The 71,357-nt window shown below is 41.7% G+C and overlaps 9 non-coding genes across 9 annotated transcripts; 3 read left to right on the top strand and 6 right to left on the bottom strand.

Annotated features, from left to right (window-relative positions):
- Positions 1–10,935: 10,935 nt before the first annotated feature.
- Positions 10,936–11,007, bottom strand: trnaw-cca (transfer RNA tryptophan (anticodon CCA)). Its single transcript has one exon. It is a non-coding gene; the product is annotated as a tRNA-Trp (tRNA).
- A 4,576-nt stretch (positions 11,008–15,583) lies between these two features.
- Positions 15,584–15,656, bottom strand: trnak-uuu (transfer RNA lysine (anticodon UUU)). The gene has a single exon. It is a non-coding gene; the product is annotated as a tRNA-Lys (tRNA).
- A 9,522-nt stretch (positions 15,657–25,178) lies between these two features.
- On the bottom strand, positions 25,179–25,251 carry trnav-aac (transfer RNA valine (anticodon AAC)). Its single transcript has one exon. It is a non-coding gene; the product is annotated as a tRNA-Val (tRNA).
- Positions 25,252–25,360: 109 nt separating this feature from the next.
- Positions 25,361–25,433, bottom strand: trnaf-gaa (transfer RNA phenylalanine (anticodon GAA)). The gene has a single exon. It is a non-coding gene; the product is annotated as a tRNA-Phe (tRNA).
- Positions 25,434–35,677: 10,244 nt separating this feature from the next.
- On the top strand, positions 35,678–35,770 carry trnar-ucu (transfer RNA arginine (anticodon UCU)). The gene is made up of 2 exons: positions 35,678–35,714; positions 35,735–35,770. It is a non-coding gene; the product is annotated as a tRNA-Arg (tRNA).
- A 5,582-nt stretch (positions 35,771–41,352) lies between these two features.
- Positions 41,353–41,440, top strand: trnay-gua (transfer RNA tyrosine (anticodon GUA)). Its single transcript is given in 2 exon segments — positions 41,353–41,389; positions 41,405–41,440. It is a non-coding gene; the product is annotated as a tRNA-Tyr (tRNA).
- Positions 41,441–44,938: 3,498 nt separating this feature from the next.
- trnal-uag (transfer RNA leucine (anticodon UAG)) lies at positions 44,939–45,020 on the top strand. Its single transcript has one exon. It is a non-coding gene; the product is annotated as a tRNA-Leu (tRNA).
- A 20,397-nt stretch (positions 45,021–65,417) lies between these two features.
- trnak-uuu (transfer RNA lysine (anticodon UUU)) lies at positions 65,418–65,490 on the bottom strand. The gene has a single exon. It is a non-coding gene; the product is annotated as a tRNA-Lys (tRNA).
- Positions 65,491–66,811: 1,321 nt separating this feature from the next.
- Positions 66,812–66,883, bottom strand: trnaa-ugc (transfer RNA alanine (anticodon UGC)). Its single transcript has one exon. It is a non-coding gene; the product is annotated as a tRNA-Ala (tRNA).
- Positions 66,884–71,357: the final 4,474 nt, after the last annotated feature.

The following is a 71,357-nucleotide window of genomic DNA, read 5'->3' as shown; positions in this document are numbered from 1 at the left end:
GGGATTTGGTAAAATTTCTTATCATATCCTCTGTTAAACTTCACTAACTCAGTACCAACTCTTGTACCAAAGAGAGAGAACAAAGACAGTGAATCATCATCATCATACCTCCACTGCGCCAGACAGGAGATGCAACCTAGGGGTGGAACTGTGGTATCTCTAAAGCCAAAAGAGAGGGGGAGGGGGGTCACCCCACTGTTAATAGAGCCAATAGAGAGAGAGAGAGACACCCCACTGTTAATAGAGCCATTAGAGAGAGGGGGAGTAACCCCACTGTTGCCATCGATGACCAAGAGTCTCACCACCCACTCTATGATGCCCCCTACTGGTGATCTGTAAGCGGTGTGTTTTTCAGCCACCCACTTGAAATAACAGCAGGCTGGTGTCCCAGCCCAGCTCCTGTCTCTCTCCCCTTGGATCTGGGAGATTTCCAGGTTGAGTGGGGTGAAGCAGGTATCTTGGAAAGCTGAGGGGGTCAGGAGAGTCGCCCCAGCCCCTGTACCGCCCCGATACCACAGTGTAAGCTGGACAAGGGGAGGGGTTTCAGTGACTCACTAATCCCACATATGCTGCCTCCAATCCAATCTTGGCCAGGACCTCATCGTACAACTCCAGGCAGTCAAGCTGGATGGAAGACATAGCATTCTGAGCCCTGGGCCACACCCGGCTCTCCTCAACCTAGAGCAGCCCCTCCAGTTCGACCCACAGGTCCTCCCTGAGCCACCACAGGGCAGCCGGGGCCTTACCTACACTCTTACCTACAGTTACACTATAACTAACACACAAATACGGCCAATATTACAACAGTAACACTGCAATTAAGGCTTACAGTATCATTATTACTAACAATAACACAAACTTAGCAGTACACTAATAATACCAATAATAACAATAATACTATCAAAAGAAATAACATGACAATGAGTCTTAATATTCTGACACTAACACTATGATTATCACTAATATTAACATGAATACTAGAATTAAAACCAAAATTAAAAGTAGCTCTATCATCACTAATTCTCACATGAATACTAGTATTCAGTAGTTCTATCATCATTAATACACACATACAGATGCAGCGGTACAAAGTGCGCGGTACACACACGTACCGGAGGTAATTGGCTACGACGTCGTACATTGTGACGGTCGATGACGCGCGGTACCGCGGTATGTGATTGGTTGACCGACAGGGGCACTCGTGGTCCATTGGTCTGTCGTAGAAAGATTTACAGTAAACGTCTTTACTGTGCCCGTTGTAGTATTGAATATTCATATGGAATTTTACCACTGAAGGAAATCTTAGTAGCTGAGAATAAAAATAATAGGAGCATACTGTAACGCGTGTGAAGGCCATAAACAATATTCATTTTGGAACATAAACATACAGTATATGGCTGGTCTTGGTACTTTAAAGAAAAAATACACACCAGTATTCCATTTCTCCCTAAACATTTTAAGCATCGAAGTCTTTAACTAAAGAGATACCGGAGTCAACAAGCATACTTTTAGAATTTGATTAAAAGGGAATATAATATGGAATCGCGTATCTAAAGAAATTAATAACGATATAATTATATTCATGTACCGCAACACAAGAATAGTACATGCTGTACATTGTCTGTCGATAATGTTTCTGTAGTGCTTTTTCAGCACTCTGCATGTGACCTTGCCGTTGGCGCTGTGGGTTAGGTTGCTGATTCCCATGTCACATGGTCTGTGATTGAATCCCACTATAACTCTGACTTATTGCTTTAACAAACATTTCTTTGAAAAAATTAAACGTTTCCCTTGGTCAGAGATGAAATAAAACCTCACTCGCACCAAACAAATTTATATTTCTAAATATCACAACATGATTGAATTTAAGTCTTTTTAATAACAATGAATAGTCACCTATGCGTTACAAAATAAACATATATATTGATTTGAATTGCGTTTTGATTTAAATCGTAAACACATGTTTAAATATATGTGTTTAAAGGCGATATATAAAAGCGTTGATTCTTATGGAATGTGTTCCGCCGGTGATTCAAAAAATTTATTTTTTTTAATCGCGTATCTAAGGAAAATTGCAGTATCACTTTGTTCATGCACAAACAGTGGCATGTTACATTATTAATTTGGGTGTCTCCTCTTTCCAGAAAGCTCTAAATTGCATTTTGAGTGCGGTTTTTGACTTTTTCTAAATTGCAACCCATAAATAAAGCTGATACAGTTTAGACTTACTGTATTTTAAACTGTATTACAGCAGCACATTGGACAATGCAACGTAAATTGCAAAAATGCACTTGGAATCTGTCCAAGCCCTACTTTTTCAGGCATCTTCTTTTGCTGCAACGGACATAAAAACTCTCTTGCTTTTAACAGAGCGTTTCATAATTTCTAACTACGAAAATTATTTAAACTGCGACACTTATCATTCATATCATTCAAATAAACTTTATTTTATATAGTGTTTTAAGCGAATAGGTAATTAGATTGCTCATAAACCTAATCCCTTTTTCTACATAAAAACAGTGATTGCTCTCTGAAAATGCTTTTTCTTTATATTTAGGCTCAGATTTCAACTATTGATCGAATTATTATAAACTTTCTTGGAAAAATGTCTTTTATGTAAACCATGTTTGCTATTAATTCATTTAGGGCTAGAATACGTTCATTGTCTTCCAATCGAGTCGAGTTGACATTGGAAGCTTGCCACGCCCGGACTGTTACACCAACGCATTAGCATGTTAAAGCGATTTCATTGAGGAGCCTAGCTTTCTTAACTAGTAAGTATTGTACTTCCTACTTTGAAAATACCTGTGAAACCGGTTTAATTTGTCACAGCCAGCACTCCCGCAGAGAGGGGGGTTGTACTTGTTAATGTCTTAGCACAAAGCAGAAACTTCTTGTATTTTCCGATGACATACAAGTGGAAAGATTACAGATTTTAATCGTCTTTTTTCTGAACCAGGGAAAATCTGATCATGTTTCTCTATAACAATTATAAAAAACTTTTATACTAAAGAATATTACTTAGTAATATTAATCATCATATAATTACCAAAAAAGCAGGTTGTTTTGAGTGTCTGAACATTGTCTTGTAGTTGGCACCTGAACATTGGCACCTGTAGTTATTTGCAGCTGGGAAAGCTAATGATTATGATCTGGGAATGTAACTGAGATTTTTTTCTCCATAATAAGCAGCTTTGCAGCAGGTTATTTGTTTTCACTGCTTGAGAGGTATTGGAATGGTGCAAGCAAACATGCAGCTGTAAAGTTTAGCAGTTTTTAATGTCATGCTCTTAAGAAATAAAGCCTTTAGACAATTAGGAGGTACTGGTATTCACAAGGTAGAAGGTGGTGTTTTCAGAGGCCTAAAGGGAAACTGTTATACCTAATGATTAAATACTTGATTTTTTTACTGCATTGTCTATGTATGATCTGTGTATCTCAGCTGAAAAGCTGAGATAAAAAAAGATGTATGCATCTAAATAACTGGACCTCAAATAGCAGACCTTATGAGCAATACTGTGTGTATTTATTTAAAATATTTATAGCTCCTCTGGAAAGTTTGTGGGGGAAAAAAACTGATGTGCTGAAACAGTACAATTAAACACGCTCTGCATAAAAGGTGATGATTGTTAGGTCAGTTTCAGTTTTACACGTACAGTACACATTTGATTTAATTAAAATTATGAGGTACCTGTATCTGCAGGACTCAAGAGGCTCTCAGTCATGTCACTTTGCAGTTGATGTCTCCTAGAGGTTCCTAGATTCTTATTGTAAATAAAAGGAACAGCATACAGTGGGACTTTTTCAAAAAGGGGGAACAAATTTCAACATGTGACTGCACCGAGCACACAAATATTGGTTCTAGGCTCCTGAATCACCTTTGGTCCCTGGATCATTGCTTTTAACCATTTACACAAGGTTTTTACTGTAAAGCACTTTCACAGCTCAACATAAATGGACCTTCTGGGGCACAGGCTTTAAAGGAGCTTTTTAAAAAAAACAGACTTTGCATTTCCTGTTATAAGCTATTCTTTTAGCATATGACAAGCATTGGAGAAATCTAGAAGTTCAATTAAAACAGAAATGCTTCAAATCACTTGGGATACAACAAAAAAGTGGTGTATTATAAAGTGTGTTAAAAAATGTAGCTAGTTTGTTTTCATACCCTAGATTATAATAAAACCTCACCATTTAACACCAACAGGTGTTTTCTTGAAGACTGCTAGCTTCAAAGTTTATGGTTTGGCTTTTGTGTATAATGATAGTGAACTGCATTGGAAATGTAGGAAAGTAAGTAATAAGCAGGAAAATTAAACCAAGAAACACCTAAAGTACTGGACTATATTGCAGATAAACTACCGATCTACCTTTTAAGCCTGTACAACCTGCAGAACTCCAGCTTTAATTGATTGGACTCAACAGCCTAAGGTTAAGGTTATCCTTACAAGTGTGGAAAAGCATGGGCGTAATGTTGCAGCCTTCACTGTTGTTTTAGAAGCTGTTTTTTCCAGCTGTACATGAACATTTCTGTCTTGAGTCTTTCTTAACAATATGGTGTAAACAGTGTCTGGTTTCTACTGTGATTATTATTTCATTACTGAAGTAGCCTTTTGATATTTGCACAGTAATTTTTGTTGTTATGGATGTTTTCATATTCGTAGTTTTCTTCTGTTAAAACTTAAAATCTCTCGCATTAAATTGGCTACAAATGCAAGAATTCAACCAGATATTCTTACTTGTAAAATGTATACTGTTGCATTGCAGTTAGTTAATGTAGTTAGTCCATAGTCAGCAATCTAAACTTTATGGTTAAGCTTTAATGATCGATGTTGTACCAGTAACCTTTAGAAATACTATAGTACTTCACAAATGCTTTGTGTGTTTGGAAATCTTTTGAGTAAAAGCCTTATAAAAATAGGTTTAGTTTTTACAGGACATCACAAAGAAATAGGATGGTATAATTCTTATAATTGCTTAGTGATTGTATTTGGAAGATTATGGACTAAACAGACTTCAGGGATGCCAGTGGATCATTGTGCTATTTGGAATTATTCCAAAAATCAAGTGACCTCTTTGCTGTAGTATTTTTAGTATTATTTATTTAGTATTAATAAAGAATAGATTCATTAAAGTCGTGCGATGTGTAAGCGGGATATGCAAAATAATGTAAAAGAAAGTTTTTTATTATTGTTATAGAGAAACATGATCAGATTTTCCCTGGTTAAAAAAAAAGACGATTAAAATCTGTAATCTTTCCACTTGTATGTCATTGGAAAATACAAGAAGTTTCTGCTTTGTGCTAAGACATTAACGAGTACAACCCCCCTCTCTGCGGGAGTGCTGGCTGTGACAAATTAAACCGGTTTCACAGGTATTTTCAAAGTAGGAAGTACAGTACTTACTAGTTAAGAAAGCTAGGCTCCTCAATGAAATCGCTTTAACATGCTAATGTGTTGGTGTAACAGTCCGGGCGTGGCAAGCTTCCAATGTCAACTCGACTCGATTGGAAGACAATGAACGTATTCTAGCCCTAAATGAATTAATAGCAAAAATGGTTTACATAAAAGACATTTTTCCAAGAAAGTTTATAATAATACGATCTATAGTTGAAATCTGAGCCTAAATATAAAGAAAAGGCATTTTCAGAGAGCAATCATACTGTGTTTATGTAGAAAAAGCAATTAGGTTTATGAACAATCTAATTACCTATTCGCTTAAAATGCTATATAAAAGATGAATGATAAGTGTCGCAGTTTAAATAATTTTCATAGTTAGAAATTATGAAACGCTCTGTTAAAAACAAGAGAGTTTTTATGTCCGTAATTATTGAAAATTCCTGGTAATGTTGACTCTGGTACTGGTAGTAATGGTTTACTACTGCAAATATCAAAATAGTTCAGGTTTTGCGGAAAAATTAAATTTTTGGAGTGATAATGTTTACTATAGGAAGAAGTGCGTCCCTGGGTGGGATCAAAAAACCCACATTGGGGTTAATAGCTGAACATGCTAACCAATTGCACCACAGAAATGCTTACACCTTTTTCATTTACATACTTTTGGTGAACAAAACAATTCGCTCGCATTTCACCTTTCGCAAGCTATATGATTAAAAAAAACAAGTTGTTCTGCAAAGGAAATGAATAAAGGCATTAAACCAAATCAAGACCTTTTTGAGTGTCCCAAATTACATGTTCTGTAAAACAAGATGGGAAAAAAGGTACCGCTGGAATTCGGATCCAGGATTTCCTCTTTATGAAACAGGTGTTTTAACCAGCTTTACCACAGCACCAGCAGAACACTATTCTTATACAGGTGGGTACCCACCCTCAATGGAATAAACCTATTGGAATAACATGGAATAAACCTATTACCTATTCTTATACAGCCGCTTGGACACACCGCTCTGAGGCATCTGAGGTCGATGTGCGCTGAGCCTGGTCGCCGAGGAAAATCATGCCCAAGTGGGGTGGCCCTCATCACGAGGTGGCCGAGTGGTTAAGGCAATGGACTGCTAATCCATTGTGCTCTGCATGTGTGGGTTCGAATCCCATCCTTGTCGGTTTATGTTTTTGACTTGTGATCCGTTTCTAAGTCGGACTTGCTTTCTTTAGCTACTGTAGTAGAGCAGTAATATTTCTAGCGTTGGCTGAACATGGCTTACAGCAGTAGCTGACAGATATAGTCTCTTAATATTTAGCTTAAATTGATGCTTTGTACTGCTTTCACCTGATATTAATAGTAGTCCTGATGAACGATTTAGGGACATGGCACATCTTGAAAATGTTCTTGTTAATTTCAGTTTGGAAAAGATGCACTCACCAGAAGCAGAAACTGGTCGTATCTGCAAAATGCGCAATGCAATAGCAATGTCTTGCTATGAGTCCTAACCTGTTACAGGAGGCGTTGTAGGACTTTTTAAGTTCAGAAAAAGCTGTCAATTCATCTTACATTTCTACTCCATCAATATTAGCAATGCTATCTTTACTAAGCTCTAAATATAGCTCTAAATAAATGCTAGTTTTAAAATACATTTTAAAATAAATGCTATTCCATATGTTGTAACTTTGTGGTATTTAGAAATTTGATCTGAGGATGCAAGGGAAAGTATTATACAACTGTGAAAGAGGCTTGTATTTTAATACAATTTTCGATCAAAAGAAAACCAAAGTCCCTATGATATTACTGTCAATATCCCTTGATATCAACGTTCAGTTGAAAGATTTGAAGAAACTCTCAAACAAGCAACTGCAGTAGCAGAGAGTTTTGATTTAAACTGATGCTTGCAGCTCAATACTCCATTCATCCTTGAAAGAAGCAAAGACAGGGATGTTTTGAGTGTCTCCATGATCCTCTTCTCAATCCAAAAGAAAGGTTTTATATGATCCTGATCCCAATAGAAAAAGGGTCAATTTCAGCCTGCGCTGATGTCCCTTCAAACGTTTTATAAGAACTCTGGTCCATTTCTTCTTCTGAACGAGACTATGGGAGTGAGTATTTTGACGTCGAACTCGGATTTAAATAGAGGAACACTACACTACATTGGGCTACATGTGTGACAAAGCGTTTATTTTCCGACCTCTTGATAGCTCAATTGCTAGATCTTAAGACTGTAGACAAAAACAGTGGGCATGTCCCTAGTTTGAATCCAGCTCAAAGGATGGTGTTTTCTTGTTCCTTAATCAAAAAGTGAAAATTGCGAATTTGTCTTTTACTTTGATGTTCACCTGAAAGCTCAGTATACAAAGAAGTAAAGGCTCCTGTTCTGGATAATCCTCACGTCTGATTGTTTTGCTTAGACCTTTAAAATGTACACTGTGAACTGTTTGCTCTTCCTAACACAATTAAAAAGCCGCTGACAAACTTAACGATCGAGAGTTTAGTTCAGTGATAGCGCGCACTTAAGATGCTCCGTTATCTATCGCCAGCATCTCTGTATTCTTTTTAAACGCGATATTGTTTATTCTTCGTGTGTGAATTTCAGGCTGACTCATAAACCCTTTGTCTGTTTTAAAGATACATTATTTTAAACCAGACATAATGAAAGACGTAGTAACTAGACACACGTACAACACACATGAATAGTAGCGGCTCTGAACTCAATGTGGTGCTGGATGGGAATGCAATACAAATGCCAATGGCACAATGGATAACGTGTCTGATTACGGATCAGAAGACTGTAGATTTCTACTCCTTCCTGGTTCGTGAAAAAGCTTTTAAACCACACTACTCAACACTGACATCGTAGTATGTGAGGTCCTACACAACCTTACTATCGACTGGATGACTGGTCTTCTGTTCTATCTCCGATTCTTTCCGCACATTCCTGCTATTTCACCACCGTTATTGTAGGATAACAGCCACAGACATGAGAAGATATACTATTCCGAACAAATGTCTTAAAAAATCACGTTGAAAAGGGTGACAATAAGTTTTTGTTTCTTTAACGTAACCTTATTTTTGCCTGTAAAGTTCACATTATTTTCTGTAGCCGCAAATCCCCAATATTTCTGCTGTCTCTGGAGAAACACAAGCGTGGAGTCAAATCATATTAAATAACACAACACATCTATTAATTTAACACCCAGATGTGACAGAACACATGTAAGATTTACACACAGCTTTTAATATGTATCTATAGTGAATTTGCAGGTATCCTGGGGAGGGAAGAGAACTGATTTTAAGGAAATACATATTTAAAGGGGATGTAAGTCTTAAATGTGTTTTGTCATATCTGGGTGTTAACTGAATAATTTTTTAGCATTATTTATTGTGTTTTGACTCTATACTTGTGTTTCTCAGGAGACAGCAGAAATATTGATGTTAACATTTATATTCACATTCCCGGTGATATTGACTTAGGTACTCAACTATTTACTTGTAGTTTGACTCGTGTCAAAAGTTGAAAATCTCTCCAAACATCAAGATGGCTAAGGACGTGCAAAGAAACTCAATCACATTTAGAGAAGGTAATGTTTAGATCGGATTAATTCGAAGTGTGTCTCTGGGTGCGTTTGATCTACCAACATTGTGTCTAACTGAAGGACACCCTGACTGAGTGTGCCATAGAAACTGACACATGTCGTATTCTTCTACATTCACAGATTTTTGGCTAAAGTAAAAACAAATCGTTGTCATTTTCTTGCCAGCTGGCAGTAATTATTTTGCATTGATAAGAAAGATGAGCACTTTATCTTTCGCAATGTGTGGATTTCTTGAAAAACAAGTTGTGCCAAAAACTAAATGAACACTTCCTTTAAACATAATGCAGAATCATGTTGTCTATAACGGTGCAAGAAAACAGGAAGAAAGGCACCGCTGGGTTTTGAACCTACGATCTTCTGTTTACTAGACAGGCGCTTTAACTAACTAAGCCACAACGCCGGCGAAATACTTCCCTTTTACAGCCAGGTGGACACACCACTCTGTCACATCTTTGTTCGGTGTGCGGTGAGCCTGCTCGCTGAGCAAGTTGAGAAAGGATGTGAAATGGCTTTTATCCGGCAGTTTCATTACTAAGGAGCTCAATATTTTTTTTGATGATCTACAGGGTGTCCAGTGCAACACAGGCGATGGACTGCTGGGATTTGGAGCCAGGATTTCCCGTTATCTAGACAGGTGCTTTAACCAACTAAGCCACGGCGCCGGCAGAATTCTCCTCTTTTACTGCCGATTGGACACACCGCTCTGAGACACCTGCGTTCAGTAAGCGTTGAATCGGCTGGCTGAGCACGTTGCCTCCTTTACATTCAATAGGAGCCCCGACACTAAGAGAAACGTACGGAAATGGCTTTTATCGGGCACTTTTCATGTCCAGTGCGCTTGACATCTCCCACAGACGACAGAGTTCATTTACGACACTTTTCCTTTCTTTCTTTCTTTCTTTCTTTCTTTCTTTCTTCTTTCTGTACTATTTGATGGAAAAAAAAACGAGAAACCATGTAAGGTTAAATGTCTTTTTTCATGGAGAAAACGTGCACCAGGAAATGTTGTGTTTAGAAGAAGTGAGTTAACGTGAAAAGTGACCTAATTTACCGGAGCAAATGCTCACCTAGCAAGGTCTGCTTTACTACAAGAGAGAAGTAGAGTGAAAGACGTGATCATTTCACGCCGTTGTGGAACAAAACGCTTTTTTCTTTGAATTCTAAATCAATTAGAAATTCAGAGCGACACATAAATGCTTTGTCTGTTTAAAAGTGATGATTTTTTAAAACTGATAAAAATGTAGAAAGCACGTTTCTCTCAAATTGTAGATGTGGTGGTGTACTAGTAGCGGCGCTGAACTTACCAAAGCGCAATTCAGTTATGTGACGGGCTAGTGGTTTAATGGATAACGCGTCTGATTTCGGTTTATAAGATTGTCGATTCGACTTCTACCGGGGTTGTGTGATTTAAATCAGGCTCCTCAGAAATAGATGTCCGTTATGTAAATAGACCGCACCTGAAAGCAAACGTTGGGTCTGGTTTCCTTTCTTTCCTGCATGAAATAGCAAATCGTTACAAAAAACACCAGCTAATGCATATAGCATTAATCATTTAAGCAAACATGAATATACTGTAGGTCTTGGTATATGGGAGTGGATTTCAACTACAATTAAAAAAGGACAAATTATAATTACAGGCTTCAGACACTTTTTCATACAAAAGTGACCAAACACTCCCTAACTTTCAGGTTTGCTTGAAACTGTAACAAAAAAGCGGTCTGAAACTTCCATTCTCTGATGTCACTGTCTCTAAAGTCGGACGTGATGTTTCGCGGATGTGCAGTGTGCCTTTTCTCTTGTCGTGTTCAAGATGAAACACTGCATAAACTCCTGACTGGGTGTTCCGTACTGCTCTGTTATTTCATTCAGATTACCTAGGTGGTGTACAGATAAAACGCAACTGCGTGGTGTAAAATCCAGGCTCGGCACCAGCAGCATCTACAAACACATCAGCTGACCTCGACGTGATTTGAACACGCAACCTTCTGATCTGGAGTCAGACACGCTACCGTTGCGCCACGAGGTCACTCGCCACAAGGGCTTTTAATTCACCCAAAGAGAACAATCAGCGTCCCTGAAAAATATTTTCAAAAAAGATTTCATTCTCTCCTGTGAGGAGCGCCGCTATTCCAACGAGGGTCTCTTCTTCCCAGACCACAGATTATTCTTCCTGCCCGGCTCTTTCACAGAGAGCAGACACACCGTCCCCACTAATGTCTTCACTACATCTACAGATCTGACCCCCTACAGCCCCGATATTCCTGGACAGGATATTTACCACCAGCCTCGTGAACTTCTCATCTTGGCCTCTCCCAGGAGGAGAACAATTAACACAGCATCCTCTCTCCATTTAGCAAATTACACAAAACACTGTTTACCTGTGAAGACAGAAACCCAGGCTGCTCCAGGTGAGGCTTAAACTCACAAACTCGGCATGACTCCACTGTTTTTGTCATTTGACATGGCCTGAACCAGGAAAGAGATTGGAAGTCGAGAAGTTATGGTGTTGTTTTAATACTTGCCTACTCTTTTAATTTTAAATAAAAAATATTTTATTTTGGAGTACTTTCAATTGATAATCCTAGTCCCGATGAACGATTCTGGGCCATGGTGCATCTTGAATAATGTTCATTTAGGCTTCAGTTTGGAAAAGTGCGCTCTTCAGAAGCTACCGAAACTGCTAATGGTTACATAACACTTAATGCAAAAGCAACATCCGGGTTTGAAAAAGAATATTACTTGCTATGAATACAAACACTGTTACAGGAGGCGTTAGGGCTATTTTATCTTAGATCATCAATTCATCTTACATTTCTTCTCCATCTATATCAACAGCGTAAGCGCTACCGAGCGCTAAAGGCAGGTCCTGGCAATACAATCTTCTTTAGAAAACATTTTTAAAGCTATTTCCACTACCATCCCTAAAGTAAAAGATACCGATTGCACGCAACTCATAAAATATCTTTTCCAGGGACGTTGTAGCTAGATGCAAATTACAATCGAAAGTGTATCAGCTTTAAAATTTTCTTTTGGATCCACAGGACGATCAGTACGAGACTCAAAATATACCTGTGATTGATTGTATAGCATAGATTGAACAGCATTTATGTTAAAATTAAGGTAAATATATCAAAATATCAACATCCAACTTCACAGTGCTAACGCAACAATGCTTGTCAAATTCTCAAACAAATCCGCATTGTATTTCTAAACTATTTAAGCAGAGGATACAACAGGAGTATAAATGATATCTCCCGCCAGCCCTTCAAAGATACTTTTCCATGGGTGAATATGGATTTCTGGGGAGTTGCGGTGTTGATCACTATTGGACTTCCCTGGTCTCAAGTGTTGTTGTTGGACACGGGCAAAAGACTCGCATTTTCGGCAAATATAAAGAGGGTTAAAGGTTCGGCTTTTGTGGAGACAGTGTTAACATTGACAATAATAATAATAAGAAGAAGATCATCCCTGGGTGGTTTTGAACCACCAACCTTTCAGTTAACAGCCAAACACGCTTGCCGGTTGCACCACAGAGACTGATGAGAAAGGCTTTGCTCCATTCGCACCTTTCTGGTAAGAAAATAAACATTGCTTGCATTTTCTTGCCAGTCGGCAAGACTGTAAATCAATATTCCTACTGCTCTGATAGCCAAGAATTAAATTTCATTTTTCACAAGCTGTATGAATTTCTTGAAAAACAAGTTGTTGCAGAAAGGAAATGCATTAATGCATTAAACTAAATCAAGCCCTACGCGGTTGTCCAAAATGGTACTTTCTGCACAAAAAGACAGGAAGAAGGGCACAGCTGGGATGTGGAGCCAGGATCTCCAGTTAACGAGACAGATATTAAAGCAACTAAGCTACAGCGCCAGCAGAATTCTCCTCTTTTACAGTCGCTTGGACACACCACTCTGAGACACCTGCGTTCAGTAAGCCCTGAGTCTGCTGGCTTTACCACACTTTTCCTTTCTTTCTTCTTTCTGTACTCTTTGATGAAACAAACGAGAAATCATGTAAGGGAAAATGTCTTTTTTCATGGAGAAAACATGCACCAGGAAATGTTGTGTTTAGAAGAAGTGAGTTATCATGAAAAGTGACCTAATTTACCGGAGCAAATGCTCACCTAGCAAGATCTGCTTTACTACAAGAGAGAAGTAGAGTGAAAGACATGATCATTTCACGCCGTTGTGGAACAAAACGCTTTCTTTGTCAAGACAGAAAACCAGGCTGCTCCAGGTGAGGCTTAAACTTTCAGCCTCGGCATGACTCAACTGATTATGTCATTTTACTGTACATGGCCTGAACCTGGAAGAAGATTGGAAGTCAAGACGTTATGGTGTTGTTTTAATACTTTCCTACTCTTTTAATATTCAGGTTAAATATTTTATTTTAGAGTACTTTCAATTGATATTAATCCTAGTCCCAATGAACGATTCTGGGCCATGGTGCATCTTAAATAATGTTCTTATAGGTTTCAGTTCCGAAAACAACTCAGTAGCAGGCTATGCTGAACAAGCAAACACATTAGAACTGTTGTGAATGCAGTGGAAATAATTAAGTCACTAAATAACAAGCTTATGCACCACTCACTTGAAAATTGTTATATTTAACAAAAATTGCTTTCCAGACACCACAACTATTCACAATAATTTTATCGATACATGTCTTAATGAAAAGTGTAATTTTTTAATAATTAACTTTAATGTCCATCTTTATTAGTAGATGTATTACATGTACAGCCTTTAATATGCGATAGTGAATTTTCAGGTATCCTGGGGAGGGAAGAAAACTGAAATGAAGGAAATACATATTTAAAGGGGTGTGTTCTCTCATATCTGGGCGTTTGAATAGATTTGTTGTATAAGTTATTGTGATTTCACTCTATACTTGTGTTTCTCAGGAGAAAGTAGTTACATTGGGGATTTGAGGGTATAGAAAATTGTGCTGTATGGGTAAATGTAAGGATATGTTGAAAAAACGCATTGTCACATTTGTGAATGTCATTATTAGATACCTGTTGATTGTTTAGCGACCTAGGCCTCCCTCTGGACTCTGCACTGAGTTGAAAGCTACGGGAGCTCCTCACTGCTTGTCCTGTATTGTTACCTGTGCTCTCGTCTACATTATCTACGTGCAGCACAGCACCAAGAACACCATAAACTTTGTGACGGAAAGTGCTTAAGAGCATGAAAAATATTGAACATTTCAAACATTCATAGAACAACTTGAAAAACTGAGGGACAAAAGACCATCTATTCACAGTAGTTGCAAGAAAATCAGTCGCCTGACTAGGGACCTAGAGATAAAAAGTTCAATATTCTACTGACTGGGCTATTTCTATCTACTCAGTTTCTCTCTGAAACAACCTTTTTCAAGAAATTTGCAAAATTTAAATACAATACTTGCTTAAAAGTGCAGATTATTTTTTACCCAAAACTGCAAATGGAGAAAACCGACTCGTTGGAGTCTCTGTGGTACAATTGCTTAGTGCGGCCAGGTTGGGACTAAAATTATAGTAAGGTGATGGTTCAAGTGCATCCAGGCCACACCTTTCTCACTGTTCCAACGTGAACATCATCTATGGAAAAAATGGCATAAAATGTTTAACAGATTATTGACCTTATTGATACCGACAACATACCACTTGGCCACCACACCTGCAGTTCCGCTTACTTTCCCATCAAGGCTAGCATGTTTTTTAAATACAAAAAAGTTAAATCTTTGAGCACAAATTGCCATGGTAGGAGGAATAAAACAAATATGACTGTTCAAATTAATTCTATTGAAACTGATTTAATCGCGCAGAATCTACAACAACAAAACCATGATTCTTAACAAGGAGATACTGGGCAGCAGTGGGATTCCGACTCATGCCCTCGAAGAAACGGAGCTTTAATCCAGCTCCTTAGAGCGCTCGGCTGGGTTACCCTTGATAGCAGCTTTTCAGCACTTGTAGTCTGACTTTGTGGTGTTATTCTGCATGGAAGAGACTGCACCTCCTTTTTCTGAGATGCTTTCTCTCACTTGGTGAAATATTCACTTCTTTGGCCCTCTGAATATAGTTCTTCTGTTAAGCAGGCTTCAGACTCTGCTTATAGCACCCGTGTAGAGATTTTATTTTTACAGGAAGACGCATTCCGAAACGTATCTCTGTAGTTTTTTAAAAGCTTTGAACAGCGTATTTTATACAACGCACAAACAGTATTCTAAATTCACATGGCAGATCTGTGCAGCAATCATACTCGATTTGACTGTGATTCTGAAATACTTCTAGCAAACATATTCAGGTTTCCTTGAACCTTTAATAAAAAAATTACTTTGCGATGTTCCGCAGATGTGCAGTGTGCCTTTCCTCTTGTCGTATTCAAGAGTACTCACTGCGGGAGCTCCTCACTGCGTGTACTTTACTCTACTGTGATTTCTTTTAATTTATTTACGTGGAGTGTGGTGAGAAGATCACCTTGAACATTTTTGGTTTGTGAAAGAAACACTAAAGAAAATACAAGTGATGAACATTTAAAATAACCACAGTACAGCTAGAAGAGGGAAAGATAAAAGACGATTTAGAATGACATTCACAATAGATTGAAGAAAAGCACAACTGCCCAAACAGGGACTTGAACCCTGGACCCTCAGATTAAAAGTCTGATGCTCTACCAACTGAGCTATCTGGGCTCTAGAAAAAACAAAGCCACTGCCGGGATCCTCGCAAATCACGTCTCTTCTTGTGCCGAAGTGCAGTCATACCTGACCCATCTGGAATGACCACTGACAGACTTTATCCAGAAGCGACGGCACAACTCCCAGTAGAATGAGCGAGAAATACAGAACGACACGAGGAGTCAAGGGGCTCTCACAATTCATCTTTCCTCACATTACTGATTTTTTCACTAAGAATTTGACCTTTTCACAATCAGATTTTTTCGCATTTAATAAGATCTTTTAATCAACAACATTTAAGAAAGAAAACAAATGGAACATTTTTTGGAACAATAATAAAAAAAAACTTTCAATGTCTTGGTTATATAAGTGTGCACACCCTTTATAAAGGGGGTAGCAACTGTGCTGAAATTTAACCAGTCACATTCCAGATCATGTACAAAAGTTATTTGCCTTTGCCAGACATCAATTGTATTGATTCTTATTAGTCCTATTTAATATCAGCTGATCACATATAACTAACCAATCTTGGAGAATGTATGTTCAAACTGCAGAGCTGAACCTGAAGAGAAATCCGACCGCTGATTGTCACCAAAGAATGTCGTTACAAATTATCTGCGGAGTTGTTTTACGTATCCGGCCACCTCTTTCCTTTCTACTTTGCAGTGAGCACAATTCTTTCAGTTTCTTCTCTTGTATTTTCCTTGCTATTTTACTGTCCCTTTCCCCCATGTGGAGATGGATCCACAACCGAAACCCTGTTTGCAGCCTGTGTTTCTGCAGCGTCAGTCTGTATGAGGAGAGGGTGTTAAACAGCTCCAGTGGCGCAGTCGGTCAGCGCGTGGTGCTTATACAGCAATGCACAGCAGAGTCATGCTGAGGTTGTGAGTTTGAGCCTCAACTGGAGCAGTGTGACCTGTGTATTTAGCTACTTGTTAAGGATTCGGCCAGTGAAACCGAAACCAAGTAATGAACCCACTTGCAGGAGCCGATAGAGACAAGTCGTGCTCCAAATACCGTAGACGAAGGAGAGAGCCGAGAGTCCAGGGGAAGCCAGAGATCCAAACTGAGAGAGAGTAACCGAAGCCGAGCCGTAATCCAAAAAACCTAGTAAGAGGGGAGAAACCAAAGTCGGAACCTGAATAGTACGAAGAGGTAGAAGGCGTAACGCAACTAAGTAGCTCGAAAGGCCAACCAATACTGAGAGAGGAGGTAGGGAAAGACTAGTGCTTAAATACAAGATGAGACGGAGGTGTTACCAGGTGATTATTTCTTCACATAACCCTTGCAGAAAAAGAAAAATTAGGACCTCATCCTCCCAGTGAGTCTCTGCTGCTGCTACTCTAAAGTCTATGGCATAATCCTGTGCAGACCTGCGGCCCTGGCGGATAGATGAGAGGCGATAGGAGTCTTGTCCAGCTGAGGAACGACAAAAAAAAACCTTAAATTTCTCTAAAAAGAGATCATAGTCCTGTACCTCAGGAGCCCTGCGATCTAGTAGGACAGTTGCTCAATCCAGAGCACGGCCAGTTAACAGAGAAACTAATGTACGAAGGCAATCTTGTCTTGAGGAGAAAAAAAAAGTTTCCGGATGGAGCCTGAAAACCAACGCACACTGTGCTAAGAAACCCCGACATCTCGTAGGGTTGCCGTCAAACCTGTCAGGTGGTGTAAGTGGAAGAGGTCGAAGAGCGGGTGTAGAAGCTGGCGGGGGCGGAGCCGAAGCGGCAGCTCCAGCGTTACTTTCACTATTACTGGTAGGCGGCACTGCCGACAGGTGCGGTGAAATCTGTTGGACGGAAGCCTGTAACTGGAGTAAGGCTTGCCAGTATTGATCCAAAACCGAGCGAAATTCCTCTTGTTCTGCTGGGTCCATGTTAAGTGGCTCAGTATTCTGTTAAGGATTCGGCCAGTGAAACCAAAACCAAGTAATGAAGCCACTTGCAGGAGCCGATAGAGAAAAGTCGTGATCCAAATACCGTAGACGAAGGAGAGAGCTGAGAATCCAGGGGAAGCCAGTGATCCAAAGAGGGAGAGAGTAGCGAAAGCCAGACCGTAATCCAAAAAACGTAGTAAAAGGGGAGAAACCAAAGTCGGAACCTGAACAGTACGAAGAGGTAGAAGGCGTAGCGCAACTAAGTAGCTCAAAAGGAAAACCAATACTGAGCGAGGAGGTAGGGAAAGACTAGTGCTTAAGTATAAGATGAGACAAAGGTGTGGTGGTGAAAGCGTACACTGACAGGTAGACTAATGAACTAAGACTACGCTTTCTTCTGCCTCTTTCGTTGCCGGGAGGCAGGGATCGTAACATTACCCCCCTCTCTACGGGAGGCTCCCGAAGCCCTAGCGGGACGATTAGGTGAACAGTGATGGAAATCCCGGATCAGGTTTGAATCCAGTATACCCTTTTCTGGTACCCATGACCGCTTTACAGTGTAGGCAGGGAGTCCATCAATTACTCAAGGCGGTGGGGTTTTTTGTTGCGGTTTAGACAGAGTGGATCTGCGAAAGGGCTTAAGGAGGGAAACATGGAATGTAGGGTGAATCCTGAGGGTAGGAGGCAAGGCCAGCAATAAGTTACAGGGGTAACCTGGCATTGGACACGAAAAGGACCGATGAACCTGGGAGCAAGCTTGCCAGAAGGTTGCTTTAGAGGAAGTTTGCAGGTAGTTTGCAGACACATAGTCCACGTCGAAATCTGGGTATGGTTCCACGGTACCGATCCGCCACGGTCTTCTGCCGAGCTGCAGTGTGAAGAAGGGCGGCTTTAGCCTTCCTCCAGAAGTCCTGCAGGTTTGTGATATACTCCTGAACAGATGGAACTTCTGTGTCCGGCAGGGAGTCCGGGAAGAGAGGAGGCAGATAACCTAAGGCACACTTGAAGGGTGACATGCCAGTCGAAGGAGGATACAAAGAATGATGTTCATATTCTGCCCATGGAAGCAATGCCCATGGACACCCAGTTTTCTTGGGTAGATGAGATATATGCCCTTAAGTAGGTTAGCAGCTCTTGATTCATACGCTCAGTTTGACCGTTGGCCTGAGGGTGGTAAGTTGAAGTAAGCGAAACAGTGACTTACAGAAGGCATTCCGAAATTGTGAAATAAACTGGGGGCCCCTATCTGAAACAATATTTTTAGGGATGCCATGAAGGCGGAAGATATGCAGTACGAACAGGTCTGCTAGTTCCCTAGCCGAAGGCAAGGAAGGTAGGGGAATAAAATGGACAGATTTAGAGAAACGATCTACTACTGTCATGACTGTCGTGTATCCTTGGCTTGGTGGAAGGTCAGTAATAAAATCAACTGAGAGGTGGGTCCAAGGACGGTTGGGGATAGGTAAGGGTTGAAGAGGGCCTGCCGCCCTCATCCGAGAAGACTTAATTCGGGAACAGATAGAGCAGGCTTGGACATACTCCTTGACATCTTTAACCATGGTTGGCCACCAGAAGTCTCTAGAGATTAAATCCAAGTTACGTCAGAAGACAAAAGACAGAAGATCTGACTGGGGTTGAGACAAATAACTTGTCCGGAGGGCACTGAGGAGGTACAGTTTGTCCAGCCAAGGTGTATCTAGCTACAACTTCTATGTCCCATCTAACAGCTGTCAGGAATTTACCAGAAGGGATGATGGGTTCAGGAAGCAGTTCAGCCTCAGGGGGGTCGTGGATCCGTGAGAGAGCATCAGCTTTGATGTTCTTAGAGCCTGGAGTGTAGGTGATAAGGAAATTAAATCTGGAGAAAAGAGGGACCATCTGGCCTGGCGAGGACATAGACGTTTGGCCGATTGTAAATACTCCAAGTTTTTGTGATCTGTGTATATCAAGAATGGATGATGAGCTCCCTCCAGCCAGTGCCTCCATTCCTCCAATGCTAACTTAATAGCCAGAAGCTCACGGTTACCAACATCATATTTAATCTGTGCAGGGGATAACTTCTTAGAAAAGAATCGCAGGGGCGAAGAATTTGTTTTTCTCCATGACGTTGAGAGAGAACAGCGCCCACGCCATGGCCAGAAGCGTCCACCTCAACAACAAAAGGCAAAGAAGGATCAGGGTGTTTCAGGATGAGGGCAGTAGTGAAAAGGTGTTTCAGGTGCTGAAATGCCTCTTCTGCTTGAGGGGTCCATTTACCTTGTCTGGGTCCTTTGCGAGTTAAACAGATTATGGGAGCAACCACTGAGCTGAAGTTTCAAATAAACCTCTTATGGAAGTTGGCAAAACCAAGAAACCGTTGTATGTGTTTAAGGTTCGCGGGTGTGGGCCAATCAGTAATTGCGGAGACTTTACTTGAGTCCATTTCCACCCCTTCTGGAGAGATGATGTAACCTAAAAAGTGAATCCTAGAAGCATTAAAAGTGCACTTCTCCAGTTTGACATCAAGTTTATTCTTTATGAGTCGGGAGAGAACTTCTCTGACATGGAGAACATGATCCTGGAAGGTATTAGAGAAAATTAGAATGTCATCAAGGTATACCAAGACAAACCTTTGTAGCAGATCACAAAAAATATAATTAATAAAGGTTTGAAACACTGCTGGGGCATTTACCAAACCAAAAGGCATGACCAAATATTCATAATGTCCATGGGTTGTCATGAATGCCGTCTTCCACTCATCCCCTTCCCGAATACGGATTAAATTATAAGCCCCTCATAGATCCAGTTTGATGAAGATCTTGGCCCCATGCACGGACTCAATTATGGGCAAAGGGTACCGGTTCTTAATAGTGATCTCATTAAGGCCACTATAATCAATACAGGGACGGAGCCCACCATCCTTCTTTTCCACAAAAAAACCTGGCACAAGCAGGAGAAGTGGATGGGCGTATAATTCCAGCCTTCAGAGAATCTTGTATATATATTTTCAGGGCCTCGGATTCCATATTGGAGAGTGGAATATACGACCTTTAGGAGGAATAGTTCCTGGCAAAAGGTCGATGGCACAGTCATAATGTCGGTGGGGTGGGAGAGCCAAGGCCTCTTGCTCATTGAAGGCTTCCTGTAGATCAGAATATTGGGGGGGGGGGGTATCGTAGGAACACCAGAAGGGGGCGTTTCCATGAGTGCAACTCTTACAACCTTGCAGACGACAGCAACTACCAATACATTGGGGTCCCCAAGTTAAAATTTCTCTACGGGCCCATGAAATGTTAGGGTCATTCTGTTGGAGCCAGGGAAAGCCTAGTACAAGGGGATGTGATGGGGTCTCGAGGATATAAAACCAGATATCTTCCACATGTGTGGCGCCAATTTGCAATCTTATTAATTCAGTTTGCCATCTTATAAGTCCTGGAGACACTGGGGAACCATCAATAGATTGTCCATGAAGAGGAGTCGTCACCTGGGTCAGGGGTAATTTCCAAGCTTGAGCTAAGGAGGCGTCGATGAAGTTCCCTGCTGCCCCCGAGTCAATAAAAGCAAGAAGTGGCGTCTGTTTATTACCCCAAAACAGTGTAGACATAATAGAAAATCCTGAGGAAAACTTAGAGGATTGAGTTAACTCACTCACCACAGGATCTTGAGTAGTAGGGAGGCGCCTCAAAGATGAATGTAAAGCAGGGCAGTCAGCTTTAAAGTGTCCTAATTTTCCACAGAACATACAGCGGCCCTCTCATCTGCGTCTCTCTCTTTCTTCTGGAGTTAACTGGGTGCGGGCAATTTCCATAGATTATTCCGAGTCTAGAGTGTTGGTAGGTGGTGGCCGAGGAACCTCTAGTATCTGTGTCTGAGATCTTTCTCTATTCCTCTGACAAATTCTAAATTCCAACACCTGGGAAATTACTTCCTCCAAAGTTCTGCCCAACTGTTGTATAGTTACCAGGTGATCCTTTATTTCTTTAGTAAAAGTGGAGAAACCAAAGTCGGAACCAGAACAGTACGAAGAGGTAGAAGGCGTAGCGCAACTAAGTAGCTCGAAAGGAAAACCAATACTGAGCGAGGAGGTAGGGAAAGACTAGTGCTTAAATACAAGATGAGACGGAGGTGTGGTGGTGAAAGCGTACACTGATAGGTAGACTAATGAACTAAGACTACGCCTTCTTCTGCCTCTTTCGTTGCCGGGAGGCAGGGATCGTAACACATGGTTCTAGTGTAATACTGCTACTACAGCTACTACTGCTGCTGCCACTGACACAACTGCAACTAATAAAATTTTACAGCTACTCCTACTGCTACTACTAATGTTACTAAAGCTACTAGTAGTACTGTTACTGCTACTAATACTGCTGCCACTGACACAACTGCTAATACCACTACTACCATTACTACTACGACCATGACTTCAGATTCTAATACTAATTCTGATACTAATACTCCTGCTACTATTACTGCTGTCATTACTACTAATAGTGATAAAAACAGAGCACTCACAGCTCTGTAGACATTGGTCTGGACTCTAGAAAGTGATTCCATTTGCAAGCAGCTCTGGACCTCAACACCTGTTGATGGGTCACTTCTATCAGACACAACATTGGAGCCCAAGCCCACCTACAAACACATTCACACACACTGACACTACACATACTGACTAACACCATACACATTTATACACACAATCAGACACATACATGCACAAATACAAACTAGCACACATTCACAGACACACACATACTGTAGACACTACACTCAGAGATACACACCCACACACTGATACGCACACATTTACAGAATCACACATAGACAGTACACATACTCACAGACACAAACTCACACACTGATGGACATCACATACACTCTTACCTACAGTTACACTATAACAAACACTAACAAAAATACCACTAATATTACAACAGTAACACTATCACTATGACTAACACTATCATTATTATTAACTATAACACAAAGTTACTACTACACTACTAATACTAATAATAACAGTAATAATTCAGGTGGGTAGCTGCGTCAGCATGCGTAGGCTGCAAAGGAACAAGTAATATGTTTTATTCCATGCTGAAAAAAAGAAGAAAGAGAGAAAGAGAGAGTGTGACACCTGAAGAAGGCTCCACGGCCGAAACATTGTGTTCTCTTTCTTCTTTTTTTCAGCATGGAATAAAACCTATTACTTGTTCCATAACAGTAATAATATCACTAAAACTAACATGACTACTAGTGTAAATAGTCTAACAGTATATCCATAATAAGCACTAATATTAACATGAATACTAGCATTAACATTAAAACTACCAGTTGTACTCTCACTAATATTAACATGAATACACTAGTATTAGTATTAGTAGCTGTCCGTGACGTCACACCGCTGTTTGTGACGAAGGCGAGACACCTAGCCGGGCACAGTGACTCGGCGCGTGTCGCCGTGGTTACCATACTTATGATTTGTAAACAAATGGAAAATGCATTTTAACTGTTACTTAAACAAATTTATCAACTTGGAATATAATTATCTAGCTCTAGGATTAAATTCCTAAATAATAATTTGAATAACCATTCTTTAATTTCGGATTGAACATTATTAACACTAAATGCACTATGGTACTGTAATTGATCGATACAGGCGGTATTGACCGTTTTCTAGATATTTTAAACAGGGTCAAGAAATGGAAACGAATCAGTACTCACCAGTCGATGAAGTTAATCGTTTATTCTACGGTTCTTCAGTTGAATTAATAGGTTGTCAATAGATAAGTGATCAATAACTCTCCGCAGTGCGCTCCGCGCACCTCCCGCGGTCTCGCTCGCTGATCCCGGCGCTCTGGCTGGTGTCTCTGACGTCACAGTGCTCTTTCTGACATAAACAGATGCAGCCATTCAAAACAAGTGGGCGGTACCGCATTATTTTGCGGTGGGCTTTACGCAGTCCACCGCAAGTTACCGTAAACTATCCTATAATACCGCAAAAAAATAATAGTATCCGGAATTTCCACAAGGTGGAGCTAATGAAGCTCAACCTCTCATGTTTGAGCTGTCGCCATCAAAGTCTTTAATGAAGATATTACTAATAGTATTAATAATGAATGACCTTGGACAAGCTGTAAATTCAAAGTATTGCCCTGGTCCACATTCTTTTTTTCATTGACCGTTTTTGTAAAAGTAACACCACAGCATTTTGCAATCACACATTTGTTTCCAATCATGCAAAGTACAGTAATTTTTGAGAATCGATTCACCATGCCTTTCACATGCTCATAAACGAGATTGATTTAGGAACATAACATATTACTGTATACAGTATGTATATGTATATTTAATGTCTTAACTGTGCCCGTTTAAGTATTGAATATTTATATGGAATTTTACCACGGAAGGGAAATCTTAGTACCTGAGCATAAAAAGAATAGGAGCATACTGTAACGCGTGTGAAGGCCATAAACGATATTGATTTTGGAACTTAAACATACAGTATATGGCTGGTCTCGGTACTTTAAAGAAAACATACACACCAGTATTCCATTTCTCCCTAAACATTTTAAGCATCGAAGTCTTTAACTAACGTGATACCGGAGTCAACAAGCATACTTTTAGAATTTGATTAAAAGGGAATATAATATGGAATCGCATATCTAAAGAAATTAAGAACGATATAATTATATTCATGTACCGCAACACAAGAATAGTACACGCTGTACATTGTCTGTTGATAATGTTTGTGTAGTGCTTTTTCAGCACTCTGGCTGTGACCTTGCTGGTGGTGCTGTGGGTTAGGTTCCTGACTTCCCTGTTGCAATGTCTGTGATCAAATCCCACTAAAGCCATGACTATTTCTTTTTAACAAACATTTCTTTGAAAAAATGAAACGTTTCCCTTGGTCAGAGATTAAATAAAACCTCACTCGCACCAAACAAATTTATATTTCTAAATATAAATATTTCAAAATATCACAACATGATCGAATTTAAGTCATTTTAATAACAATGAATAGTCACCTAGTGGTAGTGGTAAAATTCCATATAAATATTCAATGCTAAAATGGGCACAGTAAAGACATTTACTGTAAATCTTTCTACGACCGACCAACGGACCACGAGTGTCCCTGTCGGTCAACCAATCACGTACCGCGGTGTTTTGCGTCAATTACCTCCGGCACTTTGAATGGCTGCATCTGTATAACATCTCCAAAAAAATGGAGGGCTGAGCGGGGAATAACGGTTGCTCAGGGTCACAGGGTCACAGGTCATAGTGAATTTAGGAGCTAACTGGATCGGAGTTACAGGATAAATAATAAAGAGTTTGTTCGAGTGTCACATCTTCGTCCTGGGTTCTTAATTTTTACACTATACGTGTAGGAGAAACAAGACAGTGTGTGTGTGTGCCCAGGTAATTCTGGGAGACAGATCGAATCTGGGCTAAAAGAGAGGGGGCTTAGCCCTCTTACATTTGCTAGTTCAAAGTTGTACAACCCATTTGTATCTGCTAGGCCCTGGTGAATTGCTGCGAAATGCTGAAATAACCTCTCGGCTCCTTGGTTGTCATTTCGTCAAACGTGCGTTTGGTACAAGAGTGCATGAAGGCACCGGAAATACATTGGGAACAAATGACCGGTTGCTCAAGACCTCTGTGAAGTACAGGAGCGTGCAAAACGAGGCTGTTTCCGCCCGGTCTCGAACCGGGGACCTTTTGCGTGTTAGGCAAACGTGATAGCCGCTACACTACGGAAACCTGTAGGAAATGCTGCTGGTGTCTCACTTGCGTTTCGGGCTGAGAAAGCGACGCGTCACTTTAGGTAGGGGGAGCTGGAGAGAGGAACAAAGGGCGCGATGAAACAAAATGCCGAAACCCGGGATCAAACCAGGGACCTTTAGATCTTCAGTCTAACGCTCTCCCAACTGAGCTATTTCGGCGGTGCGCAGAGCCCACGGCCACCTGCTCCAGCCTTCCTGTGTTGCGGCATGAGCGCACCAAGAGGAGCGGGAGAGTGTTGCAGGAACGTCACTCAGAAGGAAAGCCACCCAGCTGCGCCCTCTGAGCTCTGTCCAGTGCATCTTCCTCGCATGGACTCCTGCCTGCGACGGGCAGGAAACAATTAACAAGAACAGAACAACACCCCATGGGTGTCTCATGACCACACCTTAGGTTGTGACACATGCAGGTGTGAGGGGTTGCCGGGCTACTTTGGAGCAGAGCTTGGGCGGAGGGGGGGCGGGAAAGCAGACAAAGAGGTGACACCTCAAGGTCTGCACGATCACAGCTCTCCGCCGCCCCAGGCTTCCGCTCGATAAGCTACTGGACACACCTGCCCCTCCTCACACAGACCGTGGAAAAGCCCCCGAGTGGGAGGGCTCTCTCTTCCTCCCAGGAGCTCTTGGACACGACGCACAGACAGAGCGCGGGGAGCCGCCGCCTGCAAACACGGCTCCAGGCAGGACTCCACTCCGCAGGAGCCGCAGAGCAGAGGAGATGGGGGCAGCTTAGATCCAGTGCAGAGACCTGATCTGTTGTTGCTGTGTACGCTGTCCTTTCTGTTCTCGGGGTAGGACATCAGGAAGCACATTGAAGCGCTGCGACATGCACTGTACAGATCCCGCCACTACTGGGCCCGATTTCCCCGGATTGAAACCGGGCTCAAACAGGCCCGTTTCGTTTGTTGCCACGCACACTGTTTGGGGATTCGCCTAGCGCTGTGATCGAACAGACCCACTCACCTCTTAGTGTGGCGGGATCTGCACAGTGGATGTCGCAGCGCATCCTGCTTTCACTTCAATGCATGTCCTGATGTACCCTGGTCTCCCGCGTGACAGGTGGGGATATTTGCCACTATACTAACGAGGAAGACAACGCTCTCTGCTTAGTGTGTAAAACACTTACTTGCAGCATTGTGGGTGCTGTGGTTTAAATGCTATTGGTTTGTGAACAGAATACCCCTATCCAAGTACATTGTGCCACATTAAATAAACACACGAGAAAAAGAGATTCAGAACGCAAAGCTCTGTCAGTGTTCTGTGTAAAAAATCAGTTTGAACATCATGGGAGCTGTTTTTAATAAGCTGCTGAGTAAAGAATATTTTAATCTTCCTGCTGTCAGTAGTATTGTGAATATAGTTGACTCTTACCCGAATGAAAACAGAACGTAAAGGAAGGGTTTCAGAATTCAGACAAAGCTTTATTCCCGTGCTTACAGTCTGAGTAATTGGAGACTGCGCTATTCTGTTGCCTATGGTCATATACGGGTTTTTCGCATGAAGCCATATTGAACAGTATTTCTCGCATTGTGAACTTGTGCACACAGCGGTCCCCCGGGTTCCAGTTAGTGCGTAATTACGCATCGATGAAAAACCGGAGGTTTAAAAAAAGATAATTAGCTCACTGATACTTTGATGTAGAGGCTGTGGAAATATCCACATGTCGTGGTCTTTTAAATGCATTTGGTTTGAAGGCGTTCTGTGCTTCCGTTGCGAAGATATGGACAAAAGAATATTCGTGCTTGGTCAAACAAATGTCATATAAACGAAAAAGTAAAGGCTGAGAAAGCATTCACAATGTATTTTATACACAAAGCAAGTATTCTCGCGATTCTAAGAGGTTTCGTGTAAACGCTACAGGCGTGCCAAAATCGTTTTCGAACTTCAAGCTAACTTTTCCCCGGTACTGGCCCTTGTACTGCATTCCTCAAGTGCACCACTGTGAGCTTGCGCCGCTACAATAATACATCGCCCCAGTCCAAATTTTCTCAATTAGGTGCACGTTTTCTATGTGTATTTAGTTAATAAGTCTTTCATTTTGTCTGTTTTAAAAATTGCATCTCTTTAAAACAAACGAGTTTATGTGTCGCGCTGAAATTCACACGAGGGAATTCAAACGAAAGAAATCACAGAAAAGATATTGCGCTTAAAAAGAAATCCAGAGTGGAGACGCTGGTGATAGAAAACAGAGCTTCATACGATGCATGAGATGCATTACCTCTGAACTAAACTCGGCTCTTTAATCGTGTTAGGAAGAGTGTATAGTCAACAGTGTACATTTTAAAAATCAAAGCAAGACAATGAGACACGAAGTGAATTCGGAACACGAGCCTCTCCTTCATTGTTTAATGAGCTTTTGATGAACATCTAAGTGAAAGACAAATTCACTATTTTCACTTTGTGATTAAAAAACACTTTTATCACATGTTAAGCACTCCTGATGGTGTCGAATAGTTCTCTTTTCTACCCTCATCATTTGAGGATCCCCAGCTAAAATATCTTTTTAAACGACAACAAAATTGCAATATTTTGAATACTATTTAAGTTTACATAGTCACATTCCCGGTGATATTGACTTAGGCGCTCAACTATTAACTTCTTGTAGTTTGACTTTAGCCAAAAGTTTGAAATCTCTGCAACTATCAGGATGCTTGAGGACATGAAACCCCATCTTATTTAGGGGAGACGGTGTTGAGGTCGGATTAATTTGAAATGCGTCTCTGGGGACTTTTGATTTACCAACGTTATGTTTAACTGAAGGATACGCTGACTGACTGTGCCATTGAAACTAACGCACATCACCTTTCTTCTACATTCACAGGTTTTTGGCTAAAGACAAAAAAATCGTTTTTGTTTCCTTGCCAGCTGGCAGTAATTCCTCTGCACTGACAAAACAGATGAGTATTTTATCTTTCGCAATTTGTATGGATTTTTTAAAAAACAAGTTGTTCCAAAAATGAATGAACACTTCCATTAAATTTAATGTAGAAGCATGTTGCTGTCCATAATGATAAACTGTGTGGCAACCCCAGGATCTCCTGTTTACTAAACAGGCACTTTAACCAACTAAGCCACAGCATTCTCTTAGCCTAGTGTTAATCCCGCATCAGCAGGGTCAGCTTGTCGGCACGCCCGTCTCCATTTGGTGGTTTGAGCTGACGTTGCCATGACGTTGCCATTAAATGCGACCGAGAATACTCCAACCGGCGCGCCGCTACGCCTGCCGTCGGAGAAATAAGCCATGGCACTGGCATCAGATATCCCTTTTACAGCCACTTGGACACATCTCAATTGCTCTGAGACACCTGCATTCAGTGTGTGCTGAGCCTGCTCGCTGAGCAAGTGACGAGAAATGGCTTGTGTCCAAGGAGTTCAATATGCTTTTTATGTTCAATGGGGTGTCCACTACAGCTAACACTGAAGCGCAGCACAGGCTCTGTGGTTTGACATCTCACAAGGTAAATGTTGAAATTGTAGGTGGAAGAGGAAAATTACCCTTGAGTATGGGGAAAGAGGCAACTCATGTCCGGAGGGGGCTGAAGTGTGTATGGAGGTGGCCTAGTGGTTAAGGCAATCTCCTCTTAATACATGATACTCTGCACAAGTAGGTTTGAACCCCATTCTCCTTGAGGAAGGGCTTTGACACATTTTGACCTTTTTAAACTTGGTGTGGTTTCGTTTTGTTTCTTCGCTCCTGTACTACAGCAGTAATATTTCTATAGGTGTATGATCATGGTAGGCTGACAGCAGGAACACGTGGCCCACAAGCAGTGACAATATCAGAGGTGTCTGCAGTGTGTTGGTTTGTAAGCAACGATAAAATAACTTGACATGGAAGCAGGTGTGCCTGCATTAATACAGCTCCATCGAGAGGAAAAAGTAACACAAGAACCGACATAAATTCAACAGCACGTTTCTGCAGCTGAAAACGGAACATACTCCACGTGATGATTGAGCTCACAACCTCGGTATAACTCCACTATAAAAGCACCACAACCTGACCAATTGCGCTACTGGAGCAGCACAGCACAGTAGCACATTTTCCTCAGTGCACTCAAACAGTGCTTCTTCCCTAGCCTACCAGCTTCAAGACTTTTTTAAATTGATCAAAGATTCATTGGAAAAGGTTTGTCGATGGGTCAGGTGGGAATCACACCCAGATTCACTGCTTGCAAGGCAGCTATGTTCATCATTATACCCAGGACTGGCGCCAGGGGAATGATCTGTAGGGGGGGGGGAGGTCTGAAATCCTGAGGGGGTAGTGATGTTTCGGTTTAAACGGAGCGATTGCAACCATCCAAGTGAATTCTCGCAAGCATGCCACTGATTAGTATTTCATGTTAGAAGATAACGACAAGCAATCTGGTATTTAGTGATGAAGAACAGTTCCACGTTCATCAGAACTCACGTGATTATTTTTGCCTGGAGCATCAACCATATGTGTTCATTTTTGCAACAACATCAACGGTAACGAGGTTCTGAATCATTAAGAAATCATTGTAAAACCAACAGAAAGTACAAACTTCTATAACTACAGTCCTAGTTATATAACGATTGTAAGTATAAGGATAAACTACTGCAAGGCATTGGTCCACCTGAGCAAATAAGGTCGTAATAATGTTGACACCCCAAAACATAGACACTATGTAACGTGCTGTTCCTGGACAGACAGCCCTCCTGCACATCAAACAGTCTGATGTAGTAACTGTGAATTCAGGGTTAGTGTAGTTATCTGACCATTGACAAAGTACAACTATTTTTTACGGCTCAAGTTAAGTAAGTGAAAGTGTTCAAAAACTTTTTATCCAAAACTGAGGGGGGTGGGACTGTTCATTTGAGGGGGCGATTTTGGCATGCCAGTAACATTTTGACAAAACGTCCAAGAGTTACGAAAACACTTACTTTGTGTATAAAGTACATTGTGTACACACTGTAAGTTCAGAACGCGAGAAATACTGCTCAATATGGGATCCTGTCCAGGAATATCAGGGCTGTAAGGGGGTCAGATCTATTGATGTAGTAAACACATTAGTGGAGACAGTGTGTCTGCTCTCTGTGTGAGAGCCGGACAGGAAAAATAATCTGTGGTCTGGGAAGAAGAGACCCTCGTTGGAAGAGCGGCTCTTCTCACAGGAGAAAATATTTTTCTCCTTGGGGGAATTAAAAGCACTTATGGGGAGTGGTGTGATGGTAGTGCATCTGATACCACATCAAAAGGTTGTGTGTTCAAATCATGTTGAGATCGGATGATGTATGTTCAGGTTCAGCTGGTGCCGAACCCAGGAATTAGACCATGCAGTTTGGTTTTATCTGTACACCACATAGATAATCTAAATGAAATAACAGAGCAGTACAGGACACGCATTCAGGAAATTACACAGCAAGTCATTTTGAACATGACAAGAGAAAAGGCACACCGCACATCCGTGAAACGTCACGTCCGACTTTAGAGACAGTTACATCACAGAATGTAAGTTTCAGGCCCCTTTTTCATTACAGGTTCAAACTAACCTGAAAGTTACAGAGTTTTAGGTCACTTTTGTATTAAAATGTGTCTGAAGCCTATAAATATAATTTGCCCTTTTTTAAATTGTGGATGAAATCCAATCCCATGTACCAAGACCTTACAGTATATTCATGTTAATTAAAATGACTAATGCTAATTGGACATTAGCTGGTGCTTTTGTAACGATTTGCTATTTCATGCTGGAAAGAAGGAAACCCGACCAACGTTTGCTTTCAGGTGCGGTTCATTCACATAATGGACATCTATTTCTGAGGAGCCTGATTTAAAAACACACGAACCCGGTAGAAGTAGAAGTCGAACCTCCAATCTCATGATGCAAAATCAGACGCGTTATCCATGAAACCACTGGCCAATCATGTAACTGAATTGCACCATGGTGAGTTCAGCACTGCAACTAGTAATTACTAGTAATACTAATAATCCCATCCTAAATTTCTAAGTGAGAAACGTGTTTTCTACATTTTTATCAGTTTTAAAATATCATCTCTTTAATACAGACAAAGGGTTTGTTTTTCACTTTGAAATTCTGATTGATTTAGAATTCAAAGAAAAAGATGTTTTCTTCAACAACGCAGTGCAATTATGACATCTTTCACTCTACTTCTCTCTTGTAGTAAAGCAGACCTTGCAGTGTGAGCATTTACTCTAGTAAATTAGGTCATGTATCATGTTAAATCACTTCTTCAAAACAAAACATTCCTGGTGCACGTTTTCTCCATGAAAAAAATACATTTTTCCCTTACATGATTTCTCTTTTTTTTTCCATCAGAGTACAGAAAGAAGAAAAAAGGGAAAAGCAGTGTCGCAAAAAAACTCCATCGCCCTTGGGAGATGTCAAGCTCATCGGATATGAAAAGTGCCCAATAAAAGCAATTTCTTTTCATTTATCTTAGCGTCAGGGCTGCTATTGTGTGTAGAGGAGGCAACTTGCTCAGCCAGCAGACTCACCGCTTACTGAATACAGGTATGTTTTGAGTGTCATGCTGATCGTCTTATAAATGCAAAAGAAACTTTTAAAGCTGATAAAGTTTTCCATTGTAATTTGCATGTAGCTACAACGTCCCTGGAAGAGAGATTTTATCAGTTGCACGTAATCAGTATTTTTTACTTTTTGTTTAGTACTGGAAATATATATTTTTTTAATTTTTCTAAAGAAGATCTCAAGAAGTATTGCCAGGACCTACCTTTAGCATTCAATAGCGATATTAATGGATCAGAAATGTAAGGTAAATTGATGATCTGAGCCAAAATAGTCCTTACACGCCTCCTGGAACAGTGTTCATATTCATAGCAAGTTATATTCTTTTTCAACCCCAAACGTTGCTATTGCATTAAGCTTTGTGTGACCATTAGAGGTTTCGGTAGCTTCTGGAGAGCGCACTTTTCCAAACTGAAACCTATAAGAACATTATTCAAGACGCACCATGTCCCAGAATCATTCATCAGGACTAGGATTAATATCAATGGAAAGTACTTCAAAATAAAAGATTTTACTGAAATATTAAAAGAGTAGGAAAGCATTTAAAGTAGAAAAAAATCAGTTCAGATGATATTTAATTTTTTGAGAAATGGGCACATACATCAGCTCAGTGAGCAGTGCGAGGTGCTCTTCTGGAGATGATGTTAAATTAGTTAAAATCATGTGATAGTTAAAAAAGCTTAATACTTAGTTAAACAGCCAGTACAAATGGTTGCGTTTGTGATTATGTCACTTCTCTACTACAGCAGCGTCGGTAAAAGACCCTCTGAAAGCAGTAAGGCTCTGCACAACTGAATTCGTTGCTATTTGGAGAAATCCACAAACTCGTGTTTTTCATGTGCTTTAAAAGACAGCCATACTCACCGACAAAATAAAGACACTGCTGCTGATTTTTTCCGAAGCACAGTTGACCTTTCTGAGCCAATTGATGAAGCTCACCCAATGAATACTATAGCAGAAGGTGGAGGAAAGTACAACTTTGTAACTATCACAACCACAGGAACAACTGCAAGAAGTAGAATCAATTTCCCATCGAATGGTGGTGTTGTCTGAGGTACGCGATGTGAGCGTGTGCAGAGAATCCCACAATCTCTTCAAAACTTGGACAAAGTATTTCTGATGGAGCGCTGTGCGCAAAGATTGAATAAGCTTTGCTCCTGCCGATGATTCTGCGTGAAAAAGCACAGCATTCAAGTTTCACAGACAAATGCACCATGCCTACTGTAGCGGAGAGGCTTATTAATAAGAAAGAATTAAGTGTTCTGAGCCTTCCCAAATGAGGCCCCATTTCTCTGTTCATCTCTGTGGTGCAGCCACAGAGAAACTATTCATGCAGGCTGATTTAAGGTTCCTGATAAGGACAGCTCCCAAAGGGGGATGCACTTAGCTAAGCCTGGCTATCATGATCAATGGTCATCCATTGGTGCCTATCTGTCTAGGGAGTGCCAGTTGGACATCTGGACTGCATTCCTAAGTGTCAGGAGTAAGTGACTCATATCTCACCTTGATCAACCAATCAGGGGCTGGTAGGGCCGAGTAACCCACGTGGGACTCTGATGCCCATGGAACTTTCAGCCAATCAACGAGCTGAAGTTCCTCCAGGTAAAAACAGGCAACACAGAGAGCCTGAGAGATTCAGTAAGATTCAGGGAGATTCAGTAAGATTCTGGAGAGGATTCTGTGGACTGTTCTAAAGGGAATTCAAAGGAGAATTCCAGGGCAGGACGGCCCAGGAGCAGAAGGCTCCCAAGGGCAGGACATTCTTGCAGCGTGCCTCCTGACCATCCTGAGACTCAGCTCGGACAACCACGGAACGGCCAGTGTGTCCGAGTGCCAGAACTTTCCTTTGTTCTAAGAGTCTAGAGTGGAGGTTGCCAGAGAGTAACCAGCAGCAGGCCTCGTGAACAGGTCGGAACTGTGGACAGCTGAATCACTGTTCAGAACTAGCTCTTCATCAGGAACGAACCGGTCCTCTTCCTGACTTTCTGGGACCCACAGTCATCTTTTCTCCTGTGCACAAACTTTGCTAGTTAAAGCCAACAGTGAGCATCAGCAGTGCACCGTCACAAGCCGCACAGCACAGCCTGGCACCGAGCCAGAGAGCGCGGATTGGACAGCAACAGCCTGCAACTGTTTGTTTGTGCCCGCAGGAGATCTGAATCCCCAGAAATTGGATGAGTATTCAACTTCACTGCATTACAGCTCGAGAATTCCATTGTTATCCAAACCAGTTGATATCAATTTAATTCCTAAGAGTTATGTACTTGTTTTGAGTATCTAATGTAGAAGTTGTAACCAAGTTCACTTTACGAAACGGTCTTAATGAATGATATACTGAACGTATGTCCTCTTGATATGTGTAACACTTTGTAACTGATTGAATATATATCTTTTGTATTCTGATAACCCTCTCGATAAGATCTGTTAGGTTTACATGCATATTCTATGTATTAATAAATGTATCCTCGTGTATTAGCACCTGTGTGTGTGCGTTGTTTGAGTTATGTCGCATGGTTGGACTCTAAAGCCATCAAAAGAATCAACTTTGTGATTTACTGCTACAATAAATAATTGTCTCAGTAAATGCCCAAACCCTACAGAACTGGTGCCTTCAGAGAGCCACTACAGTTACATATTTGGCGTCCCTGAACGGCCGGTTTTTCTTACACTACAGAACCAATTTTAAAAACAATTGCGGCACACTACGATTCACACTGACTCAAAAGTGATCACGGCAGATGTTGTTCCCTGCATAATGCTGAAGGGACCAAAGAGCATTGCTGTTGGGAACACAAAATGAGGCTTTTTTATGCCTTGATGTTAAGCTGACAAAGACTATCTTGAAACACCTAGTTCAGTCTCTCGACAGACTGCCAAGCAAAGCTTTTACCCATTGACGTCGCAATAGAAGGAAGGTCTTAACCCACCAACACTTAGCAGTGGCAAGATTCAAACCTAACCCAGCGAAGAAAATGGAGCACAAACCCAGCACTTAGACCACCCAGCCACACTCCTCACACCTTACTCTCTTGAGAACGTCGGGTGGGTTCAGCTCTTGTTGTGCGACGCGTGGAAATGACTGCATCTTCATTTTCCGAGATGTTTCCTATCACATCTTTGTCAGCTCTGAATAAAGTGCTTCTTTGGAGCAGGCTTCAGACCTTTTATTTTATTTATAAAGGAGGGCCATTCAGAAACATGTAATTCCTGTTTTAGAAATGCTTTGGGCGGTGTGTTTTATATAATGCACAAACAGTATTCTGATTGTATACTGTAGACCTGTGTAGCAATCATACTGGACGTGACTGGGATTCTGAAATGTTTCTTGAAAAGGTATTCAAGGCTGCTTGAATCTATAATAAAAAAGTGACCCGAAACTTCCAACCTTCCAATCACTGATGTCGCTCTCCCTAAACCTGTACGGGATGTTTTGCTGATGTGCAGTGTGCCTTTACTCCTGTATTAAAAATGACCTCTGTTGTTGGGCGGAGTTGAAGGAGAACTTACTGCACAGAAAAAGTACGTAACGATAAAATATTTCTGCGCGTGAAACACATCAATCGTTCAGCATTTCTAAAATGTTTAATTGAATTGACAAAGAAATCCTCTCCTTAAACTTCGAAAAGGATTATCTGTTGAGCCAGCAGGCGTAACACTGCAGTTGCCCGTTTCTCACAGGTGGTTGAAGTTGTGGATAACATTTAGCAGGTTTGGCACCATGGCTTAGCTGGTTAAGACGCCTCACTAAAAACCAGGAGACCCTGGGTGTGAATCCCAGCGGTATCTATTCGTAGACAACAGGCCACTCATTGTCAATATTTATGGAGCTTAATTTAAAGACAACGGGAGAAGCATGAGTTACAGCTTTCTGTAGCTGTTTTATATAGCAATGTATTGGTTGGCTCTGTGGCGCAATGGAGAGCGCATTGGACTTCTAGGCTTTGATAGAATGAAGTCATTCAAAGGTTGTGGGTTCGAGTCCTACCAGAGTCATGTATCACTTTGATTCAACTTTTCAAAATCCTCTAGGGATTAGTGTTGATCAAGTCAAATAAAGGACTTCTTAAGAGTCCACAGTTGAAAATGAACCAGCAGCCACAAGAAAGAAATTAGCACTGGACTGTGATCACATTACTCCTGTCCTGGACTCCTTGCACTGGCTTCCTGTCAACTTCAAAATCCTCATGCTCACCTATAAGGCTCTCCATGGCTTGACACCACAGTACCTGTCTGGGTTATTGCCCTACTCCCCACCTCACAACCTTTGCTCTTCTAATTCTGGTCTCCTATCTGTCCCCCAGTCCATCTACACTCTATGGGTGACAGGGCCTTCTCCTGTTTTGTACCAAAGCTCTGGATCTTTATTCCCAAGGATATCAGAGAGTCACCTTCTCTAAACTCCTTCAAATCCAGACTCAAAACCCTCTTCTTTAGAAGAGCCTTTAATGAACTATTCTTTACCCCTCTGTTCCTACTGTATTTAATACCACCATCTATTGTCTCCTCTAACTGTGTATTCTCATCCTGCTTATCTTGTGTATTTTTTAACTTTATTGGTTTCATTCTGTAAAGCACTTTGAAAAGCCACCTTTAAAGGCACTATATAATGTATAGATTATTATTATTAATAATAATAATGAACAGCGCATTTAACACTGAGCACATGCGGTCCTTCTTTGCAAAGGATTGCAAAGGCTGGGAATTAGCCTTTCACTCGTGTTGTTGAAGACCGTATCCTGGCTTTGTTGCAGGAAATGTCTGGATGCCATCACCGGATCAAGGAGAGGATCAGGGTTTTGGGAAGTCTTTTTGATGCCTGACACTGTGTGTTTCCTGGTTGTAACGGGTGTCATTCTGGACCTAAACAACAGAGAACACCGTTGAAATAGCTGAACTGCCTAGCGGACACTTTGTCGCCTTCTTCTGACCTGTATTTAATGCGATTCTCTGAAAACTTGGCACGTTATATCTGTGCTACCTTTATGGAGGGCACACTCATAAGAATCATAGATTCGATCACAAGCATCTAAAAATGAGCCTGAGAAAATGACATCACGCTATGAGGCTGAATGGCACAAATTCTCCTGTTACTTCTGCAGCAAATGTGTGTTTTTTGCTTCTTAACACTGAGATAGTTGGAGATATTTGGCAGCAGTGGGATTCCAACTCACACCCCCAAAGAGACTAGAGCTTTAATCTAGCTCTAAATTAAAAACTAGGTGACTTGTAATGGCTGGTAGGAGAGGAAAGGTATAAATGCTTCTTTTTTGGACAAAGTCTTTATCTTTTTTTTCACCAGTTGTTTTGATCAAATTATTGTAACGCAGTGCCATATTAAGGTATAATATGTACATGAACGTCATGTCTGAGTCGATGATGGCAGCTGAGTATCGCTGGAGGACAGTTCATCATGAGTGGGTAAGCCTGCATAATGAGGGAGAAGAGATCGGCCTCTCTGCTGCAGTGTCCAGTGACACTAACCTTCTGTCCTACTGTTCTCTGCTAATGTAGATGGTGAATGTTTATTTAGGTGAATATAAGGTTTCATTCTTGTAAAATATTTCCGAGCACTTTTTTTGTTGCTGAAAATTAATCCTGAGCATTTGAATTAATTCCGATATTGTCACCTAATTCCATACATTGTTTCATCAAACTAGAACATTTAGAGGAGGTCAATTGCATTTATGAATTGCATAGTGATAGTATTTCTTTCCATTTAAATACTTCAGTCAAAAATGTAGAGAAGGTGCTCCTGTTTTCACCATTATAAGAACTGTGATGCACCAGTAATATTTACTCTCATAAAAGTATTGTAATTGTATTGTTCTGTTCTGTAACAATCTTGAGTGACACAAACCTTCTGTTTTACTGCACTACACTTCTCCAGAGGCCAGTTCAGCACACAAGGATCCTCAGTCAAACAAACACTGCAATCGCTTGATAAACGCTATTTCTCATCCTTTCTCTTAGTGTCGGTGCTACTATTGTATGCAAAGGAGGCGACTTGACAATGAAGAGAGTCTTCATGAAGGTGTGTGTCGGCAAGCTCTCCACTGTCAATTGACTGGGCTTGTGAAGAAATCAATCTCATTCAACAACCACACAAATTGCACAGCTTAAGGCACATGAAGCGAAATCTGTGAGCTGATTGACACAAAACAATGTCACTTCACATTATCTGCAAAGTTGTTTTGCTTGTCTGACCACCTCTTCCTACTTTACAGTGAGCACATATATTTCAGTTCCTTTCTCCCATGTGGAGATGTATCCACTGCCAAAACTGCTGTCTGATTATTTAAATTATCTGTAAAACTGTTACATGACTTCATCTAATTGTAAATTTATAAGACGGTCTGTGAGACATTTGTGAGAGTAGCTGAATCCCAGGGCTGGTATGGAATCACACACAGGCGGGTCTTCTGTGTGATCTGAGTCCCACTGCTCAGAGCTACAGACTGGTCAAATGGTCACTATTGTAGACACGACCATCGGACCATAGGCTACAAATAATCAATATACCGATCATAGTGTCACTACTGGTGTTTATTACATAAATACTGTATATAAATAATAAGATAATTCCACACTCATAAAACATTTATAAACATTTTGGGAGGCTGACATACAGTAAAGAAAGTAATACTGAAGGGTTTGGAAGTCCTGGAAAGCGTTAATAGATCCTTCTTGCTTTCGACCTGGAACAGAGCCCACAACTGCCAGATCAGTGACCCCTGAGCCCAGTTCACAGAGAGGAGAACCAGGAGCTCTTCTATGTCTCTAAGAGGGCTGGGAGGAAAGATAAAAGGGGGAAATGTGACATGAGTCCAGGCTGTTCTGTCTGATATTGTTCATGTAGCAGCACTGATTGTCTGAATATCTTCTGGTTCTGGATTGTGAGGATAGAGAGCAGTACGGAGTTGAGATCCTGTCTGAGTGTGAGTCTGAGCTGTGAATCTGACTGAGAAGAGAATAATGATTTTTTATTCTGCCTGAGAATTTTCCTGAGAATTTTTTTCTTTTCCAAGTGGTGTTACATCCCCTTCAGATACTCTACACAGACTGCCAGAGAGAAGAGGATAGAGAGATGGACAGATAAGAGCACACACAGCAAGAGACACCGACGTCTTGATTTACTTTGAAGCAAGTGTTAATTTCTTTTCTGGAACAAGTTGTTTCTGAACTTCAAGAAATTCATACAACTTCTGAAAGATAAAATACAAATCTTGCTTCTCAGGACAGAAGAAATGCTTCCAAAAAATGCCAGTGATTTTTTCTCCTTTTAACGAAAAGTGGAGAAAAACAACAGCAGTGCAACTCTGTCGGCTTGATTTAGCTTAATACAAGTATTCACTTCCTTTTCTGTAGATTACAGTCTGCGAAAGATGAAATGAACTTCTTGGTTACTCTTGGTCAGTGCAGAAGAAATACTGCCAGCTGGCAGGAAAATGACAGTATTTTATTTTCTTTAACTACAAACATGTGAGTTGTGAAAAGCAACGGGAATGTGTCCCTGTGCAGCTGTTAAACAAAGGGCTGGTGGGTCAAACGTACTCAGGGACGTGCTTCAGATTGTGATGATGTAAACAAAATCTCCGCTAAAAATTGAAGGGATTTCTTCGCAAACCCTCTTGAATGTGGCAGGAAATCTTTGTGTTTTACTCGTGTGCAACTACAACAAGTAAACAAATAAGTACATAAGTCAATGTCCAAGAAAACCATCTTCACGTGTGGAATTTTTCTTTAACTGGCTGTTGGGAGAATTCATTTATACACCCGTTGTATCCTTAGCAAAAATATTTTAAAATTAGAACACAGATTTGTTGGAGAACTTGACAATCCTTGACAATCATTATTAAATGAGCATTATACAAATGTGCGTTGATATTTTTAATATGTACCTTAATTGTAATATATATATACATAATTGCTTTGATATGGATGTTCATTTGAAGGAATTGAGGAAACTATGAAGGATCGCAGAACAACCAAAGATACATTTGGGCATCTGCTATTGGTAAAGATGAAAGAGTACCTTAAGTGTGAAGCTTTCATACACACGAGAGAAAAAAACAGTTTTAATGCACTTCATTAAACTGATGGTATGCTTATCAATCGTGCGTAAAGTGTACATAGCAGAGGATGGTTTCGATCCATCGACCTCTGGGTTATGGGCCCAGCACGCTTCCGCTGCGCCACTCTGCTGACAGCTGTTATAATGTGATTCAACACAACTGCTCTATCTTTGCTTTCTAAAAGTGCGCCCGAGATGAAAAGTCTAAACGGTAAACGCAGACGTCACTTTGAGCACTTGGTCTTTTATAGCACAAATCATCACCCGCTGCTCTACATGGGCGTGTCTTCAATATCGTTGAGAACCAAACCTTCTGCTTTCCGAGGCAACTGATTCTTTCGTCGTTAATTCCCAAATCTTCAATGAGAATCAGTGAAACGAAAATCAAACACATGTACACACTCGCGTCCTAACCTGAAAGAAAAATCTACACCCACTTTATAATACTGAAAATGATTCAGGAAGTACAGCAAAGTTCTAAAACCAGCGAATGCATCTGCATACAGTACATAAAATGTCAATTTTTCAAAAGTAAAATCTTCAGCTTTGAAAGATTACCATCCATATATTTTCGTTTTTCTCTTTTTTTACATAACACGCTTTCGAGAAACAAACTCTTTTAATTAAGGTTTCATTAGAAAATGTGTATCTTGGTTTGCCAAGTTAAAATCGGCACATCCCAGTGGGCAAAAGATGTAGAATATACGACTATTGAATGCATACCAGACGTGTAACTGTGCTCCGTAACTGGTCTAGAATGAAATTGATTATATGTTTATTATACATAAATGGTTGTAGTTCTATTATACGGATACATTTAGAAGACTACTATACATATATAGTTAAAGGTCTATTATACATCAAAGAAAGATTTTTATAGGTGTAGAAACTAGTAAATAAAGCCAATGATTTATTTTAGAAATTTATTCTTAAAATATACAACTATTCACACCTGAAAAATATGTAATTCAAATTATACATTATATACAATATTGTAATCAACAAATGTCTAACCATCATAAAAAACACAACTAGTAAACTTCAGTTACAAATTCTAGTAACATGGCAATATATATATATAGTAATGACAAACACAAACTAATACATGAACACGCTAATATTTAACTCAAAACCACATTTCGAAACTTCTTTATTTCCACGAAAATATTATGAATGTAGCACAAACACTACTTTCTAATAAAGACAGAAAGAAACTATTTGTTTTGTGTCTCATGGTGATCCTCCTCTCGATACTAATGAAATGTTTAATATGATCCCTCGAGAAAAAAAAGGAGTCAATTTCCGCCTGGAATGATTGATGCCCCATCAAACATTTTGTAATATCCCCGGAAGTTTATACAGTAGAATCCTGGTTCGTGGCTTAAATTCAAGGTAAACAAGACTAAGGAAACGAGTTGGAAACTTGATGTCGAAGTGGGATTTAAATCACCCGGAACATTTCACTACATTGGGCAGTATGTGCTAGGGAGCATTGCTTGACATCCCTTTGATAGCTCAGTTGGTAGAGCGGAGGACTGTAGTGGAGTCAGTAGGGAATCCTTAGGTCGCTGGTTCGATTCCGGCTCGAAGGAAGGTGCTTTTTGTGTACTTTAATCAAAGAGTTAAAAAAGCGAATCTGTTTCATTCAGACATTTATCAAAAGTTCAATAAACGACGAAGTAGAGGTTCCTGTTCCGAATTCAGCCCACGTCTGATTGTCTTGTTTTGGCCAAGATCCGATCTTTGAATTAAGGGACTACTCTGTCTGCTTTGTAATTCAAAAATACATACAAATGTCAAGTTTTTTGTAGATATAAAGGTGTTCTCTGTTTTCAAAGGATAGGTACTTAATTGGCATAATGATTTGGTATTGATTTTGTATCGTTGTATTATGAAGTTTGTGCTTTCTGTGTTTTTATCGTATTGTGAACTTATTTTTTAAACAAATGCTTACAAAGGCAAACAGGGCACACATCTGTTTATACCAGTGGTGAATTGTACATTTGTACAAGCTACTGTGCACTTCTGGGAGTATAACAGGTTCGATATAAAGTGGCAAAAATATAAAAGGGGAATATACCCCAGACTGCGTATAAGCTCTCGTTGTGACTGTTGTTTTATTTTTAGATAAAAATGGCGTACTGTGCACGAAATGTTGCAGAAACACAATTTGATATTTTAATAATTATTATTTTAATAATTTGATCAAATTGAGGCCCAGGATCCAAATCTTCAGTTCTGATTTTTTTAAGTGATATCTTTCCTTCCTGTCGTGGAAGTCACACGATGTGAGCAATTGTTTTTTTTTACGTTGCGATCCAAAGATCCTCAGGCGCACTGTAACCAAACCAGGATGGATTCTGCTCGGAGCCGGACTGAGCTCATTCTCACTCCCTGTGCTAAAAACAGAATTAGCTCTTCCCCGAACATCGTCTACAGCTGCTGGATGGTGCTCTGCGTCTTACTGCTCCGGCAATTACTTTGACGAAAGACAGATCACTTGTGCGCTTTTAACCTTCTCGCAGCTACAGCTATAGCCCTGAAAAAAGCATTAGCTTTATCAGTTTTTACATTAATCTATTTTGAATCAAAGTTTGATATTTTTTTTTTTATTGCATTTTACATTACAATTATAATAATAATAATAATCATTATTATTATTACGCACACTTATATAGCGCTGTTCTGGATACTCCACTCAATGCGCTTTACAGGTAATGGGGACTCCCCTCCACCACCACCATTCTCCTGAATGATCACAGAGAGTCAGGACCTCGGTTTTACGTCTCAGCCGAAGGACGGCACCTGTTTACAGTTTAGTGTCCCCTTCATTGTACTGGGATATTAGGACCCGCATGGACCGCAGGGTGTGCGTCAAGCGACAGAAACCAGACGTGTGTCGGGCTCGGCTGCGAGCAGGACAATGACATCACAGGGACAAAGTAGAGGAAATCAAAAGGGTTCTATAAAAGACCTGTGTAAGCTGTTGGTTTGCAGTCTGGACTCTAAATCCTCCTATCCGATTTTAAATCTCTCTAATACCTGAGCTGCGGCTTCTTCCGAGTATTTATTCGTATACTTATTATGTGTAAGTGTATAGATGAAACCTTTCATATATTGTTCAGTTTAAATCAAAATGCTTTACTAATACAAGAGAGAAATATAGTATGAAGGATGTGACAAATCTATGATTTCTTGGAACAAAACGGTTTTTATTTGCATTCGAAATGAAGCGGAATTTTAGCGGGACACACAAACCCTTTGTCCTTTTTAGAGTTTTTAGAGTGAACAGACATAAATGTAGAAAACGTGTTTTTTAGCACTACAATAGCAGGGTCAGTGGCATAATGAATAACGCGTCAGGCCTCGCGTCAGAAAATTATAAGTTGGACTGCCGTCTGGCTTGTTGCGTTTATACCACTTACGTTGTTTTATATAAATGAACTCCACCTGAAAGCTATAGAAAACACTTTGGGTAAGTTGTCTGCAGCCTCATGCGAATTTCGACAACTAACCCAAAACACTGTACTGTCTGGAGATCAGCTCCAGCTCTGAACTCAATTGCAATGAAAAACCATGCGTAACAAAACTGGAGAACAGCTGAACTTGTGTTCAGTTCGGTGATGAGGGATCAGAACTGTCCTTGTTGTAATTAGCACGAACTGCACAGGCTCTGAATCAGACCATGTCAATTAGTCTGATCAATGTAGGACACGTTAATGTAGAATTATTAAAAGGTTTATTAGTTAGTTAGTTCAGGTTTACCCACCTGAACTAATGTAGAATTATTACTTGGTCTGTCTCTTGTTTGTATATAAATGAATGTCTCTGACAACTTAATGTTAGTTTTACGATGTAGGTCAGGCGTTGACATATGCACGAGTATACTAAATGTCTCACTCCTGATTCAACTCATGTTCTATAGGAGATTGGCGATTCCTCCTGTTTCTCATACAACCATATCAGAACAGAAGCCCGTTTCACCCAGCTCTGATTCAAGATCGACTTGCATCTTTATCCCTTTTTTGTTCGTGATCATTATTTTCTTTAGTTATGATCAATATTGAACTTTTTCTAAATGAAATGACAATAATCAAACATGCAGGCAGATTTTTGAAAAGTATTCGGAATTGACAGGGTGCCCCTTTGGAACAATCGTCAGAAATTGTGAGAAAATGAAAGTTATGTAAGCTCTCACACAAAGCATTGAAGATTGGAATCTGAGTGTAAAAAAGTTACCCGTCTCCCAATGATAGGCAGGGATACACACCATGACTCGAATAGACTCAGCGAACTTTAACACCTATGATATTACGAGTGCTTTGCACGTGTCGAATTTCAAGAAGGAACTACTACAACAGTTGTGGACATAATTCAATACCACCGGCAAAGTCCAATGCCGGCAACTTCTGAGAAAATAATGTTCACTCATGGAATTTGGTCTTTGAATGGCTGGCGGGAAAATTCATTTATACTCCTGTTGCACCCTCAGCTGAAACATGTTAAAATAACAACGCAGATTTTTTGGAGAACCTGACAAGAATTATTGGGTTAGCACTGTATGTATTCTTGTATATTTACTTTAATTTTAATATAAATGTAAACATGCATGCTGTATAATCTATTGTAATTTTAAAATATGTTAGCTGAGGATGCGAGGAGGGCTATTATACCTTGTGAAACATGCAAGGAACTGTAAAAAAGGCTGGTATTTGAATAAAATTGGCGATCACAAGAAAACCACAATTTATGTGGTATTATCATCAATATCCTTCAAAATCGACGTTCAAATGAAGGATTTGAAGAAACTATGAAAAAAGCAATAGTAGTAGCAGAGGATTTTGATTTTTGCTCTTCAAGTCAGTAGATCACCGTAGAGTTGTGCCCCTACAAACAGCACAAAGGATGAAACCCACCTCCTTCGCTATTGCTATGTTTGTGCCGGTGAAAGTAGCGTTTGTGCTATTGAAAGCATCTCGGAAGATGAAGGTGCAGTCACTTCCACATGTCATGATGTCATTATATCCGACGACAAGAGCTGAAGCCCCCCAGTCCAAGCCAGCAATGTGAGGAAGATGGACATGGAGGAAGGTAGCGTGGCCGAGCGGTCTAAGGCACTGGATTTAGGCTCCAGTCTCTCTGGGGGCGTGGGTTCGAATCCCACCACTGCCAAATGTTAATATTTTAAGACCTGTAATACGATCAGTAAAAGTGCTTTTTGTTAGGCTGCAGGAGGTGTTTAGAGATAGACTTTCTAAAAGACAGGCTTAACATCAAGGCAGAAAAAATATTTTGTTTTCTCAACAGAAATTCTCTTTGGCAAGTTCAGCTTTATGTAGGGAACAACATCTGCCAAGATCACTTTTGAGGCAGTGCACATGATAGTGTACCGGCAAGTACAGTACATTTAATATTGGCTGTGGTGGTGAGCTGCTTTTGTCTGTGAAACTTTTAATTCTTCACGCCGAATCGTTGGCAGGGGTAAAGCTTATTAAATCTTTGAACATAGCTCTCCATCAGAAGTACTTTGTTCGTGATCAAAAGAGATCAGAGGATTAACTTCATGAATTCACATAGCATACCTTACAGGAAAGATTTAAAAGGGGAATTGATTGTGCTTCCTGATGTTGTTCCTGTGGTTTCTTTGGGTACAAAGGTGAATGTTCTTTGACGTTCTGCTAGAGTATCCACTGGGTGGGCTTTATCAATTAGCTCGGATAGGTCATCAGTGCTCCGTCTCCGGAAAATAATCAGCACTGTCGATCACGAGTTTACAGATTTCTCCAAATAACAACTATACATTTAAACCCAGTGGTTAGCATTCCTTCAATCCAATAGTTTTACTCTGGGTAAAAAGCAGCGCAATCTACAGATAGATGATATTCAAATATTTCAACGTTCTTATTGGATTACCTGTATGGAGATATCGCTCAGAATTCCTAATATGATTTTGAGTTCAGTTTTGCTTTACTACTTTCAGAGTCTTTTATTGACCTTGCTGAAGCAGAGAAGTGACATAATCACAAATGCGACCTACCTGTGCTGCTGTTTCTGGTTAATAATGATTATTACGAGGAAAAAAAAACAGCTCCTTGCATGAAGAGCAAGAGCAACCAACGCACTCGCTTGTTGAGTTGGGTTTTTTCCGTGGTGCTCTTCCTCAGATGCAAAGTTATTTGGCGAGCAAGGACCTCTGAGAAGGAGCCTGAATCCGTCAAGAACTCAGAAATCACAGATCATCTTGAAAAGATTTGGGGATGCACTGGCTCAGTTATTTGAAGGAACCTATACCACCAACGCACATCTGAGAACCACCTGCACATTTTCGCAATCCTCTCTCTCACCTACAAAGTTATGAAGACACAGACGACCAACAAAAACTAATTTGATTCACTCAAGGCTTCACTCTTCTGTTACGATGTTGTTTTAATTAATGTTAGCTGTGATGAGGTGTTGTTTCTGTCTCTTAAAGTTTAAGAGTCTGCTCCTTTCTTCCTGGTATAGAAATAACATGTTCCATCTTTGTTTACAAACACCACTGTTAATAATTGGTCCATCTCTAAAGCCTGTGGGTATTGACAAGGCAATTCAAAAGCACATATTAAATAAAAACACGATCCTTCTTGTTACCATTCCCATGGTTGGAGCGTTGTTTCGCCCTTTAATGTTCTTCTACAATATTTACAGACAGGGCTTTATTACTGGAGTTGTGTGCATCGGTCCATGAACATCAACTGTACTGCTGTTTTTCTATTCGTAATTTAATCGCAAGCACTTAAAAGATGCAAAAAGGTTTCAAAGAAAACATAATTGAAAGACAGTCGAGTAAGGAGGTAGGAAAACGCACTCCCCCGTTGAAGAATCAACCACCGTCGCCCATGTGACTGGATATAAAAATAAATTATTCATTTCAATTATTCATGAAGGGTGGATTGTGGTCAGTAAACATATGCACATCTTTAAGTCAGTTCCACCATCTGTGCCATAGGGGATGTAGCTCAGTGGTAGAGTGCATGCTTTTCATGTATGAAGTCCTGAGTTCAATCTCTGGTGTCTCCAGATGTCTTATATTATTGTGCTCACATCGCAGTCTTCTGTTGAGTGAGAACTCTTTGCTCGTGTTCATAGAGAGCCAGGTTTACACAATTAAATTCAGTCACACACGAAGTGCTACAGTGTTGCTCTGCTGTTTTAAATGTACCTCCAAAGCATTTTGTTCTGTTAACTACCAAATGATTTGAACTAATTTTACGTCATATTCAGGAAATCCAGAGAAGGTCATCAGACTTTTAGTGGCTGTTGAAGAAAACACCTCTTGAATCTCACCAGAGATCATTCAGCAAGGGAGTTAACAGGGGTTAACATAGAGAGTGGCGGGGGTGGGATGTCAGGGCTTGACGTCACTGCTTTATGCAGAGAGTGGAGGGGAGGGTTTCAGGGCCATAAGACACTGCTTTATGCAGAGAGTGGAGGGATTGATGTCAGGGCCATATGACACTGCTTTACACAGAGAGTGGCGGGGGTGGGATGTCAGGGCCTGACAACACAGCTTAATGCAGAGAGTGGAGGGGTGGGGGTCAGGGCCATACGACAGTGCTTTACACAGAGAGTGGCGGGGGAGGGATGTCAGGGCTTGACAACACTGCTTTATGCAGAGAGTGGAGGGGAGGGTTTCAGGGCCATAAGACACTGCTTTATGCAGAGAGTGGAGGGATTGGTGTCAGGCCATATGACACTGCTTTACACAGAGAGTGGCGGGGGTGGGATGTCAGGGCCTGACAACACAGCTTAACGCAGAGAGTGGAGGGGTGGGTGTCAGGGCCATACGACACTTCTTTATGCAGAGAGTGGCGGGGGTGGGATGTCAGGGCCTGACGATACTGCTTTACGCAGAGAGTGGAGGGGTGGGTGTCAGGGCCATACGACATTTCTTTACGTAGAGAGCGGTGGAGGTGGGATGTCATGGTTAAATGACAGTGCTTTCCATTGAGAGTGGTGGGGGTGGGATGTCATGGCCATAAGACACTGCTTTATGCAGAGAGTTGAGGGATTGATGTCAGGGCCATACGACAGTGCTCCACTCAGGCCTCTGCTTGAATTTGTACTCCTCCTCTCTCTCCCTACCTCTACCTCTCCCTCTCTATACCTCTCTCCCTACCTCTCCCTTTTCCCCTCCCTACCTCTCTCCCTACCTCTACCTCTCCCTCTCTGTGGGGCCAGTAGGGGGCGCTCACCCTGCGGTCTGCGTGGGTCCTAATGCACCAGTATAGTGACGGGGGACACGATCTGGCCCACCAGCGACGAGCAGGTTACCAGATCTAGACACAGGGGGCAACTCTTAGTCGTATGAGCTTAGTCACACATCGCAGCGATTAAAAAACAAAACAAACATATTATGTCTGTTACTAACGACTTTTTTTTCTTACATTGAAAGTCTCTTTCCCGGGTGATTTTCTAGCGCAACTGGGGCTCTTCATTTCTCCTCTGTGTCTCATCGCGGGCGGATTTGAAACAGACCGCAGAACCTGCCGCTGCAGTGCTCTCGGTTAGGGGCTCTCATCCTGCATCACCAATCTTCCACAGGAGGGACGGAGCTGGATTTCTGTCTGGAAAATAAACTCCAGAGTGAGAGAGAGAGAGCAGAGAAGGGTAGGGAGAGTTAGAGAGAGGTAGTGCTGTAGAGAGGTAGAGAGAGGGAGAGAGGTGGAAAGAGAGGGGGTTAGGGAGAGAGGGAGAGGTAGAGAGAGGGAGAGGTAGAGATAGGGAGGGGAAAAGGGAGAGGTAGAGAGAGGGAAAGGTAGAGGTAGGGAGAGAGAGGGAGGAGGAGTACAAATTCAAGAAGGAGAAAATCCACAACACAACACAGGCGTCGGCATGCGTGGGCTACAAAAGGAACAAGTAAAATGTTTCTTCCGGGCTGAAAAGAGAAGGAAGGAAAACACACCGTTGCGGCGCTACGACACGAAGACGCCGAGCCAGTTGAGCACAGCAAACCCAACCTGTTCTCACAAGTTGCCTGCGCTTCAGGCGAAATAAAAGCTGCTGAGCTAAATCAGGAAAGCAGTAACTATCAGGACTGCTCACTGTTCCTCAGGCTGGGACAGGAGGTCACACACTGTATTATTATTATTGAGAGACAGGCTCACTGTCTGTTCCTCAGGCTGGGACAGGAGGTCACACACTGTATTATTATTATTGAGAGACAGGCTCACTGTCTGTTCCTCAGGCTGGGACAGTGGATCACACACTATATTATTATTACTGAGAGACAGGCTCACTTTCTGTTCCCCAGACTGGAACAGGAGATCACACACTGTATTATTATTATTGAGAGACAGGCTCACTGTGTGTTCGTTTGGGCTGGGACAGTAGATCACAATGTATTATTATTATTGAGAGTCTGGCTCACTGTTCCCGAGGCTGGGACAGGAGATCCCACACTGTATCATTAGTATTTATAGACAGACTCACTGTCTTTTCCTCAGTCTGGGACAGGACGTCACACACTGTATTATACTTATTGAGAGACAGACTCACTGTCTTTTCCTCAGTCTGGGACAGGTGGTCACACACTATATTATTATTGAGAGACAGGCTCACTGTCTGTACCTCAGGCTGGGACAGTAGATCACACTGTATTATTATTATTAATATTATTGAGAGTCTGGCTCACTGTTCCCCAGGCTGGGACAGGAGATCCCACATTGTATTATTATTATTTCGAGACAGGCTCACTGTTTGTTCCTCAGACTGGGACAGGAGATCCCACACTGAATTATTATTATTGAGAGACAGGCTTACTCTCTGTTCCTCAAGCTGAGACAGGACATCACATACTGTATTATTATTGATTGACAGGCTCACTGTTCCTCAGGCTGGGTCAGGAGCTCACACAGTATTATTATTATTTAGAGACAGGCTCACTGTCTGTTCCTCAGGCTGGGACAGGAGATCACACACTGTATTTTTATTATTGAGAGACAGGCTCACTGTTCCTCAGGCTGGGACAGGAGTTCAAACTGTATTATTATTATCATTGAGAGACAACCTCACTGTTCCTCAGGCTGGGACAGGAGATGACACACTGTATTATTATTATTGAGAGACAAGCTCACTGTTCCTCAGGCTGGGACAGTAGATCACACTGTATTATTATTATTGAGAGTTTGGCTCACTGTTCCCCAGGCTGGGACAGGAGGACACACTCTGTATTATTATTATTGAGAGACAGGCTCACTGTCTGTTCCTCAGGCTGGGACAGGAGATCACAAACTGTATTATTATTATAGAGAGACCTGCTCTTTCCTGACTGTTCCTTAGGCTGGGACAGCAGATCATAATCTGCTTTATTATTATTGAGAGCCTGGCTCACTCCTGTCTGTTCCTCATGTTGGGAAAGGAGATCACACACTGTATTATTATTATTGAGAGACAGGCTCAATGTCTGTTCCTCTGACTGGGGCAGGAAATGACACACTGTATTATTAGTATTGAAAGTGTAGCGACGAGGCTTATTAATAAGGCAGAATTAAGTGTTTCTGAGCTTTCCCAAATTAGGCCTCATTTCTCTGTTCATCTCTGTGGTGCAGCCACAGAGAAACTATTCATGCAGGCTGATTTAAGATGTTTTCTTTTGATAAGGGACAGCTCCCAAATGGGGATGCACTTAGCTAAGCCTGGCTATCATGATCAATGGTCATCCATTGGTGCCTATCTGTCTAGGGAGTGCCAGTTGGACATCTGGACTGCATTCCTAAGTGTCAGGAGTAAGTGACTCATATCTCACCTTGATCAACCAATCAGGGACTGGTAGGGCCGAGTAACCCACGTGGGACTCTGATGCCCATGGAACTTTCAGCCAATCAATGAGCTGAAGTTACTCCAGGTAAAAACAGGCAACACAGAGATTCAGTAAGATTCAGAAGGGATTCAGGAGAATTCTGTGGACTTTTCTAAAGGGAATTCAAAGGAGAATTCCAGGCCAGGACGGCCCAGGAGCAGAAGGCTCCCAAGGGCAGGACATTCTCGCAGCGCGCCTCCTGACCATCCTGAGACTCAGCCCGGACAACCACGGAACGGCCAGTGTGTCCGAGTGCCAGAACTTTCCTTTGTTCTAAGAGTCTAGACTCTAGAGGTTGCCAGAGAGTAAGCAGAGGATCCACCCGACGTTAGCACCAGCAGCAGGCCTCGTGAACAGGTCGGAACTGTGGACAGCTGAATCACTATTCAGAACTAACGCTTCATCAGGAACGAACCGGTCCTCTTCCTGACTTGCTGGGACCCACAGTCATCTTTTCTCCTGTGCACAAACTTTGCTAGTTAAAGCCAACACTAACTAGCCGGTCAGTGAGCATCAGCAGCGCACCGTCGCAAGCCGCACAGCACAGCCTGGCACCGAGCCAGAGAGCGCGGCTTGGACAGCAACAGCCTGCAACTGTTTCTTTGTGCCCGCAGGAGATCTGAATCCCCAGAGATTGGATGAGTATTTAATTTCAATGCATTACAGCGTGAGGATTTAATTGTTATCCCAACCAGTTGATATCAATTTAATTCCTAAGAGTTATGTACTTGTTTTGAGTATCTAATGTAGAAGTTATAACCAAGTTAATTTACGAAACGGTCTTAATGAATGATATACTGAACGTATGTCCTCTTGATATGTGTAACACTTCGTAACTGACTGAATATATATCTTTTGTATTCTGATAACCCTCTCGATAAGATCTGTTAGGTTTACATGCGTATTCTATGTATTAATAAATGTATCCTCGTGTATTAGTACCTGTGTGTGTGCGTTGTTTGAGTTATGTCGCATGGTTGGATTCTAAAGCCATCAAAAGAATCAACTTTGTGATTTACTGCTACAATTAATAATTATTCCAGTAAATGCCCAAACCCTACAGAACTGGTGCCTTCAGAGAGCCACTACATTTACATTTTGGCTATGGCAACATTACAAGCTCCTTCAGGAACTTGTAGAAAAACTTTTTGGTTGGGTAGCTGCACTTCGGTAGCTGTATCATGTCTGTCATAGGTTATTGTAACAGGTAACTGTGGTGTGCTGACCAGCCAAATCTTTCCCACCTGCTCAACCTGGAGTTCCTTAACCTCACTTTTGCTCGTCACTGTGGCTTTACACTTTTCAGTGGCAGCCCCCTTTCTGATACCACATAACCTCTGAGTTGTGTCCCTAAGGAATGGCTTACTTGGGCATACCCAGTGGATATCCTTGGTTGATATACACAGTTCAAGTTTTGGAACAAGGTACAAATTCGGATCATCCTCCTGGTAAGCTATGAGCGGTGGGGTGGTCAACTTCACATGCATGTCCCCCCCTCCAGAAGCCAACGTTCAATATAGACTTGAGTCTATAGATATCCTTGCTACTCACGATGGGAAGGTTCAACAGGAAACCTATTTCCTTGGCTTCGGGGTTGACATGTATGGGAATGGCACTGCCTAGACTGTATGCAAGATGTACTTGCACTGGCTGCACCATCTCGGAAGTGTTTGTCCTCAGTACTTCTTCTACTAAGGACAGTGGAACCAAGTAGGTTGGAATCTGTCCCATGGCTAGGCTAGTTACCGTGGCACTAAGCTCCCTAAGCAGATCCTGCATCAGCATTCTGACCTGTTGCACATAAGCATAGTCCCACTGTAACACGTCGACAATCCTGCCCACGGTGTGGAGGGTGTTATTTAACACTGCTGCATGAAGGTTTACTGCTAAAATTGTGCCCTGTAAGGTTTTCCCTAGGCTTTTCAGCCGCTGCTGCTGTTGATACAGCCTGTCATAAATTTCTGGCATTTCCTTACGTAACCCAGACACCTGCCTACTCAGGGTGGTCAGGGTGACAGTGTTAGCAGCAAACAGACCAGCTGAAAATAGTGAACCCACGGCGGAGGCCGCAGCAATCAGACCCCCCAAAGAACCTTTTGGGGAGGCTGAGGCCTGTCATCTCCTCCTGGGTGACTGTTGCCTTCCTCAGCTGGCGGAGCATGTGTATAGTGTCTAGCTGGGCATGCCATATAGTATCCCCACCCCACTACCTACCATGATAGGACACCCTACTGTTCATGTTGATGTGCTTCCGAAACACATCATGTGGGTCCAGCCGTACATACACTCGCTGAGTATATGTTCTGCAATTTGTTAACAACAATCCGGGAGCGTCCTGCAGGACTATGCCGGTAGGAGGACCGGGTTCCACAACTTCAAGGGGCTGTGTCGAGGCAATCCACAGTACTGTCAGGACCAGCCATGGCAGTTTTAGGATTCCCATTCTGGAACACAGATGAGGCACATGGTACAGTTCCACTATAATTTTGAATATATTTTCCTAGCAGGACCTACACTACAGTACCCAACTACCTGCAGCTACAAAGGGGCACCCCCCTCTTTGATCGGGTTTGGACTTTTAACCCTATTCTGTGTCCTCCGGCACCATTTGAGGTGGGCGATACAACCGGAGGTGGTTGCGATGCACCCACTTGTAGACCAGAGATTGCCTTCCCTTTTCAATCCGAATTCGATAAGCTACCGGTGATACCTTATCAACAATCTCCTGGGGTCCTGTCCAACTGGGTAAGAACTTCCGGGCCACCCCTGTGAGTTTGGCAAATTGGAAGTACAGGACCTTGTCTCCTACTTGGAGTTCCTGGTTAACTGCCTTTCGGTCATAGTATGCTTTCCTACCCTCTGCACTCCTTCCCAGATTGTTCTGGGCAAAAGCAAAGGTTGCCTGCAGATGTGCTCGCAGGTCTGACACATACTGATGGGCCGTAGCAGTCCCCGTCGTGCTCAGGTCCTCCACCCCATAAAGACAGTGTAGGGGAAGAGTCATCTTCCGACCTGTCATCATCTCAAAAGGTGGGACCCCCGTAGAGCAATGGGGCGTGGCTCGGATGGCCATCAGAACCAGGGGCAGCTTAATGTCCCAGTCCCTACTGCTGGTGGAGACAAACTTTTTGAGCATACTAACCACCGTTCGGTTTGTCCTTTCTGCCTGGCCCGAGGATTGAGGGTGGTAGGAGATATGCAACTGGGCCTTGACCCCAAGCATATTCCACAGGGTTGCCATTACTGTAGCTGTGAAATGGGTTCCCCGATCCGAGTCCACGGTCAGGGGGAGTCCCCATCGACTGAACACATGGTTCACCAACAGCACTGCAGTTGTCTCTGCCGTGTCGTTGGGTGCTGGGAGGTACTCAATCCATTTTGTGAATGCACACGTAAAAGTGAGGAAATATTTGTTCCCTCTGGATGACCTCACCAGCGGCCCCACCCAATCCATTTGTAGATTGGACCAGGGGAATGTCATGCCCTTTTTCTGGAGTGGTGCCCGGTGCAAGGGCCGTGATGGTTGGAACTGGCTACACGTCAGACACCCCTTTACATACGCGGCGATGTCTTGGCCCATGTGAGGCCAGAATGCCACCTGCTGGATAGTGTCGTATGTGGCCTTGATTCCCCGGTGACCCCCACAGGGCTCGTCATGAGCGTGTTGGATCATGACCCCCCGATGGCAGCGGGGAACTACCCACTTTGGGACACCTTGTGCAACTGGTATACAAACCAACAACCCCTTTATAATTTTTAGATTGTCTTTCACCTCTGCCAGCTCCTTCAGCTCCGGAGACTGGCTCAGCACCTGCTCGGAAAGAGGTTGACTCACTGGGTCAGCGATATGCTGATACATTTGCCCAATTGCTGGGGGGTCCTGTTTCTGCATTTCCGCAAGATCGGTGTTAAAACCCTGTGACCCAAGCACTACAGATTGAGGGTCAGCTCTGACATCCTGTCTAGCCCTGCTTCGGGTGACCGCCTTGACCTCAGCCATGGTTTCTGGGGGTAGCCATTCCTGCTGGAACTGCCAGGGTTCACCCTCTAAGGCGCCATATTTGGCCAGCCGGTCGGCCTCATCATTCCCGTCTTTGTCGGGTCCCTTCACCTGGGAGTGTCCCTTCACCTTCCTCCAGTAAACCATCATTCCAGCCTCGGTCGTGAGCTTGTCACTGGCCAGGAACAACTCTTTGTTCTTTACTTCCTTGCCCCGGGCATTTTTCATGCCGTTACCCTTCCAATACGGAAGATGGGACACGAAGCTATGTCGGGCGTAGTTCGAGTCACTGCAGATGACAAACTGTTTAAGGCCATTTGTCAGGGCCTGCTGGAGGGTGATCAGCACCCCAGCTACTTCCGCATACTGACTAGTCTTTGGTCCTAGCTTATAGCGGGTCGGCCCACAGGGAGTATTGTCTTGCCAGACTACTCCTACCCCTGGTAGCACCTGCTGTTCGTGGCGAAAAGAGCAACCGTCAACATAGGCCATGGGTAAGCCCTGGCCTACGTTCTCATCGTAGTACTGATGATTGTTCGGTAGCTCAGCAGCGGGAATCATTTCTGGAGCTTCCATGTCAGTGTCACAGCCGTGACACACTTGGCCCAAAGCCAGGCCCTGTCCCAGGTACATTTTCTTGCTCTGTGCATAACGTACCTCTATCTCATAGCCTTGTAGGGCCATCATCCATGCCACAATCCTGCTATTTGACACCCTGCCCGCTTTCAGTCTCTGGCTATGCAGGAATGTCACAGGTTGGTGGCAGGTTTCGATGATGATCTTTTGTCCCCCAACATAACTACGGAAGTGTTCTACCGACCAGACCGTAGACAACAGGGCCTTCTCGCAGTCCAAGAACTTTTGCTCCACTGGGCTCAGGGCTCGACTGGCATACGCCACCACCCTTCGCTCTTGGTCATATTCCTGACTCAGAGCAGCCCCAAGGCAGTGCTCTGAGAATCCTGCTTCAAGGGAGAAGACCTTATTTTCTTATTGATTCCAGGTGAACTGCCTGTTTCCAAAGGAAAAGGCCAGTTTGTACTGGTCTGTCGGTTCTATCTTAAGGGTCCAGAACCCATTGGCCACATCCACTGTGGTGAAATATTTCGCTGTTGTCACCTTGGCTAACTCCTGATCTAGGTAGATCATTGGCCATCGTGACAAAGGAACCTGTTTATTCAGCTGCTGGTAGTCAATGGTCAGACGCCACTTACCATTGGGTTTCGGCACCGGCCACAGTGGGGAGTTATAAGTGGAGTTACACTCCCTTATGATCTGACGCTCTAGTAGAGCATCCAACGTCTGCTTTATGGACTCGTATGCCGTGAGGGGAATGCGATACTGCCTGACATAGGTTGGGCGGGCGCCAGGGGCCGTGGGAATGCGCACTGTGTGCAAATCCGTCACCCCGCAGTCATAGGCGTCCCGTGCAAACACTTCCTGGAAATCCTGGAAGATCTGACGCAGCTGCTGACGCTGGCTTTCCGTTTCCAGGGCATTTGCCTTACCAACCTGTTCCTGTACCTGCTCTAGCAACCCCGCTTTTGACGGCATGGCGGTATCCCGGGTCGCACTCTCGGCTGAGTGGTCCGTCGGAACACTTGCGCGTACTGTGTACACAACCATCTCATCCTTATCGCTAAGGTGCACCCTGCACACCTCCTGGTTGCAGAATCCCTCTATTGGCATAATTGCAATCATCCGCCAGGGGTAGGTGTAGTACACCTGCTCGGTTCCCCCCTCCCTGGCCAAGGGACCAGGGAGCTGCCCCAGTACTGGGATGGCCAGTTTGAAATCATAGAAACCATTGTAAATTACCAGTCCCATGTCAGTGCGAGCAGGGATTTTGACATCTTGTTTTGCTATGTTCTGCACCAACAGGCAGGTGGCTCGGCCATTCCGTTCCAGTCTGGGGGTACCACAGACTGCTAGGTTCAGTCTGATAAACTGAGCTGATGGTTGAAAGAAAACCATCTCAGCGTCCATTCTCTGTCCCCTCTTTAGGACAAGGCGTACCGGAAACCCTACTGATGATGCAGGAACGATCAGGTCCAATTCGTTTACTACCTGGCAGGCCTGAGGAATCGTCTGACCTGACCGAATGTTCTCGGGGTCGCCGCTTAGAGAGTGGGCATCTGGGTTCACCCGTGTCCACAGCACACTGTTTACTGTGTCCAGCTGGGCGCCCAGTCGAACCAACAGGTCTGCTAAATACAGACCGAATGGGTCAGCTGAGGTGCTACCTGGAAGTAGTGAGCAAACTTCCTTTTTCCGATGGAGATGGAAGCTACACAGCTTCCTTTGCTCCAAATGGACCTATGAGGTGGGGGTGCCCCTGAAGCTTTTGAAACTTTGTCAGCTCAGACAAAGACAGTTCCAGCTGTTTGGCTAGATTTAAGGCGAAACTCGATAGGACCTGAACTGCGTTCACAGACCCTCCTGTGTTAAGCTGGTTCGCTACCTTAGCTACTAAATCTACTTGCAGCTTCCCAATATCATCAAAGTTCAACTTTTCGATACCGCTCCAGTAACCAGGATTGTCGTTGCTAGAAATAGTACTTATAAGCGACTCCACTTCAGACATTTTAGCAACCATTGTCATTGCGTCAGAGAAACTTTAAGAGTATTACTTTTTTTTTCCTTTCACCAAAATACAGTATGGAATCTAAACACCCGAGCAGATGGATTTCCAATCAGCACACGTTACACTAAACGCTAGAAAACAGGGGGATTTCTTTACGCAGTTATCAGCACACCTGATATTCGCGTATAGAAGCCGTGGTGCTGTGCTGAACTTGAACTCACAGCAATATCAGTTATTCTGTGCGATTGATTCTCATTTCATTCTAAACTCAGCCCGCACAGGGACGCCATTAAATGTAGTGGTTTGATGGGTTTACTGAGACAATTATTAATTGTAGCAGTAATCACGAGGTTGTTCGTTGGGGCTTTTAGGAAATCAATCGTCAGAACAACTAACAATGCACACACACTGGTTCAATACATGAGATACATTTATTAATATAAACTGTGCACCAAACATATACTAGTCTGCCTGGATACAAGCGGCAGACCTTACTGTGAGGGTTATCAATATACAAGGTATATAATCTTGAAGAGATGCAAACACAAAGAGATACACAACAGAGAATATATGTCAATATATATCGTTCGGTTACCAAATCGCTAATCAGTGTTATTACCCACTATTACTCTAAACTCGGAAGTAAATGCATTACTCATGAATTAAATTGATAACAACTTGTGTTGAGGTACAACTGAATTCTCGAGATGCAATGTAGAACATGGGGTTTACTTATCCACTGTGTATGTATTTGGAATTTCCCGGCATGAACACCAAACCAGCTGACAGGCTCTGTTGCAGCCTCGGTTCCAGCGGTTGTCCAATGGGCGTTGTCCCGGTGTCCTCTAGCTACCGGCCAACCAGTCGAGGTGCAGCTCGGAGTAGGAGAGGCGGAGGAATCTGACTGCGGTGTGCAGGGCAGTCATTGCTCCGAGGGGATCTACCAGCAGTCCGGCTGGCTAGTAGAAAGTCTCTATGCACAGAGTGTGACCGCTAGTCCTCACAAGTCACTCTTTTGCCCAGGAAGAAGCTGGTTTGTTCCCAGTCCAGCGCTGCTTCTGAATAAGCTATTCAGGTTGTCGACGAGGGTCCAACTGTGGGCTGCCGTTGATCAAGCGGAGCGTTCACGTTGGTAGAATTCTGAGTACGTACGGGATCCTCGGCCCCGCGCTTAGAACAAAGTCCAAGTCCCTTTGCAGACAACAGCCTTTGTCACGTGATTGTCTCTGAGGATGCGCGAAAATGGCCAAGGAGAGCCCCGACCTGAGCTTGCCCTCCCTTTTTGACCAAGACACAGACGTGTTCTGATTGGTTGAGAGTTTGGTGGGCATTGGAGACCCACGTGGTGTTACCACGCCCTGCCAGTCTCTGATTGGTTGATCAAGGTGAGATACGAGTCACTTACTCCTGACACTTAGGAATGCAGTCCAGATGTCCATTTGGCACTCATTTGACAGATAGGCGCCAATGGATGACCATTGATCATGATAGCCAGGCTTAGCTAAGTGCATCCCCGTTTGGGAGCTGTCCCTTATCAAAAGAAAACATCTTAAATCAGCCTGCATGAATACTTTCTCTGTGGCTGCACCACAGAGATGGAGAATGAGATGGGGCCTCATTAAGGAAAGCACAGCAACGCTTAATTCTGTCTTATTACCAAGCATTGCTGCTACAACTGCTTAAATTCAAACTAAACAGGACTATGGGAATGAGATTTGATTTCGAACTGGGTTTTAAATAAATAGGACCGCTGCACTACATTGTGCTTTATGTAAGACAAAAGGTGGGCTTCCTGTGTTTTCGATAACTCAGTTGTAAGAGCGGAGGAATATAGTGGAAACAGCTGGGAACTCTTTGTTCTCTGGTTTGAATTTGGCTGGAAGAAAGGTGTTTTTTATGTTCTTTAATCAAAAAGTGAAAATTTGTCGTTCACTTAGTTGTCTTATTTTCTAGGCTTGTAGACTCCTCACTCTTCCTAAAAGAAAGTGCTGCAGATAAAGATACAGTAGTTGTCGGAAGTTTAGTTCAGTGGTAGAGCACATACAGGCTGTATGTGGTTGTTTTCAATCGCCGGGGTCTCCACTCTGGATTTCTCCCTAAGCGTGATATCTTTCCTTACTTGTGTGTGAATTTCAGCGCGACACATAAACCCTTTGTCTGTTTTATAAAGATTATATTTTAAATCAGTTTAAACAAAAAAAGTACCAATTACATACATGTAGAAAACACATGTATCTGATTTGAAAATTTGGGCAATGTATTACTAGTAGTGGAGCTGAGCTCACAGAAGAGCAGTTGATATTGTTAAACCACGTATTAGTTTTAAATGACGCTACTAAGCACTGGCACGGTGTTTGTGCAGTCCTACCCAAGCTTTCTATCGACTGGATGAGTCTCCTGTTCCATCTCCAATTCTTTCCGCACATTTCGCCTGTTTCACCACCGTTATCATTAGACTATAGCCACTAATACGAGAATACTGTTCTGAAAGAGTGTCTTAAATAATAATGTTGAAAAGGGTAATGATAAGAGTTTTTTTCATTATGGTAACCATACATTTGCCTGTATAGTACAACTTATTATCTGTATCCGCAAATCCCCAATATTAATGCTGTCTCCTGAGAAACACAAGTGTAGAGTCAAATAATATTACAACAAATCTATTCAATTAACACCCCTATGTGACAGAACACATTTAAGACTTACACCCCTTTTAAATATGTATTTCCTTCATTTCAGCTCTCTCCCCGGGATACCTGAAAATTCATTATAGTATAATAAAGTCTGTGCATGCATTACCTGTAATACAGCTACTAATATAGATAACATTAAACTTCATTATTAAGATATTACACTTTTATTAATAAAATATGTATTGATAAAATTCCTTGTGAATAATTGTAGTGTCTGGAAAGCAATTGTTCATTACTTAATGACGATATTATTTCCACTACATTCAGGACAGTTCCAATGTAATCTATTGTTCCACTTCGTCTGCTTAGTCTCCTACTTTAGTAACATCTAATGGGGAGCAGCTGTTATTTTAGGTTTGTTGCAATTGAGAACAGGTTTGCTACAGAGCTGCTGACAAATTTCAGCAGCCAGTTTGTTGCAACTGACCTGTTGTAGCTACCAATCAGAAGCAAGGAGAAACAAACATCAGGTTTGCCTTTTTTTTAAAAAAAAAGGAAAACAGAGTAGTAGTTTATGTGGTAATTTCAGGTACAATGTATGAACTAAAGTTAACTAGTCCCACAGTAATGCGTGGGGTCCTATCAATAGAAAAAAAAATTGTTGTAACCCGAAAACACAACAAACACAAAACGAGAAGTCTTACGGGAACCTAGGTAAATCCCTGTAGTTGTCTAGCAACTATAAAAAAACAACCAAATGCAACAACTTCAAAAGAAAAAGAACATTAAAAACAAATCTGGGGAACAACATAAACACAGAATCTAATGCGAGAGCTTTATCAAGTCTTCAGTGCTCCTCTCGTCTCAGTAGACCTCTCTCATATATTTGTGTACAGGTCAACTGGAGGTACACAGCTGATAGTAATTTAAGTAGGGAGCTGCATCACAGCATGCGTGGGCTGCAAATGGAAAAGTTTAGGTTTATTCCATGCTGAAAATAGAAGTAAATACAAAGTTTCAGCTGTGGAGCCTTCTTTGATTGTGACTCGAAATAAATCTTTACTTGTTCATTTGATGTTAATTTATCTCCATCAAATACCTAAGAGTATCTAAACTCGACAGTTGCTCTCAGTAGCTAAAGACACTGCTCCAGGTGAGGCTTGAACTCACAACCTCGGCATTAATTAATAATAATTAATTTATTATATTTACTATATTTATTATACACGTGTAAATTAATTACTGCCAAAATAATTTACTTCATGCACTGTGCAGAGTGCCGTATACTCCTAGTTGCGGCACACACGATACATACAGTAAAAAGCCTCAGGCACTGTGTTAGATGTGTTTTCGACGTTATATATGCGTTCATTCATGTCGTCGATTTTACGGTTGCAATTCGATGTTGATTATACGTCGAGGCGACGTATATATACGTATAGATGTAATTTCGCCGTAAATATACGTATATTCGACGAATCAATGCCCACAGCTTGGCATACAAGGGTTTTGCTGAGGGGGTCTTGCCACCTGCCTGAAAAAAAACAGTAAAATGTTTGAGTGCCTATAGAGTTTCTATTTTTATTTTCTTGACAAAAGTTGATACCATTTCCTGGACACCCCGTCCCCCATCAGTGCGCGGTGCCCGGGGAAAAAGCTGTAGGGGGACGTCTGAAATTCTGAGGGGGGAGTGATATTTCGGTTGAAATGGAGCTGTACGGTGCAGCTACCCAAATGAAATCTCGCAGCTATGCCATTGATTAGTGCTTCATGATAGAAGATAACGACTAGCAATCTGGTATTTGCGATGAAGTTCAGTTTCACATTTTTCGTCACTCTCACGGTTTGTATTGCCTGGAGCGAAAAGTACCAGCATTCATTTTTGCAGCTACATGGATGTTCTGAATCGTTAAGAAAAAAATGTTGTAAAACCAACAGAAAGCACAGACTGCTATAACTAGTCCTAGTTATATAACGATTTTAAGTATAATGATAAACTACTGCAAGGAATCGGTCCACCTGAGCAAACAGGATCGTATTGTTGACACTCAATAACGACACTGATATGTGCAGTTCCTGGACGGATAGCCCTCCTGCCCATCAAACAGACTGAGTGACTGTTCGTGTCATTTAGTGTTGTCCGACCATTGACAAAGTACAACTATTTTTTTAGGGCGCAAATTAAGTTAGGTAAATCTTTTTGCCCAAAACTGAAGGGGCGACATTCCCCCCTCCCCCCGTGTTGCCAGGCCTGTCCCCATCCTATTCCATAATGTCATTATATATAATACCATACAACAGTGACCGATCCTTACTAACTGCATGCGTTAAAATTGCACATCAGCTCATAGCAGGGGGCACATAGCCGCGATGTATTATCAATGTTAAATTTCAACCATAATATCGACAACATTAATAAACGCATACGTTGAGAAAATATCGAACCCAGCATTTTTTCCGGTTATATACCACAATGCATTGCTAGTATTCGTTGGTCACCATTTTGGACACGTTTTTCAAACGTAGAAGTATATCTGCAAATATCTCAGCAATCCTCTTTTGACGAGTAAGTATGAACAATAATAATACTATCTGAATACATACAGATCTTTCTTAATATTATTTTGATTAAAATAGTAAGTGAATAAGCAAAAAAATGGCACATAAAATAGTGTGAATGGGGAAGATGACACAAAATCGTTTTGCCGTTTCTCTTATTCTTATTCTATGTTGTCCTTTCAAACTTTGGGTACTCTTTAATTAGGACAGACTTTATTGCTCAACTGCTATGATGCAAGCCAAATTTTATACATTTATTTCAGCTTTGAGCTTAGTAAACCGTTCATTTTTTAGATTATACTAAAGCAGATATTAATCATCATTTATTTGGGAAGTAATATTATATAATTTTCTCCTAGCTGCGGTGCTGAAGTCCCACCCTACATCAACAGAAAAAGAAATAAAGGAGCACGCAATGTGTTACTTGAAGAATGCATATGCAAGGCAGGGGGCCAGGAGATCACAGCCTCCCGAAATAATAGGTTTTTGGTTCTAACTGTTAGGACAATTAGACAGGGTTTGCAAATAGTGGACAAAAATCGTCTTAACTTCCATTGTAATATTTTTTTTTCTTGGAAATATAGAAGTTGTACATTTTAAAATGTATATTTGAATCAAAATGTGGTTTTGAGTTAGTGTGTTAATGTAATTAGTTTTGTGTTTGTCATTACTATACTGTATATTGCCATGTTACCAGAATTTGTAGCTGAAGTTTAAGACTAGTTGTGTTTTGTATGATTATTGCCCATATGTTGATTGTTGATTGATTGTATACAATGTATAATTTGAAATACGTATGTTTCAGGTGTGAATGTGTATTTTCAGAATACATTTCTAAACCTAATCATTGGCTTGGTTTACTTGTTTCTACACCTATAAAATCTATCTTTGATGTATAATAGACCTCTACCCATATATGTATAATAGACCTCTAATGTTATCCGTATAATAGACCTCTAACCATATACGTATAATAGACGTCTAAAGTTATCCGTATAATAGACCTCTAACCATATACGTATAATAGACGTCTAAAGTTATACGTATAATAGACCTCTAACCATATACGTATAATAGACCTCTAAAGTTATACGTATAATAGACCTCTAACCATATACGTATAACAGTCCTCTAAAGTTATCCATATAATAGACCTCTAAAGTTATCCGGAACTCCAACCATATATGTATAATAGTCCTCTAAATTTATCCGTATAATAGAACTCCAACCATTTATGTATAATGAATGTCTAAACATAGACGTATAATTGACGTATAACTTTAGACGTATATTAGAATTTCATTCTAGACGAATTGTAGACCACATTTAGACGTCTAAGGTATGCGTTTAATAGACGTATATTATACGTCTTTTGCCCACTGGGGTAGCACGTCTCACGGCATCCTGAGCTTCTGTAGATCCACTGGCTATTTAACAAAATCTGTAGGACTCCATCCATATCTTGTATTCCGTATACAAATCCGGAGCTCCGAGGTTCAGTGGAAGCGGTGGAAAAAGCTGGGCATAAGCAAAGCTTCTCGGCGCGGCTGCCGTATCTTCCATTGCGCAAGCTAAACGAAAAGTCCGAAAATTCAGAAGTTCGTTTCTACCAGCAAGAGAACTAAAATCTGCACTGCACTCGCTTTGAGTCCGTCAAGCACTCATCTCTCGTCGCCTTCAATGTTGTGTATCTTAATAAAGAGACGTTTTTATATTATTTTAACTATTTTATTAACTACACAGATCACGCCCTTACACCATATATTCCTGCCTTCTACTCTCTCGTTCTGTTGTCTGGCGATGTCTACTCACTATACTACATTTAGCATGACTTCTTGTTGCAGTTGAGCTCAAAGCTGGAGATGATCTCCATATTCTACCGCACTATCTAGTCCGAAACGTAGTACACAGTACATACTTTTTTAAGTGAAGTCAGGTTGTTAAAAAATTAAACCAGCGCCCTGTCACAGAAACGTACCCCAGTCTCCCGCGCAACAAGCGGGGGTACTCAGCACTATGCTAACGAGGGGCGCTTGTCTGCAGCTGAGCGTCAGCTCTGTTTACTGTCAGCAGTCATTGCCTCATTTCCAAAGACTTTTTCACCTGCTCTCAGCTTTTAAAGACAGTCATAAACGCTCAAGAAGTAATTCATGTCAGTTTGAAGTCTGTTTCTGTTGTCTCAGCTCTTGATAAAGAAAAGCCGTGCGTGGGAGACTCCCTCTCTGAAGACGTTTGCTGTTACCCTGCGAGGGAGAAGAGCCATCAATCACCGAGGCAACCACTGAGACAGTTAACATTAAACACGTGAAATGCGAGATGTTGTGATTTTTTTCCGCTTAAGGCTTCTATCGTTTCTACTCTAACGAGAAAGACCTCTTTATTAGAAGCGAGATTTTAACAAACGTCTCCAGGGTTAACTGCGACCTGAACGCAACGCCTTAGACCACCAGCCATCTTGCCTGTGGTATTTAGAGCAGCGCTCAATAAAAATGATCAGAAACCGAAAGCGCTTCTTATGCGGATCAGTATATTCCACTGGTTCTGCAGAAGAAATAAGAAAAGCCGAACTCAAAGCACTGTGTTGCCATTACGGGTACTCTGCAGCTGCTTTAAGATCTACTCACACCGTGTTGCCATTAAGGCTACCTAGTTAAAAAACTCGGACGTGATGTTCTGCAGATGTGCAGTGTGCCTTTCCTCTTGTCGTATTCAAGAGTACTCACTGTGTGAGCTCCTCACTGCGTGTTCTGTACTCTACTGTGATTTAATTTAGATGATTACGTGGAGTAGAGTGACAAGATCTACTTGAACATTTTCGGTTTGTGAAATGAAACACTAAATACACTACTGTAAATACAAGTAATGGACATTTAAAATAATCATAGTACTAGAAGAGTGAAAGATAAAAGACTATTTAGAATGACATTCACAATAGACTTAAGAACAGCACAACCGCCTGAACAGGGACTTGAACCCTGGGCCCTCAGATTAAAAGTCTCATGCTCTACCGACTGAGCTATCCGGGCTCTGAAAGAAAGTCGACACTGTCGGGATCCTCGCAAGTCACGTGTCTCTTGTTCCGAAGAGCAGTCATACCTGACCCGTCTGGAATGACCACTGACAGACTTTATCATGAAGCGACGGCACCACTCCCAGTAGAATGAGTGAGAAATACAGCATGACATTGGTAGTTAAGGGGCTCCCACAATCCATCTTTCCTCACATTACTGATTTTTTTCAATAGCATTTTGACCTTTTTTCACATTCAGATTTTTTTCTCATTTAATAAAATCTTTTAATCAACAACATTTAAAAGAAAACAAATGGAACGTTTTTTGGAACAATAATTAAAAAAAAATATTTCAATGCCTTGGTTGTATACGTGTGCACACCCTTTATAAAGGGAGTTGCAACAGTGCTGAAATTTAAAGAGCATTTCTGTAGAGAAAACAGCCTTGATGTTAAGCTTAGGGAGCCTGTCTTTTCGAAATTCTATTTCTTAACACCTTGCACAGCCTCCCGACAGACTAACAAATATTTGTTGGAGAAATTGGTTCACACACCGGAAGACACTAACGTTTATTTACGTTAGAGTATGTGAATAACAGTTTAACCGAAAAAGTTTGTCATTGTGATTTTGTTAAAATTCAATAAATCGTCTATCAACAGTTAGAATTTATTAAGAAATTGTTTTATTTCATAAACTATAAGACAATTCAGAGAGTTTATAGGTCATATCCGTCGCTTATGTTCTTTTAACTCTAGAGTTCAGGATCCAAACCCAGCTGCGGACGATTGTGTTTCTTGAATCTCTTGTAATCATCAAAAGTCGATGTGTAGTCCTTCAGTACTTTCTCGAGTTGTGTCATGGCTATTTTATACGATCAATACTTCTCATGCTCTTTTGCATTTTCCTTAACAAACGGAAAAAGTTCAAAGTGTGTTTATGGCTGTGCTTCTACACATCTACACGACAGCACTTGTAACAGTACAGGACACGGAGTGAGGAGTTCATGAAGCTTTCAGTTTAGTGCGGAGTTCAGAAGGAGGATTCGCTCGCTGAATGATCTCTCAGGAAATCCCGGGTGAGATTCAACAGGTGTTTTCTGCAACAGCCACGACAAGTGTGAAGCAATCTCTGGATTTCCTGAATTTGAACTAAATTATTAGTTCAAATAATTTAGGATTTAACAGAACTAAATGAGGTACATTTAAAACAGCAGTGCAACTCTGCAGCACGTCGAGTGTGCCTGCATTTAATTTTGTAAACCTGGCTCTCTCTGAACACGAGCAAAGAGTTCTCACTCAACAGAAGATTGCGATGTGAGTACTATAACATAAAGCACCTGGAGATGCCAGGGATCGAACCCAGGACCTCATACATGCAAAGCATGCGCTCTACCACTGAGCTACATGCCCGATGACAAAGTTTATGGAACAGACTTAGAGATGTGCAAATGCTCACTGATCACACCACTCACGAAGAATGCCTGCAGTTTCCCACTTTCGCGTTTCTTCTACTACAGAGTAAATTCATAGGAATGAAGAAATAAGGAAGGAAAAATAATCGCATCGAAGCTTCAAGAGACTGGGCACAAATTAATCTGTTATTTTTGTATCCAGTTACATGGGCGATGGTGGTTGATTCCCAGACGGGGGAGTGCTTTTTTTCTACCTCCTTACTCGACTGTCTTTCAATTCTATTTTATTTGAAAGCTTTTTGCGTCTTTTAAGTGCTCTTGATTAAACTATGCATAGAAAAACAGCAGTACTGATGATTTAACATAAAAGGGTGAAACAACGCCCCAACCACAGGAATGGTAACAGGAAGGATCGTGTTCTTATTTAATATGTCCTTTTGAGATGTCTTGTCAATGCACACAGGCGGTAGAGCTGAATAATTTACTTTTAGTGGTGTTTTTAAACAAAGATGGAACACGTTCTTTCTATACCAGAAAGAAAGGAGCAGACTTTACCTTTAAGAGGCAAAAATGACACCTTATCAAAGCTAATATTAATTAAAATGACATCACAACAAAAGAGTGGAGCCTTGAGTGAATAAAGCCTTCAGTGGAGCCTTGAGCTTTCATTGGACGTCTGTGTCTCCATAACTCTGTAGGTGAGAGAGAGGAGTGTGATAACTTGCAGGTGCTTCTCAGAAGTGCGTTGGTGGTACAGGCGCCTTCCAAATAATTGAGTCAGGTTTGAATCCCAGCCAGTGCAAACCCAAATCTTTTCAAGATAATCTCTGGTCCGCTAACACATCTTTTGAAACACTACAACAGGTAACACCCGTGTGAAACATCATGAGCATCTGTTAAACCTCTCTACCTGCCCGTTCCTCACAGAGACATGACGAGGGTCTAAAGGGACATTTTGAGCCATAGAAACATTTTATCATTCCGTACCTTCCTGTGCGGTCAGGCCAGTTCCACTTTAACTGCGCCCGACAACAGAGGTCGTTTTGAAAACAACGAGAGTAAAGGGACACTGCACGTCTGCAGAACATCACGTCCGAGTTTAAGGACAGCAACATCAGAGATTGGAAGCTAGAGAGTTTCAGGTCTGTGTTTTTATTACAGGTTCAAGAAAATCTGAATACCTTTTCAAGAAGTATTTCAGAATCCCAGTCAAAGACAGTACGAATGCCGCATAGATCTGCATTGTACAATTAGTATAATTTGTCCGTTGAATCAAACACGCCTTACGAAACATTTCTAAAACAGGAGAGATCGTTAGGGAATGCGTCTTCCTGTAAAAATAAAATGACTTCAAGGGCACTATAAGCAGAGGTGTGAAAGCCTGCTCTACAGAAGAACAAAAGCCAGAGATGCCAAAGAGGTCGAGATTTCACCATGTGAGAGAAATCATCTCAGAAAACGAAGTTGCGGTCGTTTCCACACGTTATAAAACCACTAGGTCAAACAAGAGCTGAAGAGCCGCTGTTGAAAGTAACACGGCCGAGCGCTCTAAGGAGCTGGCTTAAACCTTGAGCCTCTTCAGGAGCATCTGTTGGAGTCACACTGCTACAGCGTATCTCCTTGTTAAGTATCCCTTTTATTGTTGTTGCTACCTCCAGGCGATGTAAACCAGATTCAGAAAAAAAATAATTTGAACAACATTATTCCTATATTTGCTTGAAGGTGCCATGGCCAAGTGGTCAGGTGTCGGCCGTGTAAACCGAAGGCTGTGGTTTCAAACCCCACCTGTGCCTGTTTCAAAGTCTTCAAAAAACTAGCAATGTGGGAGTCTCAATAGTAAGAGAACATAACTGTTGCCAGTGATTAGTGCATATCCTGCCTTGATCTTTAGTCCACAAAGCTTGTCTCTCTTCACACCCATCTTCCGAATGATCGCCTCAGCATTGGGAAGGAACGTGCGCTTGGTACAGCCCCCGACTTCATGGTCTGATCACAAACAGATCTGGTGAGCTGTCAGTCCAGGTTGGAAGTAACTAAAGCACTAAGAATCTGACTTAGGAACGAGAAGACCGTGTTTTTTTAAACGAGTAAATAAAATAATATAAAATAATATACTGCCTGCAAGACTGTCAAGTTCAAGTTCAAGTTTATTGTCGTTATACTCATACGCAGGTATATGGTATAACGAAATGCTATTTAGCTAGCTCTCGGACATAAGTAGTACAAAGAAAAGAACACAACAACAATACAATTGTATAACAAAAGAAAGGCAGAGACAACAGCTGATGTGCAAAAAACAACAACAGGCAGTGTGCAAAACAACAAAAAGGTAACAGGTTATGTGCAAAAACATGCATCAAAAGAATGAAATAAAGGGATAGAAATGATGGGGAGTGAGCTTTTGACATGTATGGGAGAGGTAGATTTTCAATGTGTGTTTGGGTTTTTGGTAAGAAAGAAGGCACTGTGAGTTTCAGATCATAGGTGAGAGGTTAGGTGAGAGTAAGAGAGGCTGGGAGTTTAATAGTTTGATAGTGCGGGGGTAAAATTATTTTCGAGTCTGGTAGTCCGGACCCGAATGCTCCGGTACCGTTTTCCATGTCATGCTAAACGCCACAAATTGTGTTCGTCCAGTCGTATCTATCGTCCTAAAGTTACGGAAAATTGCATGCGACTGGTGCAATCAGCACACATTTCTTCAGGATAGTCGAGCAGTTTAAAACAGCAAATTCACAGCTTTTTATAAGCTTTGTGTTTCGCTCTCCAAATAGGGCCATGGGTTCAAATCCCACTCCTGACAATCACGTGTTTTACCCTGTCTTTTTTACCTGCCTTTACACTGTTTCAGTCTTGTTGTGTTCGCTGACAATCACAGTACGAGGAAAACGGAGAAACTGCTTAGCAAAAACATAACGGACAGAAAAAAGCGTCGTAAACACGTGAATGTGATTAGCAGCAGTTAAGGTATGCATTAAAATGTTTAAGGCTGGTTTATAAAAGCAGCAGAAGAAAGGTGCAGCACAATGCAATTTGTGAGAATTTGCGGGTTTTTATGCTGCTTGGACTTCTTTCAAGCCTATGAAGTGACCCCCGTTTTATTTTCATTTTCAAACTTCAGAACCGAATAACAAAAAGGTTTCATACTGTATGTGACAGCATTCCGTTGCAAATACCGTTTCCACTATGTATTCAGCGACGGGAATGAAATATTTTAGTGCTGGCTCAAATGCGAGGAATTTCAGAAAAACCCGGAAAAGCAACGCTTGCAGTAAATGACAAATTTAAAGCGTGTAGTCAGCATGAACAGAACAACGCAATGCTCTGTAAAAACGATCTGAAGCCGCAATTACTCTTTTATCTCGGGCAGTTCATTCCGATACGATGTTTCCGCAGAATAAATGAAATGCCGAACTCCAAAGATGTTGTTGCCATTATTGTTACTCCTGCTGCTGTAGTTTTAAGCTTTAATCAGTGGGTATGTAATGTTGTAAAGGGGCTGGACTACTATGTTCAGTCCAAATTCCACTATGTGAATTTATGCTTTTTTAATATAAGCATTAACAATACAATGCGTGCTCAAAAACCGTTACTTATTAGCTTAAGAAGCGGCAGTGTTTTGACAAAGTGTGGTATTCGAACAGAAAATGCTGAAGTGTTTAATACTTGCTTGTAAGCAGATCTCCCTCGATTTAGACAAACTCTTGTTCGGCCGATGATTTCAGATCAAAATCTGAATCAAATGGAAAGAAAGCTGAATTACGCTGGGTACTGGGTATCACTGTTACGCCATCAGGTCATGCTAGGAGGATTGGGGGGGATCAAATTGACACAGAGGGACCCAATGTGGGGGCTGAACCCACAGTTCTGAGATTAAGAGATTCTTGCTCTATGGACTGCGCCTATATAACTCTTGTGCTACAGCAGTAATGCTTCTGGGTGTGGATGAACATGACATAATAGACTGACAGCAGGAACACGTGGCCCACAGGCAGTGACAGTATCGCTATATTTGGCTGCAGTATATTGTGTTAAGAGCAGCAATAACTTTCCTGCAGAGATGGGAGTGCCTTTAATACAGCTCTTTCAATCAGACAGAGTAACAGGAACTGACCTAAAGTTTCGGCTGTGGATCCATCTCCACATGGGGGAAAGAGACAGTAAAATAGCGATGAAGAAAAAAAGATTTGTGCTCGCTGCAAAGTAGCAAAGAGGTGGTCAGACACATAAAATAGCTTGGTGATAATTTGCAGCGACAGTTTTATGTTATTTAGTACACGGATTTCTCTTCATGTTCCTTAAGATGTGTAATTTGTATGTTGGTTGTATGAGAACAGTTTCTTCTAAAGTCCTGTCAATTGACAGTGGAGAGCTAGCTGGTGCACATCTTCAAGAAGACTCTCTTTAAGGCGATTACAAGTTTCTCAAACAAATCTGTGTCATATTTTTAAAATATTTTAGCTAATGAGCAACGA

The sequence above is a fragment of the Lepisosteus oculatus genome, chromosome 14 (assembly GCF_040954835.1).
Source record: "Lepisosteus oculatus isolate fLepOcu1 chromosome 14, fLepOcu1.hap2, whole genome shotgun sequence".
Classification (NCBI taxonomy): Eukaryota; Metazoa; Chordata; class Actinopteri; order Semionotiformes; family Lepisosteidae; genus Lepisosteus; species Lepisosteus oculatus.
Note: the sequence above shows the minus strand (reverse complement) of the source record. Positions and strands in the feature narration are given on the sequence as shown.